This window comes from Elaeis guineensis, chromosome 5, assembly GCF_000442705.2.
Source record: "Elaeis guineensis isolate ETL-2024a chromosome 5, EG11, whole genome shotgun sequence".
Classification (NCBI taxonomy): Eukaryota; Viridiplantae; Streptophyta; class Magnoliopsida; order Arecales; family Arecaceae; genus Elaeis; species Elaeis guineensis.
Window position 1 is genome coordinate 116,695,050 of NC_025997.2, and position 72,089 is coordinate 116,767,138.

The 72,089-nt window shown below is 41.3% G+C and overlaps 2 protein-coding genes across 3 annotated transcripts; both read right to left on the reverse strand.

The window, feature by feature from the left end:
- Positions 1–5,925: 5,925 nt before the first annotated feature.
- On the reverse strand, positions 5,926–19,837 carry LOC105033351 (uncharacterized). 2 transcript variants are annotated; one of them, XM_010908111.4, is made up of 6 exons: positions 19,332–19,837; positions 14,840–14,912; positions 14,340–14,433; positions 7,215–7,328; positions 7,053–7,104; positions 5,926–6,772 (listed from the first exon to the last, which is right to left on the reverse strand). In XM_010908111.4, the coding sequence occupies exons 1-6, from the start codon at positions 19,362–19,364 to the stop codon at positions 6,281–6,283; spliced, it is 858 nt and encodes a 285-aa protein (XP_010906413.1). In that variant the 5' UTR covers positions 19,365–19,837; the 3' UTR covers positions 5,926–6,280. The 2 variants fall into 2 exon arrangements, with proteins under 2 accessions (XP_010906413.1, XP_010906412.1); XM_010908110.4 differs by having other exon boundaries at positions 5,926–6,775; positions 19,332–19,836.
- A 4,423-nt stretch (positions 19,838–24,260) lies between these two features.
- On the reverse strand, positions 24,261–48,712 carry LOC105033349 (p-coumarate 3-hydroxylase). Its single transcript, XM_073258289.1, has 4 exons — positions 48,498–48,712; positions 32,511–32,685; positions 31,071–31,817; positions 24,261–24,358 (listed from the first exon to the last, which is right to left on the reverse strand). Exons 1-3 carry the CDS (start codon positions 48,509–48,511, stop codon positions 31,176–31,178), a joined length of 831 nt encoding a protein of 276 aa, XP_073114390.1. The 5' UTR covers positions 48,512–48,712; the 3' UTR covers positions 24,261–24,358; positions 31,071–31,175.
- Between the last annotated feature and the right edge of the window lie 23,377 nt (positions 48,713–72,089).

Below are 72,089 nucleotides of genomic sequence, written 5' to 3' on the forward strand. Positions count from 1 at the left end.
AGTGATCCTCTCTTGCAACCAGAGAATATTATCGATGTAGGGAGGGTTGACCAGGAACTGCAGGTAATTGTGTTGATGTCAATGAAAGGCGATGGAGATCAAGGGTTTGATGATAATGGAAATGGGGGTTCGACTCTAGTGACCCATTCAAGGTTGGGACCCTGGATAGTTTTCTTGAAGCTCTGGTAGTCATGGACGATACGGATGGAGATGAAGGGTAGAAAGATGATTGAGTTGAACCCAGACTCATCTAGATCGAACTTGTCCTCCTCACAGTCAAGTTCACCACTACCCCACTCGAGTTTCCTTGGATTGCCCTTGGACTCGAATGAATAGCAAAAGCCCAGCAAATTTGCCCACTATTGATCCTTGGATAAGCGACTGGGATCAACCAAGCTGAGAAGTGTTGGATCGGGCGAGTTGGGCCTAGGGACTAGATTAGGCTTCAAAGCTCTACTGGACTTGGGCTTTAGCGGCAATGGTGTGGAGCTGGGACAGGAGGACAGCCCAAGCCCATGTGATGCGGTGATGGTTCCAAATCTGAAGAGGGCCTGGAGCCCAACCGCACTGTCCCACTTAGATAGATTAGGCTCAAAGCCTAATGAGGGTATAGTGGGCAAGCCATCTATGTCAGTCCTTGGCCCGACAACGACTTAGCTTCCCCTGGACTGATGAGCCACAGCCCCGATCATTTTAGTGGGGCTCATTCTATCAGGAAAGAGATAGAGATGTCTCGAGAGGCTCCAATTGGATTGTGGAACCTAGAGGAGATTGCCCACACAGGGGCGACAATTAATGACAAGCCCCAGCTACTAGAGTTGGGGGCCAGAGAACCTCGAGCGACAGAGTGTGGGGGGCCTGTGTCAGTCACGACTAGCTTGCTCGTGTCAGGATCTCAAGAGCTCTCCAATGGGAAGGAGGGAGATAGCTTGAGGCTAGAGGGCATCCACCGAAGTTCAAGGCTTGGTGGCCGGCTGGAGTTGGATGTTGAGACGGAGCTTGATGAATGGAGGGCTAATCCGGATCGGATGGAGATAAAGGGTGAGGTTGTTGGGTCAGGATCTACGGGAGAAGAGGACCATGAGGCAGTTCTCAGGCGATTGAGGGGAGCCTTAGAAGTTGTGGGGGGATAATCATAGGCTAAGGTGGTTGAGGATAGGGATGGTCTGGGAGAGGGGGCCCAAAAGACAATCCCTCAATGGAGTTAGTTTTGTAATGAAAATTATGTTGTGATGTTTGAGGAGCTCTCAAGCCCTCCTTCCATTCTACTTTTAGAAGACTAATGTAATTGCATTGCTTGGATTTGTGTATGTTGGTGGAGACCAAACTATCGGAGAGGAGTCTCACTCATGCTTGGTGCCAATTCCCTCCATCTAAGTCTCGGGGTTTGGCCGGGGGTATCATTGTGGTGTGGAGGGTTAGTGTAGCCATTATGGATGTATTTCATAGATATACCTAGCAAGCAATCATTATAATTTCTAAATTAAATGGACTTACTTGGCTCTTATCGGATGTGTATACTAGTACCAACTACAGAAAGTGGAGAGTACTGTAGGATGAGATCTCTAACTTGATTGAGTAGGGAGTCTCTTCTTTGGTCATTGGTGATTTCAATTATTTGATGACCCCTAAGAGAAGAGAGGAGGGAGGGGCTTTATTGGTGCAGTGGAGATCAGAGAGTTCTAGAAATTCATCCAGGCAAATGGGTTGGTGGACTTTAGTTTTATGGGACCCAGGTTCACTTGGTGCAACAATCGTCAAGATGAAGTTAGGGTCTAGGAGAGGATTGATAGAGCTTTTGTGATGGCTAGTTGGATCCAGCATCATTCTAGCTATCAGGTGTGACACTTGCTATAGATTGCATTGGACCACTGTCCAATCTTAATCATGATCGATGCGATGTTCTCTTATCAAAGTTCAGAACATCAGATTCTTCTATCAAGCTATAGTTATTAGGAGACACAGGAACCATATTTGTTTGGTGAGAGATGACAATGGTCAGTGCGTAGACATGGAGGACGGGGTCAGACAGGAGGTCATAATTAGCTTCTTCAAGTCGAGATGGACAATGAGCCTGGGGGAGGACGATTACTTTGTATCCCCACCTCTTAGGAGCCGAGTCATGAAGTAGGAGAACAATGATCTGACTAGGGTGGTAGCAGTTGAGGAGATTCAGAGGGTGTTGTGGTCATTGGTAGAGGACAAGGCTACAGATCTCGATGGCTTTTCTCTTCTTTTTCTTTAGGAGGTACTAGATCATCGTCTAGCACGAGATCGTATAGATGGTGCGGGATTTTTTCAGTATAGAGAGGATGCCTAAGGAGTGGTAGAGGACTTTTATTGTTCTACTGCTGAAGAGACAAGATGCATCGAAGTCAATTTATTATAGATTGATCAGCTTGTGCACAACTTTGCATAAAGCTTATGCCAAGCTCATAATAGGTAGGATGAAGTCGATTCTACCTCATCTCATTAGTTTGAAGTAGAGAGTATTCATTAGAGGCCGAAGAATCACTAATAATATCCTCATCTCTCAAGAGTTCATTTGTGATCTTCAATGTGCATCAGCCCATCGTAGCCTCATGGCAATAAAGCTTAATATAGAGCAACCTTACGACCACATGAGCTGAAAGTTTTTGGAATAATCCCTATAGTGTTTTCGATTTCACGATCGATGGATCACCTGGATCATGTCCTGTGTCAGGGGACCCACCTTCACCATCTTAGTCAATGGAACTCCTTCAAACTTCTTTCGATTTTCTATTGGACTTTGCCAAAGTTACCCCCTATCTCCCTACCTCTTTATTATTTATGCTGATATCCTCTCTTATGCGGCACAGGTGGTAGTCTAGGGGCCAGACTAGATATCGCATTCACTATTGGTAGATAATTGTCATCTGTTGGGTCGAGCCTCGGTCTGGGATGCTGTGGCCTTTAGATGGATTCTAGAGTACTATCTGGCTTTAGGACAGAGGGTGAATCTTCTCAAGTTGGCCATCTATTTCAACCCTAAGAGGAAGATCCACTTGAGGCATGCGATCAAGGAGTGGCTGGGCATCGCTAAGTAGAGTGGAGTTTGACATTACCTGGGGTTCCCTATTATGGGTCAGAGATTGAGAAGAGTAGAGTGCTCAGGAGTGTAGGGGGTGATCCATGAGCGTATTGAGAGTTGGTAGGCCAGAGCTCTCTCATGATGGGTAGGGTGACACTTGTGAGGTTTATTCTCAGTGCTATATCCATTTACCTGCTTTCTCATATGATCTTGCTGAAGTTCTGCTTGACGAGGCTTGAGCAGCTGCTCAGGAGCTTTTTATGGGGGTCTTATCAGGGGAGGCAAAGGCATGCATCTGGTTGGATGGGAGGTGCTCTGCCAATCACTTAGAGATGGTGAGTTGGATATTTAGTCCTTGGTGATTAGGCATGAGGCACTAATTACGAGACATGCTGTCAGATTCCTTCTTTACTTGGATAGCCTTTAGAGTAGTGTGATGAGGGCCAAATAAGGTCGGTGGGGCCTTGACACTGACATTTGGGCAGATCCGAGGAGCTGATTCATTTGGCAGGAGATTTGTGCTTACACTTTGGAGGTGCGTACTTGTACCAGGTGGTTAGTGGGAGATGGATAGTTGCAGACTTCCTCCATGACTCTTGGCTATCTAACACCCTCCTGAGTTAATGGCCAACCTTTGTGAGTGCTAAGATAGGAGAGTCTGAAGATCTGTGATTTGTTGTGCCCTAATGGCACCGGCTAGAGTATTGCGACAGTGGCTAGGGTCTTTAGCATCCAGCTGGTCGAGCGGATGCTCTCCTTGGCCACACCGATCCATGATGGCCAGGATGTGAGAGAGTGGGGGTCCTCATGTAGCTTGAGGGTCTAGCTGGAGATCTCTATGATAAGTACAAGAGAAAGCTAGCAAGACGTCTGGATGGTGCTTGGATCTGTAGGATTGGGGTGCACTCGAGCATCAGTCTATTTCTATGAAAATTAGGGGTCACCTTCCTATTAGGTATGTGTTCAACGATAGAGGACTAGGCCTTCTGTCCAATTGTCCAACGTACAATGCAGAGTTCGAGATGGTGAAGGATGCCTTGTTGTGTTCGAGAGCCTTGCAATTCTAGCATCTGGTAGGCTACCCTGTGTGGACATCCTAAGTAAAGGCCCCAGTACAGATGTTTTTGAGTGTGGTTCGATGGAGCACCAGTTCGAAGGCCTTCAAGGCATGGAGTATTCGTGCTATCTACATTGCCTAGCATATTTGGATGTCCAGGAATTCCCTCATCTTTGAGTCGAGGAAATGCTATGTGAGCTTTGCTGTGGAGAGGGCTCTTATATAGGTAACTGAGATTGTTCGTATGTTATTATTTCATTTGATCTTTGAGACCTTAGATATGTAGGACCCCCCCCGCCCACCCGCTCTTGCAATGACCTATCGGGTCTTCATCAGTTGGGAGCCCCCACCCCCAAGCTATCTTAAGGTCAATTTTGACGGTAGTGTTATTGGCAGTAGATGTGGTGCAGATTTTGTTATTTATGTGCTAGACTCAAGGTTAGTGGCCATTAGCAAGAGCCATATATTTGAGACCATAGTAATTGGGACAGAGTTGCAAACATCTTGGATAAGATTGCATGTGCAAGATTAGCTCTGGGAGCTGATCATCTCATCATTGAGGACGATTCTACTATACTAGTGGCATGGATTCAGGGGCATGAGAGGAGGAATGCCGCAAATCCACTTTTTTGGAATATTTCTAGATTACTGGGAGGCCATGGCTTTGATCATCAACCACGTCTATCGAGAGACGAACAGTACCATGGATTAGGTTGCCTCCTGCATAGCAGAGCATTTTGAAGAGGTTTCTTGATCTCAAGATGGATCGATACCTAAGCCTCTTCGTGATTTGTAGTTTTTCGATCTTTTTGGTTGTGTTCACATAAAACTTGTTTGAATCCTCATTTTCTATCAAAAAAAAAAAAGAAGACACACACACATATATATTTATATATATATGTATATGTATGTATGTATGTATATATATATATATATCTATGTATGTATAGATGTATGTATATACATATATATAGCATACATATATGTATATACATATATATATAGCATACATATATGTATATACATATATATAGCATACATATAAGTATATACATATATATAGCATATATATATATGTATACTAGATATATGTATAATATACATATATCTAGTGTGTGTGTGTGTCTATATATGTGTATGTATGTATATATATATGATTTTCTATTTTCTGATAAACATACAAATACCGTTTTCTCAGGTTAACTTATGTCGCTAGTTTCAGATCCACTGGCCTTGTTTTCTCTCTACCAGCCATTGCCGACTTACCATTTGTATGGATTAATTGATTCTTCAAGCTAGGATGGTGATTCATCATGCCACTGCCATCTAGCTATATGAAAATCTCTGACATACCAAGGTGGTTCACTCTGATGGCTGTTCAATTCGTTGCTTGGCCTCATGATGGCCGTTATGAAGTACATTACTTGCCCTGCTATCCAGGAACAATTACCAGTGGAGTGCGTAAAGCTGCTTCATTTCTTTTTGGGTTCCCAATTTTCATTAAAACTAAAGGACTCGTTTGGACAAGTAGAGCGCATGAATATACTCCATGTTGACAGTTTAAGGGTTTTGTAGTCCCTCGATGATTACCAATGAAGGCCTCGGGAGTCCGATTTACATATGGGAATCTAAATTATACCTTCTCAAGAGCTGTTTTACATCGCTGGGCTGGGGCAGTGGTACCGTGAAGTCGACCCTTTGCATACATTGGATATTCCCACACACACCTCCACGAATAACAACAATAATAATAAATAAAAAGTTCATCAGACAATAAAAGCAAAACGAGCCAACTGCAACCCAGTTACACCTTCAACAATCAAGATTAGGTGACCCAACCTAAATTAATTCAGCTAAAACTGAATCTACCATATTTAATAGCTGCCTCTGTTCACATCGATAAGATTTCTGCAGCACCTGAATCAAGCATGTGGATCGGAACATCCAAGTAAAATGAATGGTTCCTGTGATAAATGTTAGTTACTAAAATATTCCAACACACTTTCTAACATTTCCACCCCTAAGTGTGCTTGCAGTTTATACATCACCCGTTCCATTCCCCAAGCTCTCAAGGAGTTCCAATTGTCTCAAGAGGGAGGACAGCCGCCATCATCTATGTTAGAGTCAGATCTACCTGTCAATTTGTTTGGAAGATTAGATCTATATGCTGATCAACTTTCTTCATTATCATAATCCTCTTCCTCTTCATCTAATCTTCGGTTTGATAATGCAAACTGAATGGGATCAATAGCCATTTTATCCATATCAGCAAGCGACCAGCCTGGGCATTCCTCATGCTTCATTTCATGATCTGTCTCAAAGGATGTTGCTGTGGCTGTGGCAGTAGCCGAGGCTGTGGCTGTAGATGTGTCTCCATTCTCATCCAAATCCAAATTCAAGTCAAAGTTCCGGACAGCGGCACCTGTATTACTATTGCTAACTGTGGTTTCCTTTGATTCTCTTGCACTTAAGCTGTCATCCATTATTTCAGATTTCATATGAGGTGGTCTGTCACTGTGTTGAGGAGAGGTGCCAGGGTCATCTTCATATTTATCATAATGAGCACCATCCCTATCGACACCATGAACACCTCGGGCACCACGTCCCCTCCCACGTCCCCGCCCCCATCCTCTGCCACCGCTGCTGTGGCCTGCTGCCTCATGCTGCTGTGAAAAGGCTTTAACTAGATGAGATACTACTTTATAAGAAATGAGAGGCAGACGAGATCAGTGTGCAGGATGAGTATGCAAATGACGTTTGCTAATGGTAATGATGGTTCTTTAAGCATATTATGATGTTGCAAAGTCAAAGCACTAAGCCATAGGAAAATCTTGAACAAAATTGACAACTAAAATGTGGAAGATACATGAGAAGTGTAGATACTTATTGTAAAACTGCGGAAGTAGAGTGCTTATTCAACATTATAGAAGAAGGGAGTCTTACAGCTTTCCGCTTCAAATCTTCTTCACTATCATTGTCATCTTCTGCAGCTTTCCTGGATGAAAGTGCGGTATATAGTTGCTTATCAATATGATAGTAATAATACAATATTATATTTGTTCAAATGCAACTAATATTTAATATTATTAAATTAACACTACGAACCTTCTCTTGGCAGATCTGTCATCACCACCAGGATCAGAACTACCCATGTCTGGAACTTTGCTCACTATATCCTTCAGGAAGTCAAACACATTAAAACTGTGTACGCACTGCTTCCTGAAACAAGTAAATAAAGTGTATATGAGATTTAAGACTCAAAAGCATTCAATGCAAAAAAAGAGCTATCCAGGGCATGGTATGACCAATATGTTATCAAGTAGAAAAAACTTCAGGAAGTCAAACACATTAAAACTGTGTACGCACTGCTTCCTAAAACAAGTAAATAATGTGTATATGAGATTTAAGACTCCAAAGCATTCAATGCAAAAAGAGAGCTTATCAAGTAGAAAAGTTCTTGTAATCAAACTACAAAAAGTAAATGACTACAAATTATTTTCTTACAATCTTATATACACACGCGCATGCGCACACCCACACCCACACCCACGCACACGCAGATATACATACTGTAGGAGACCTATTATCATAGATTCCTAGTGAGTTCCATGTAGCTGAAGTGATCGGACATGACAGAGTTTTCTTTGTTAACATATATAAATCCAACCTAATATCAAGCTTTTACCCATGAACTTTTTGTTGGTTCATAGCCCATTCACCAGAAGCCAATGTTAGTTTAAGCTTAAGTTAGTTCACTAACTTGAGTACCCAGAAGCTGAAGTGTCATTGACATCAATGCCTAGTGTTAGTTTACGCAAGCATTCAAATGAAACCTGATACAGAAATGTGACCTCCAGAGAATTAGCCAACATTGCCTGCTATTAGGATAATAGGACGGTACGACTGAGAAACTAATGAGTTAAAGTTCCAACTGAATGCCCCATTGCTTTTTCCTAATCAAATTAGGAATCTGGATTAGCTTGCTTACCTTACAAGGCTCGAATATTTAGTAACTTCAAAGTGCCAGAGTCCCAAATGGAGGCACCACTGTCTTTTCCTAAGTTAGGTACTTGGATTAGCTTGCTTACCTAACAAGGCTAGAATTTTAGTAACTTCCAAATGTATACCTTCATAGCACACCATAGCTCAGGGCCAACAAAGTGCATAGATAAAGCAAACGTATTTTGGGATCAAGGATGGCCTTACCAACCCAAACTGCCCAGTTCAGGGTGAATGACCTGATCTGGCATGATTTTGGGTCGGTAAGGCAATTCAGGTCAGTAGGAGACCCAAATCAGGCAGAGCCATCAGGCTCCGCTCAGTTTGAGATGGTTCGAACCCCTTACCACCCCAAGAATAGAGGGAAGAGACAAAGTTCGAGCTCCTCACTGCCATAATAATAGAGGGAAGACTGAGATGGCCTTCTCCTCCCTTATTTTCACTCTTTTAAGGCGTGTTTGGTTGGAGAAATGAAGATCTAGAATGAAAATTGAAATGGGTGACTCCCATTCCAGCCATTTGATTGGAAAGAGTCCCATTCCGATTCTGATTCCGAAGTGGAATGGGAATGACCTAATCCCTCTCCAATCCAATCCGGACTCTCTCCGTTGGATTGAGATATCATTCCGGTGCTCCATCACACCGTTAACCTCGGGGGAGACATGCTCATGGGTGCCGACGAAGGAGCAAGACCGGCAGCGACCAACTCAATGATGGACCGTGGTGGGCATGCGTCCAGCCAAGCCACCACCTCTTCCACCGATACGGATCTCCGGCAACTCCCTTGCTCCCACCTCTACCACTCTGACTGCATCGTCCCCTGGCTCTCCCTCAACTCTTGCCCCATTCGCCGCTTTCGCCTCCCCTCCGTCGACTCTGCCGCTGCTACTGCTGCGGCGGACCATGCCGGCCTTGCATGTCCATCAGGTTTGGGAGCTTCTTTGATGATGACGATGCAGATGATGGCGGAGGGGTCTTGGCCATCCAGACCGTGCTCCACCGCATCAGGAGACACCACCTGCTGGTGCTAGCACCATCGTCGGTGTCCACGGTGGTGGAGGTGTCCCCCACACAGATGGCACAGGCCGAGACGGGGTCGTCTGGGCCTGCCACCAATGGGGAGACAGTGACATCGGAGTGGCCGGTGGAAGGGGGAGGAGCGCCGGCGGGTGGAAGAGTGGATGATGCCGGTGGCTGTCATTTGCTGGATTGGGGGCACACAAGCTGTTTGACAATATGCTTCTTAAGGGTTGCTCCCTTAAGAAGCATATTGTAATGTAGCTGCATTGCTCCAGACATGATTCTTTTTATGCAGGTTATAAGGGCATTTCTTCTTTATATAAGTGCTCAGCTTGGTTTGTTGATACTGAAGGCAACATATCTAATTAATGGTTAAGATATCATAGTGCACAGCTTATCCATTTCTCTTGTTGAAATTTTTGGTTTTAATTAACTTTATGGTGTAGTTGGTTATGGTGATATCCAGATGAACCTATGTAGTATTACTCCCAAATGATTGTGTTAACTCTTCTATTGATGGTTTGATTTTCTTGTCTTTATTTTGTACAGTCCAATGCTTTTTCATTGAGCCTCTTTCAATCAGTCATGTTTAAGTGATCATTTTGTTTTTTGATATGTACATCATGTATCTAGATGCTGTGTTAAGTTTTGTTTCCTTTATTTCTGTGAACAGGTTTTGTCAATGAGGGCTGTTGCCTATGTCTCATCATGGTGTAATCAGCTAATTATAGATTGTTCCCTTGATTCTGCATTTACTTTCCTGTGGGATTTCTCTTAGGAAGTTATTAAGTCTCCTACTTATGATTGCGATTCCTACCTTCAAATGAACCAAGCAACAATAATGGGAATCATCCATTTCAATTTCGATCCCAGTCATGAACCAAACGCTTCAAAGGATTAGGCCATTCCGATTCCGATTCCCATCCATTCCGATTCCAATTCCGATCGTGAACGAAACACCCGCTAAGTGGTTTTTGAGTGGAAACTTCAGGGAAGAGAGATTTTTTGCTGATTTTGTTCCCAAATCAAACAAAATCAGTATAATCCCCTCCCTTACCTTCATTCTTAAATAGGCCAAAAATCGGTAAATCATGCTGAAATTTGGAATAACCCTTATAAAGTTCTACATTAATTTGAATTAAGATTAATATTTTAGGTAGTTTGTAACTTAGAGTGCATATATAGGACATGATCTCTAATTCTGACATTAAACCCGGTACAAAATTATACTAGACATAGGACCTAATAATAAGGAAATATGATAGAATTATTCAATTACAAAACTAAAGAAACCTCGCTAAAATTTGATACTATCTCCAATAAAAATTTTATAGGAAAACCCAGTGAAAATATTTGATATTTGTTTGTCAAAGCCGCTATCTGTGAATTCGCTTGTTGATTAGACCAATACCTCTCTAGTAGATACTGCTTGTAAATTGGGCAACAACAATCAAAGAGAGATAGAGAGAGGAGCAACCATAAGTCTAAGAGAGAGACAATAACTAGACCTTTAGATGTCATGTCAATACATCTATATCTATATCTATAGACATATATAGAGGGATTATGTAGCCTATGTAAATATATGAAATGACGCAAAAGCAATGGAGTTAAAAGTGAGGGTGGATGACAAATCGAAAGCAAAAGTTCAACAAGAAGGCAATGATTGAATGAAAGATGTAGATGATGAAAACTAGGACATGATATGCATCTGCATACTGAGTTACAAATCTTTGTTTATTACCTGAAACAAATTTTGTGGCTTGCCTGAATGTTTTTGTTTACCATGAAGAGACAATCAATTATCAGTGTAATCTATGATGTGCACTTAATTACATGCACTTGATTGCATGTGCTTGATTACAGTATATTACTAATAGAAGAGGCATTTCAGCTTCATAACCAGGCTTCAACTTAAATCCACACAACTTGTTTTGGAGTCACATGCAATAAAACGAGACTCTAAAGTGATAATGTTCATTCTGATATCTTAAGTAGATCAAGCATAGAATTCGAATGTCTAACTGAAGCACAAACAAATGCTGACAAGCATATATACTAGGTTCTTTTTTCCTCCATGCTTCTTTCCAAATTTAAACCTTCCTCCTAAATGTCTGCAACTCATAACCTTTGCACTTAGTCTTCACATTAGCAAATCAGTGGACGAGTATGGTAATCTTTTAAGCAATCATCCATATTGTGGCCATTGCCCCAAGTCCCTACAAACCTCCAAGCAATCCCCCAGTAAACTTTTAATCTTTATTAACCACCCAACAAATTTATCTCTCGCCTCCACTCCAACCCTACCTTTCCTCCAGTAACCACCCAAAAGACTCCCCTTTCCTTTTGCCTCTCCCTATTGATTGTTTGCATCCTTGATTCTTTTAGAGGGAGCCTATTACAAATTTACAACTGTAGCTTCTATTGCATTATCTCTTAAACTAGTACTCATATTCCAGACTTCCAACTTTCCTATCCCATGTTTTAGTGCCATCACAAAACTCCAAACAATCTCCAGACCTTACATATCTTATAACCACTCGCTACCAGTAAGTGAAAGATTAGGTATTTTCTAGCAAAAATTACAAGATGATCTAGCGTAGGCACAAGAAGTCCTAGATGCAAACTAATATGTAGAAGATTCCCAATACTCTTGATTGAAGATACCTATTATCTATAAAAATTAAAATTCCATTTAATAGCAACTTATTAAAAATCATAATCTTCCAATGATCAGATGCTGTTCCTCCCCTCTTTTCAAAGAAAATTAAACAAGCATCCATTATTGGCAATCTTGAAAGTAATACAATGCTTCCGCTTTATATAGTATCCACAAAGAAATTATGCATTATAATACTAACATGGCTGAAGCCCCATGAAGATGCAATTCTAAATCTGATGATCTGTCTTCCAGAAAGTAACCTGCATGTTTAAGGAGATATGATTGATCTATTTGAATAGTTAACCTTCCTATTAACTCAATGTGACTCCAAATAGCATGACTAGACAGGGACAGATCTATAAATCAAAAATCAATGAATTGAATATTGTTATTAACCAAAAAAGAGAACGATTGGAGTCATCACAATGTCCGAACATCAAGGCATTCACAGGCCAAGCTTGGACAAAGTAATGGTAGCTCATGCTCAGCACAGATCTGGACACCAACGTCGAAGACCGTAAAAATTATAAATACAGGGCCCAAGCACAGTCTAGCTTGATAGGGAGCTGAAGCTAGAGCAGCACTCAACTTTAGGGCATACATCAAGCTCATTTTATCATGCAGTAAATATCTAATAGAACATAATGATTTTAAGGGCATTGCGGGCATCTTGTTTATATATGCATATTAATTAGTTCATATCTGGGCATGAAGCATGATACAAATCATTAACAGAAAAATTACCAATAAATATCAGATATTACAAAACAAATAATGAGTATATCATGAAGCATGCACTGAGGGGCATCCTTGTTTCTGATGGACTGCACATATAAGGAGGAGGAGAAGAAGATGATGAAAAAAAAAAAGAAGATAAAGGGGGAGGAGGAAGTGTACAAAAGAAAAACGGGATGGAGACCTACAACTGAATGGCCTCTGCACAAACAGGTGTATATCAATGGCTGGATGTCAATCTAGACGCCCACATCTTCTAGGATTTGCTAAGCGTGTCTTAGTATGTGCCTGTGCTTCAGAAAAGGTCATGCACCTTTAGCACCTTTCTAGTGCCCAATATAGAGGCCTTGTCCCATAATAAGCAAGGTGCTAGGGGTGGGCCTGCCCTGCGCCTTGGGCATAGGTGTGCCTATAAAAACACTGGAACCAGCCACTCATCTAATAAACAGGTTGCACTTCCCAGCCTAGGGGCAGCCAACAAGCAACCATATGTAGCTCATGCTGGGATTAGAGTGCCTTTCTAGATCACCGAGTTAGATCCAGTAAAACCTCTACCTAGAAGGTCCTGTCACTAAGAAAACTAGAAGACCTAGCTGCTCATAACAACATAGGAAATGTGGAATGCATATCAGCAGAATGGAAGAAACCTACCATATATTTGAAGCTAAAAAACAAAGGACAAAGCATGGTGGAATGGCAATCTAGTGCATAACAAAGAGGCAACAACTGGAAAAGAACCAGTCTTAAGGGAATGAAGTACGAACTGAGAGAACATGTCACAGAGAGAAGTGTTGGGGTGGGGGGGGGGGGGAGAGAAGCAAGTAGCTAAAATTATTTATTAAAAAAAAAAAATCACAAAGCACAAATTAGCAATGGGGAGGGGGTGTTTGTGATTAATACTAAATTGGAAACTCAAGATGAAGAATCAATACCAAGACAACAGGCCACAAGGCCTCAACTTGCATGGTGTGACAATCTAACACATAGTGGATAGCAATACATCCCAAATATGGCTAGTGTAAGTGTTGCATCTTATTATCAGGATCCCACTTCTCACAATTAGAAACAAACTTTAAATATTCACCAATTATATCCAGGATAGTTCCCACATACATCTATGGATGAGGAAAAGGGGTTATTTTTACCTTAATTGATGGATGTAATGGATGCTTAGTTTCAAAATTTGTATTACTGACCTCCAGTAGAATATGGACTATGTTATCATGATAGCCCCTACTGTTTTGTGCATTGTCTCTTAGACATTTGTAAAAGAAATATCTAATTGTTCAAGAACACCAACTGCATTGTATCCTTTTTTTTCAAGATTTATCAGGCCAGTGTATCCAGATCCAATATCCTAGTCCTGCTTCACATATAACACCTCATGTAACACATGGGACTCAAGGGTGTTCATGTAAAAAACAACCATATGGGTCCATAAAATAAAATGCATTGTTCAAAAAAGTATTGTTCTCATATTCTACTACATTGTCAAGCAAATTAAATATAATGAATTATACCATTCCATCTTTTTTAAGAAAAAAACAAAAAATAGCATAAACTTAATCTAACTTATATTATTTGACATTGTTTTAAACCTTTTTTACCTTTTAAATCTTTATCGATTTTTTGATTCATAGATAAAAATAATTATGCACATTTGTAACGTCTCACAGATATGTAATGCCAAATTCAACGAAATTCCACAACCTACACTTAGTACCATGGTTACAAAATACATAAACCATGCATACGAAAGACCACAAAGATTCTAAAGAGTTCATAATTAACTAAACAAATTAAATGTCACTTACAAATGCAAAGCACTCATTGTCTTCATTCCTCTTTGAAGAGTTATGCCATATGTTCTGTCACAGAGATCTTGTAGAAACAATTCCAATGCTTTAGCTGCAAAATTATTATTCATGAGAAGTGAATCAAAACACATCTAAATAGGTAAGCTTAGAACAAACATATCATACAAAGAGGTAACCTCAAAACAAATATAAATATGGATGGATAGATGGATAGACACTTGCATGTCTATTTGCATGGCTATGGACATGTCTGCAATAATTTCTATCCATCTATACTGTACATGGATGTTTGTGCATAGTGTATACATTTGCAAAATTAATACCTCTAAATGCTATTATTCAAATGTTCATCTCGGCATATGCAAAAAAATAGCAATAATATTCATGAAACTTCTAAAGGCAAAAACTTACAACTAGAAAAATTGGTTAAGTAATGAAAAGTAAGCTGACATTCCGTAATCTTTAATTATGGCAGTCAAATGATGAGAAGAACTCACATACTAAAACAGGTACTGCCAATGCAATCTTCCCAACATCTTCATCTGCTTGCATAATCTTTTTTATTCGAGACTACCAAGAAATACACTATGTCAGACCACATGGCTCATTATGTATTGATCAATGTGAAAAAAAAAAGGCATCATAAAATGTGCGGTGAAACTTTTAAAAAAAATGTGTTGCAGCTAAAAACCCATCAAGAACATTAAAGTGTTAATTAACAGCCTTTATAAAGGACAAGAACCTAATTTGCACCTCATAAACTGACCATAAGGCTGTCATTGGATTCACTGGTAAATCAGCTCATACTGTCATATGCTAATAATACCAAGATGCTCTATTATAATCAGCATCAGTGATTTATCAGTAACTGTGTGCAGTGAACAAGGATATAAACTGGCCGCATGAATGCTTCTATCATAACTTACGTTAAGAAAGGTGTATCTTAATCTACATGCTCATGTAATATGTGTTGAGGCCTAATCATAGCCATTAAGCTACAACCCAACTGTTCGAGGTCAGCCTTATGACTCCACATTGACCAATGATCATATCCATATTAACCAAGCCCTTCCCCTCATTTTCATAATCATTCAACAAAAATTAGAGAACATCTTCATAGTAGAATCTCCTCGAATCTTCACTGGGACTAACTTCAAAAACAAAGCTCACATGAAAATTGGGCTTTAAGTGGCAGATTGACTTAAAATTTCCTTTCTGAGGTTAATAACCAATCCAGCTTGTTTTGGGACAGAAACAATATGAGTCATCAAGGGTTTGGTTAAGTTGTTCAGGCTGGAATGGTGAAGCATAATTCTTCACCAGCTAATTGGTCTAAAACTAACATTAAAGATTCCTTCTTTCTTTTTCATTAGAAGACATTCAAAAGGTGCATGAACAGAGAGATGATGCCATATTAGAAATAATTAGAGGTAGATGGCTTAGGTGGAGAATTTGTTGGGAAATGTGTCCTAAAGCCAATCGTGTGACGATTATGCTAATTATAAATGTATATGAATTAATAAATAATAAAAATTATTTGACATTTTTCATCACAAGGTTACATCTTCTAACGAACTCCTATGTTGTCATGAAGTCCTTAGAACTACTTTGATCGATAAAGAAAGATTTATCGCGTAGTCCTTAAACTGGTTCGCGATCAAATGATACACTATTATTAGGACGATAGCGATATCAAGTGTAGGTCATTGTGTGCCATATGCGTTGGTTGTCCTCGTAACCAAATGATATGGAAATACTGGTATGGCATGCAGATGAGATGTAGGAGTACATCGTCACTGAACGTGACCAATTGCGGAGCACTCTGCTGTCAAGGATAGCTCGCGAAGCATATGGATATAAGTGTCCCTCCGACCTGAGATCACCACGGTGACTTGCAAGCAACTCACTGTACTTTGGTACCGGACTAACTGAGTTTTTAATTCAGTGATGGAAGATTTCTAAATATAGTTAAGTACTTGCCAAATTGGTGCGTGAGTCAAGATGAGATTGACCCCGCCGAATTAGTAAGAGATATGCATCAGTGTATTTCAATTTAGCAAAATCTGGATCCGGATAATCCATGTTATAGATTTGAAAAAAATTGAAATACAATGTGGATGACTTATCTAGGATTGACAGTTAAATCCTAGATCGTCCTCGAGCATTAAGATCAAAAGGATGAATTATACGGTAACCATACGCCAATAGGTTCTTGAATGTTGCTTCGCCTTCATTCGATCTATCCGGACGTCAGGTCACCATTGCTAAATGGTTACATCGATTGATTCAGGTAGATGATCCTGTGCTACCGACTTAAATTCGAACCTATAGGGTCACACTCAAAAAAATTTCTGACTGATCATGTGGCTGATCAACGATTGAGAATCATTTAAGGGCTTAATCATCAATTCAATTGATGGTTAACCTTATGCAAATGTTGCAATAAATTAATTCATCAAATGTTAGTAAATTAATGGAGGATTAATTAGCAATTAAATTGCTGATTAGCTCAATTTGATTGAGCAAAAAAGATTAAATAAAATCTAATTGAATTAGATTCAATTAGGTTTGACCCAATTAGATTATCAGATGACCTAATCGCTAAGAGAGAATTGTCTCTGATTTGATCAGGACTTTGGTTCAGTCAATTCTTAATTTGATTAGGATTTGATTAAAAATTTATGAACCTAATTGGATTGGTTTCATATATTTTATTTGGGCCAAACTAGATGTGATTTGGTTTGGATTCAAATAAAAAAATTAAGAGTCCTTATTAGAATAGGACTCTTCTCCCTGCGCCAATCCAGATTGCACGCCATATATGTCCACACACAATTATTTTGTGTGAGATTTTTTCACACCAAAGAGTCATTTCCTTATCTATCTCACACCCAAATCTAATTTGGTTTTGATAAAAGGAAGGTTCTGAAATTAGATTTCAAAATATTCCTTATCAGGAGAATCTGTTCTCATCCAGATCAACCTCTCCACGCCAATAAATTTCTTTCTTCTTATATGTGCGACATTTTGAGAAGATTTTTCATGGAAGATCAGTTGGAGAATTAATTTATCGTGAAAAAATATGGGAAGGGGCGTCCCATATTTTTTTGACATATTTTGGGATGTGGAATTGTGAAGAGAGGCAGAATCCTGTAAGAGTCCAAGATCATTAGGACTCTTCACCCCACCTCCTTACACGCCAATAAAAGGGGCTTTTATGATTTCTTTTGTGTGTGTAAGATACCAGAAGAGAGCTCTTCACGTGGTAGAAGTTTGGGCATGATTCATGATGTGAAAAACAGAGAGGAGGGTCTTCTCTCTTGAGGTGTGCGCAAAAACTTGAATTTCAAATTTTTGATTCTAAGGGTTTAGGAGGAGGAAATAAATTAGAAAAAAATTATTTTCTTTTTCATCTTTCTTCCACCTCTTCATCTCCTCCAGAAGTCCATCTTCAACCTCTAGAAAGGTTTCAGAGATTCGAAGAAAAGATCCAGATCAGTCAAGAAGAAGGTCTTCGCATGAACTAGCACTCCTGAGAAGACCGATCAGATCAGGACTTCGAGTGAATTTTCCGTAGGTCGGACGCATGTGCAGCTGCGAGCAACCAGCAAGGATCCTTTCAACCATGTCTCTCAACAGCGAAGATCATTGACCCACATTTAGATATGGAATTTTGAACTCAGATTAGAAGTAGATGTGATCTACTGCTCATATGCATGCATGCTGATTTTATCTTCAGTATTTTTCAGATTTTATATGCAACATAACATATCATAAATCCTACAGTAGATTGATTTGATGATTAGATCATATGCATATTAGATTAATTTGATTAATCTGATTGTCTTCCGTTGTAATTTTTTTGAAAAAATTTTGAAATACGTGCGTGAAATCGTTTACGCATCCCAACAGAATTTTCAAAGCATTCTTGTGCAGTTGATTCTTGTACGCTTTAATTGCTTATCTCCCTCTACTATTCTTCTTTTATATTCTTCTTTTGCCATCTCTAAAGCAGTGAATTTACATCATTGGTACTAGTGTTTAGCACGTTCAATGCAAGTGAAAGGAAGCGCTGCCAGCTTCTCAGTCAGAAGGCTTCAGAGTCCAGGTACACGTGTTGAACATGAAGACTTTGACATTATCTATATAGAAGATAAAGTTGTAATAACAAATTCAAAAAGCCTCAAGGTTTTATATAAAACGGTGTAGAGAAACGATCAAAAAGCTTAGGCAAAGTAAGAAGCATAACAAGAAAGATATTCTCATGGAGTCGTGCTTGATTTATATACTTGTGGCTATGGTTCCACTACTGGATCATGTACTTATCCTGTATTGTCATAATCCCAAAGTTTAATCATTTAACTCAATAAGTTATACCCCCTTCGCTTAATCTTTCAACCCAAAGAAGTTTTTTTTAAGCTAGTAATTTAAAGGTGCCTCTCCCTCCAAGTATCTAAACTGTCATGGTTAACTCCTTTTGTTCCACCATCCAAATGTCTCACTTGTTCGTTGCTGCCAGCAACTTGACATCGGTATAAAAAATCAAAACCCACCAAAAACAGGGCATCTTAAGCAAGCTTCTTTATAGCAATAATAGAAAAAGTCAAACCACAACTTGAGAAGCCGCACGTCAAAGAAATTTAGCACTGGAAGTGCATTGCCTACTTTCCTCAAATCTTGCAGACTTTTTTAAAACGATCAAACCCCCAAATACAGATTCTAGTACCCTGAGGCAAGCATAGAACAAACATAAAAATTGCCGATAACTAAATCATCAAGAACGGTCGCCTGGGACGACCTAGGTTCAAAAACATGACCTTGAACTCCCTTTTCTCCACAATAACCAAGGCAAGAAGTCATCCCTAATCCCCTCCTCAAAAACCACGAGCCCAAACAAGGCACTAACCAGATAGCACAACCTCATAAAAAGCCCTAAATCGCAATATCCGATACTAAAATCAACCAAAAGGAGAAGCATCCAGAACTCACCGCGGGAAAACGTGTGTCGAGCTTCTTTCTCATGGTTCCAAATCACGGCCAAAAATGAACCAAGGTTCCTCCTTGAATCCTCCAAAAGCGCACTGTGAATAAAATTTGGGAGCAGAGGCAATGATACCAAGAAAAAGAAGCAAACTTCTGGAATCTTTCGAGGGTTTTCTCCTCCACGGCAGAGGGGAGAAAGAAGAAATTTTGGAAAGAGCGGAGGGGGACTGTTGCTGCGAATCCGCTTTGTGTTTGATAAAAAGAAAGAGAGAAAAAGACAGAGTTCTTGGGGTTTGGCTTCTTCGCTTTCTCGGTTGCTCGGTCGGCCAATGACGTCGCCTCAAACCGCTGGCGTCGGGCGAAGCGCGGAGAGAAAGAGCCCGTACCCATTTGTTTCCAGAACTTGCCATTCCATGTATTTACGTACGGTTTCGAGCGTAAGACTCGCAAAGAGAAATTCTCTGTGCACCGCGGGCGGTGCACAACGCGCGCGCACCGCCCGTGGTGACTGACGCATGCATGAAATTGAAATATGATGTACGAATATATATATTTTTTTAATTTCTATATATGAGTCAATGACCGCAGATGATGTATACGGTTCTGCACGATATGAAAAAAAAAATTTTCAACTTGCTAATAAGTCTTATCAGCTTCGTAGATTGGATCAAAATGTTCCTTGCTAGGGCTGAAACTGTGTCGGATCATAATCCTACTCAAGTCTGAATGTCTGATCCTTTTTTTTTTGAATTTTGGGTTGAGTTTAAATCCAAATACTTTGAACAATTCAAATCCAAGTACAACTCGAGCCTGACACGAACTTTATTGGGCCCTGAAAGAGATCTCTTCGTCCCGACTAAGAAAATTCAAGCCAAATAGGAGGAGATTGCCATGGACCCATCTAGAGAAATTTTTTGTGGACCGCGAGCGGTGCAGAACACGCACATCGTTCATGATGATTGATGCACGTGCAGAATTGAAGCACAGTATGTAAAATTTTTTTTTTTTCGATCCTACACATGAATCAATCATCGTAGATGATGCACGTGGTTCTGCACCACTCGCGAAGTACAAAAAAATTTCACCTAATGACTATGGCGCCTTGCTCTCCTATTTGGGCTCAGCAGGCTTCTCTCACAACCCTAGTGGGAATTCCACCAAGAATTTCGTTGTGTCAAGGGAGAATGATGCAGTGTGGTAAGTTAATGAGACAAACGGGCCAATCCACAGTCAATTCAATTCAATTCATAGGTGATGGCATCACTTTCGGTCTTGTGCTTGGACCAGGGCCGGGTCAGGCAAAATCTTTTATCTCAGCACGGCAGAAAGAAAATGGGCTTTATATCTAACCGGATATTATTCGGGCCTAACCTGTAGTCTGATCAGAAGTCGGTCCAGTCCCATGGACCTGGCCTGAGCCCATTTAGAGCCCTAGTTCCTATCTAACTCGCGTTGGGTCTGGGCTTGGATCATTCATAAATAAATCATGTTGTCCAGGCAAACCCATGTTGAACTGATGGACCATCTAATCCTAAGGTTTCAATAAAACATATTCCTTTAGTCATCACTGGATATTCAGCATTATAATGTAAATAATGATTTATTACCTATCCAAATTTGTTAGGACCAAGGTTTGAATGACACCATTATCATATATGTAGCAAGCTAACCAAGAGGGTATTATTTGGTTTCTTTGGGTATTGAATATCTCTTCAACGCATAATCTATATGGGATAAAATATATCAGTAGGACTTTCACATACTTCTCTCATTTAGGCTCTAGTATCCTTGTCAGTATAAAGATCAAAATTTAATCAAATCCAATTACAAATATTGCAATCACATGATCATTCCAAAAAAATCTATGTTGAAGTGTCCTCTAATTCACATTAGCCATGGATCAAATTTGCTCTGATAATATTTGTAATGATATGTCACCTCACTCAAAAAAACTAAGTTAAAAATATTATTTAAATTTTTTAGTACTATATAAGTATCCAATATCTTTTCAATGCATGATTAATGTTGGATCAAACACACGTCTGCACAGATCCTCATCGGCATGTTTAGACCTAATTTGATTGTGTGTTGGAGATATCTTGATACTTAAGGCCAAGATATATAACATCACTAAAATCCAAGCCTGTTCAACACCCTTCTAATTCTCATCCTTCTCACAGCCCATCTATCATTGCTTCTGTCTTTTGCCAACATCATAAGCCAATATTTCACATGGTGAGGGATCAAAATACCCCTGATAACCATGTTTTTGAACTGTCAAATTCTTATCCAGTAGCACATGCCCTTGATATTCTTTAGTAATTAAACTTGCATCCTTTTGGATAACTAATTGAACAAAGATCATCATATTACGAACTGTTTGAAAATTCCACCTAAAAGAAAACATGTATTTTATAGCCGGTATAACAAATACAAGATCAAAAACCAACTCGATGACTATAACAAGAAGCCTCCAGGGCTAGTATATTTTATTGATTCAGAAGGAGTTTTGTGGTACAAAAATGTTGATATACGAATAATTCATAGTCCAATCCCCAATCTGAACTCCTATATAACCTCAGATTAAATGTGTTCCTTATAGTGAAATGGAACATCAAAAGCAAGAGAAGTAGACTGTACATTACAAGAATCCTCCAGCTAGCTAGGAATCATTGCTCAAGTATTAGTAAATTATAAATTCGTGATTAGTTTCTCAAATTCTTCTCTAGCTCTCATCTTTCTGTGGACTCTAATGCCATGTTTAAACAAAGGGTGATCAAGAACGAGGTCTTTCCTTCATGCTTCTTGGGATAGGTAATTGGGACTAAGATTTCTTGTTTTTGTTTGGCCAGTGTGAGTTACCATAGCATCTCCGAGATTCCTGGAATCAAGTAATAAACCCATCAAAGCACAAGAAAACGACAAGACACCAACGGGGCAGAGATAAATGTCCCCTGTTGTCTTTCTCCTAGGCTTGGCTTTGCTTTGCCTAAAAGTTTCCATGCCCGTAGATCATCTCAGATGTTGCATAATTGAAGGATTGAATTACACAGTAACTTACCACTAAAAAATATTTTTGGTATTTCTATCAAATTTCATATCTTCTGAGTAGTCATGACATATTGCTAGACATCAATTTTGACTTATGGACTAGCTAGAATTAAAAAATTTAATTCAATAATTAATTCGAAAGAATTTTGATTAATTGGTATATTTGGACTCATCTAATCTAATCGGATTAGTTAGTTCATGAGCCCAAATCCACTACTGGCTAGATATGGAATCCAATGAGTCACACACTTTGAGATTTAATCATAGTTTAATCTAATTGGATTTATTGTAAATCCTATGGATTTAATTAACTTGCTAGCACATGAACTAACTCAAATTTCTAATCAGATTTAGTCCAAAGTTGTTTGAGTTAACCTTAACCCTGATGCCTAGATCTAATTAGATTAGGTTCAAATTTTGGTTTCCTAGATAAGCTAACCTCTCACATGGAAGAGTTCCTTGTGAACCAAACTCCTCCATGCCATTTTCACCATGCCAAAGAAAGCCAAAGCCCCTTATTTAATAGCGTCGGGACTTGGCACAATCAAAGCGTAAGCTGACATAAATAGATCGAAATATCATGGAACGTCTTAATTACTTTGATCAAATTATTAGGGAAATATGTCCCCTGAAATCGACCCGATTTATTTGTAGCCTAGCCATTTCCAACGTCTTCATTTGGTTGTTGAGATGCTTTTATATGAGGTGTACACAAACCAAAACGGATGCTTGGTGATGTTCAAACAATTTTTCACAAGAAAAGGGAATGCTTAATTAACCACAGCGCATAGTTTATTCAAATGCCCTTGATGAAGTCCTGTGTCACTGTATGCATATAATATGCCCTTGATTTACGTGAAGAAGGAAATGTTGGAAAATTTCCTATAAAAGTATTGTTAGAATAGGTGTTTGGGCATCCTCTTATTCGATTCATCTCTCCACATGACCCATCTATTCATCAAGAGTTATCTCCCTTGGAATTACCATCACATCGGGGAATCTAAAATTAATCTTTACTCATATTCATCCTTGTCATCTCAGCAAGGGTAGCCAGAATTGATTTATGATCAAGAATTTTTGGAAAACAAATGGCTGCATGCAGTTCCATTCATGTCATTAATGAGACAGCCAGAAGGACATGTAACAAATAACAAAACAGAGGTTTCTTCCGGTCGGCTTATTAATAACATGTAACTCAAAATTTTGCTATTTTTATCCTACATTAGATACTTAACTACATATAAATCTACTTAAATATTAAATCTTATCTTAGATACCAGAAACGTTTGGTTGTTCAAAAACTTTCAACATTAATCAATGTTTCACTACTCAGATGCTGAGGAGGTTTTTCAACGGACACTAAGACTAACAAATTACTTTACTAAACCTTTAACATCAAAGTTTTCTTATAACATTTTGAGGGAAAGCTTTAATCAATGAAGGTTCGATATGCAAGGGATGAAAATTGAAAAGGGAAGCAACAAATTGAAAAGGGATGAAAATTGTCCAAAGAAGGCATCATCAGTTTAAACTAGAATGAAGTCTTCCGATATTAGAAGCTTAACAGCGCATGCCAGGATTCCTAAAATGGAAGGATTCTTGCAGAATAATATGAAATAGCTTGTGACTCTATCAAGTTCAAGCTTAAGCACGAAACCTCGAACAAGCAGCTTGGTAAACTAGACTATAACATTATTTACCAGATTAGCCAAAAGAAGCCACCACTTTAGTATGCAAATGATAAAATGTAGATTTCAAAACCTGAACCATGTTGACATAATTAATAAAGTCGAGCAAAATCTGTCAAAAACTAACATGAGCATGTTGCAAACCAGATCATTGCAATGAGTGATACAATGCTACTTCAAGAGTTGGTTACCAGAGTTGCTGAAACCACTTTATCTTTAGTTGGAATTCCACTTCCACTTCAGGCCCAGAAAATCTACTGCTTGATAGATATCTGCTCGGATCTAAAACACTACCTGTCACGCCCCGAACCCAACACCCGGGTCGGATACGTGATGGCCGCACACTCCTTAGAGCAAGCCCTAAAGAATATGCAAGGCCAATTAAATCATTACAATCTTATCAACCATAATATTTAATTTCAACAATAATTCATAAAATTTTGTATAATTACAATTAACATTCCTTCAATCCTCTGATCAAGTATCAACGGTACTCTATCTATGCATCCGCTCACTCACAAATCCATACCATAGCCAACCATGGACATCTTGTAACTCTGAGAAGAAAAGAAAGATAAAGGGGTGTGAGCTTTACAGCCCAGTAAGAATTCCCATATCACACTGATATAGTAATATAGTCTGAAAATAAGGATAAGCAATAAAATATAAAATCTCATGTTCAATGTCCAGAATAATGCAAACATTCATAAATTTTCTGTCTTATCAAAATAGATGCATCATCATATGTTAACAGGTAAAACACTTTTGTTCAACAATTATTTCATGTCTTATCTTTCATTTCTTCTTTCATAATCACATGATTTTTAACAGTTTCCTTCTGGCTCTGGACTATCCAAGTCTATACCTCAGTAATCATCCGGATCGAATCCATTTTAAAAGTCTTTCAAGACTGTCCCAGGATGAGCTCCTGGCCGGCTGTCCCACGTACGAAAGCCCGTGAGAGGCTGTCCCAGGCATAAGCTCCTGGCGGGCTGTCCCAGGCATGAGCTCCTGGCCGGCTGATCCACCTGTAAGCCAGTGGGGGCTGTCCCAGGCATAAGCTCCTGGCGGGCTGTCCCAGGCATAAGCTCCTGGCCGGCTGTTCCACATGACAAGGCTAGTCCATACCATATATCTCTTTCTTTTCATTTAATCATTGTGTTGTATTCATCAATCAATTCTGTCTTGCATTATGATCAATTCAGATATGTCATATCCATATAATCATGCCATCAATCTCTGATACATATATATTGACATAACATACTCATGCTCAAAATCAAATAACAGTATCTCAGGTATAATAAATTCATCGATCTCAAATCCGACGATGCAAAACCAATGATGCAAAACCAACAGTAAAATAGCATATATATAATAGTGATCATGTACAGGGATTCTTACCTTTACCGGTGACTGATCCAAACACAGAAATCAATGTTCTTCTTTGATTTATGAATTTCTCTAACAAAATATTCCACTCGATATCATTTGCAGACAATCATCTCTTCATAACCCTGATCAATATAAAAATCACATATATGGAGAAAATTACCGATAATTGATCCTAATACACAAATCTAGGATCTCTCTTAGGATTAACCAAAATTAGGACTTGTCTATGTATCTGGATCCTCCATTGATCCATAAGACTTCTAGAGAGAGAAAATCCATGAAGAGAGAGAAAATTCTAGAGAGAGAAAGTAGAGAGAGAAAGTGGAGAGAGAAACCTTCGTATCCTTCTGATGAGGCACTCATGATCGAGATCATCAGAGGTCCTATCAGGGTGACTCAATATGAATCAAGTGTTACAATTTTGAATAGAATCGGACTGGGATCAGATCTACCGCACGAATTTCGGAGCAATCTCAAATCATCTTATTTTCATCTTCAAGTTTATTCTAGGGTTCATGATGCAATCAGAGAGGAAGAAAAGATCCTAGAGAGACAAAATCCGTAAAGAGAGAAAAAAGTCTAGAGAGAGAAAATGTAGAGAGAGAAGGTAGAGAAAAGAGAGAGAAAGAAGAGAGAAAGGAGAGAGAGGAAAATTCTCTCCTTCTTCTTCTTTTTTATTTTATTTTATTGTATTTTTATTTTTATTTTTCTCTTTCTCTTTTTTTTTCTTTTTCTTTTTCCTTTTTCTTTTCTTTTTCTTTTTCCTTTTTCTTTTCTTTTTCTTTTCTTCTTTTCTTCCCACGGGTTCCGTTGGGCCAAAACAGGGGAGGAAAGAGAGGGTGGCTCGGGCTCCGACGACTTGGCCGGAGATCCGGCAACGACGGCCGAGCATGCAAGCTGGCCGGCGGCAGGGTCACCCTCCTTGTTGCCGGTGGCAGAGAAGGAAGAAAATCATAAAAACAGGGTATCCCTGTTTGAGCCCGAACCGGAAGCCCGAACCGGCACCTCGCCGGCTTCCAAAAACATCGGTGACCAGAGAATAACAAGGAGAAGAGGAAATACCTTGTTCCGGCGGCCAAAACAGCTCCGACGACCTCTTTTCTTCCGATCAACCACCACGGAAATCTCTGAGAAAAATCCCTCAAATCCCTTGATTTACTTCGAAATTTTTGTTGTAAATTCCTAAAGGAAGGTTGGAGGATCTTATAGTGGAGGTTTCCTACCCTAGCCGGACTCTTTGAGTCCGATTTTGCCGGAAATCGTGAAGGAAGAAGACTCCGGCTAGGAGTCTTCCTCCTTCTCTGTTCTGTTTTTTTTTTTTTTTTTTGTGTTGTTGGGCCATCTGGGCTACAGGCCCAAGTAAACGGGTTGCTACAATCTCCCCCCCTTAAAAAAATTTCGTCCTCAAAATTAGATTATGTCGTTTGAGATATCTATTTCAAAGTATACATTCTTCATGTCATTCTCAAGCTTACGATAATATCATATATATTATTTATTTCTCATGATCTTGTTATAACAAAATTATTTAAAATTTCAAACTCATCCCTTCTTATTGATTTCTCAACTTTTTGAAGAACTGTAACATTTTAAACTTGTATTAATATACCACCGTTATTTGTCTAATACATTTCACTCAAAATTCATAATTATCTCATACTACCCCTGATAAATAAAGATCAAACATCGAGCACTCTTTACCATCATCGATTTCTTTCTTCACTTGATTTTCCAATAAATTTTATATATAGACTCTCATCTTAAGAAAAATCTCAATCTTCTATATCAGTTCGAGTAACAATATTAGATTTTAAAAAAAAAAAATATGAGATCTATGTCAGGACATTCTAAGTTTGAACTAATATCAGAACTATCAAGCTGTTAATAAACTTGAGATATCTAAAATTTCTTGACATTATCTACAATGAAACAACCTACTAACAAAAATTATCCGACTATGATCAGATTAAAATTATTCTTTATTAACAACTAATGTATTTCATAATATCTTCAGAATCAAAGAATTAATATTTCTAATCAATTTAACCCACCATGCTTTTGCTGCGCACTTTGATCTTAATTTATCAATTTATATAATTATATCAAAGATAAAAATATCCTTATATGTTAGATCAATCCAGAATAGATCCAACCTTCAAATTTTAGATAAAACTTAGGGCAAAATTTTAAGTTTCTTCATCTTTACTACCTTCGGGTATAGCATATAAAAATTAAAACTTGATCCACTTTCTATGTTTGAAATCATTGCATAAGTTTCATCACTCTTCAAGAATCCAACATATCTAGAATTAATTGGAGTTAACTTTAGATTTATCTTACAATCATATAAGTTTTATATTCCAAAATCATCTAGTATACTTAACATAACTTATCAATACCTCCCACTTCAATCCAAGGTCAACTCTTTTCATACTTAGGTCAACCTTACTAATTGAAATCTAAGATATAACTCGTCAATTCTATTATAGATCTCATATACCACTTATACATAAATTTTATCTTAATATCTATTGATTTGAAATCTAAATATTGAATCTTCTCTTTTATATCTATCATGTTCCTCATGATCATGACCTAAGTTCAGATATCACTAGAATTATAATTCTGAATAATTATAACCTTAAACTCAAATACCGCTTAAATCATATTTTCTAGTGATCATAACCTAAACTCTAATATCATTCTATCATACCTTTAATGATCCAAATCTTAAACTCTGATATTATCAATCATACTCTAGTGATTATAACCCCAAAGTTTTGATATCATTTATATGACAATCCCTAGTGACCTTAAACTTGGGTTCTAGTACTGTTCTGTCATATCCTAATCACTTGTATCATTGTCTCCAAATGAACGTAACCTAAGCTCTAAGCTCAGATGCCACTCTGTCACATCCTACTGATCTTACATAAAGTTTTAATATCTCTTCATAATCTCTAGTGATCTTAAACCTAAGCTTTGATATTATTCTATCACATCCAAATCATTTATATTGTAATCTCCAATGATCATAATTTAAGCTCTGATATCACTCTATAATATTCTAATCACTTATATCATAATCCCTAATGATCATAACCTATGCTCTGATACCATTCTGTCACGCCCCGAACCCAACACCCGGGTCGGATACGTGATGGCCGCACACTCCTTAGAGCAAGCCCTAAAGAATATGCAAGGCCAATTAAATCATTACAATCTTATCAACCATAATATTTAATTTCAACAATAATTCATAAAATTTTGTATAATTACAATTAACATTCCTTCAATCCTCTGATCAAGTATCAACGGTACTCTATCTATGCATCCGCTCACTCACAAATCCATACCATAGCCAACCATGGACATCTTGTAACTCTGAGAAGAAAAGAAAGATAAAGGGGTGTGAGCTTTACAGCCCAGTAAGAATTCCCATATCACACTGATATAGTAATATAGTCTGAAAATAAGGATAAGCAATAAAATATAAAATCTCATGTTCAATGTCCAGAATAATGCAAACATTCATAAATTTTCTGTCTTATCAAAATAGATGCATCATCATATGTTAACAGGTAAAACACTTTTGTTCAACAATTATTTCATGTCTTATCTTTCATTTCTTCTTTCATAATCACATGATTTTTAACAGTTTCCTTCTGGCTCTGGACTATCCAAGTCTATACCTCAGTAATCATCCGGATCGAATCCATTTTAAAAGTCTTTCAAGACTGTCCCAGGATGAGCTCCTGGCCGGCTGTCCCACGTACGAAAGCCCGTGAGAGGCTGTCCCAGGCATAAGCTCCTGGCGGGCTGTCCCAGGCATGAGCTCCTGGCCGGCTGATCCACCTGTAAGCCAGTGGGGGCTGTCCCAGGCATAAGCTCCTGGCGGGCTGTCCCAGGCATAAGCTCCTGGCCGGCTGTTCCACATGACAAGGCTAGTCCATACCATATATCTCTTTCTTTTCATTTAATCATTGTGTTGTATTCATCAATCAATTCTGTCTTGCATTATGATCAATTCAGATATGTCATATCCATATAATCATGCCATCAATCTCTGATACATATATATTGACATAACATACTCATGCTCAAAATCAAATAACAGTATCTCAGGTATAATAAATTCATCGATCTCAAATCCGACGATGCAAAACCAATGATGCAAAACCAACAGTAAAATAGCATATATATAATAGTGATCATGTACAGGGATTCTTACCTTTACCGGTGACTGATCCAAACACAGAAATCAATGTTCTTCTTTGATTTATGAATTTCTCTAACAAAATATTCCACTCGATATCATTTGCAGACAATCATCTCTTCATAACCCTGATCAATATAAAAATCACATATATGGAGAAAATTACCGATAATTGATCCTAATACACAAATCTAGGATCTCTCTTAGGATTAACCAAAATTAGGACTTGTCTATGTATCTGGATCCTCCATTGATCCATAAGACTTCTAGAGAGAGAAAATCCATGAAGAGAGAGAAAATTCTAGAGAGAGAAAGTAGAGAGAGAAAGTGGAGAGAGAAACCTTCGTATCCTTCTGATGAGGCACTCATGATCGAGATCATCAGAGGTCCTATCAGGGTGACTCAATATGAATCAAGTGTTACAATTTTGAATAGAATCGGACTGGGATCAGATCTACCGCACGAATTTCGGAGCAATCTCAAATCATCTTATTTTCATCTTCAAGTTTATTCTAGGGTTCATGATGCAATCAGAGAGGAAGAAAAGATCCTAGAGAGACAAAATCCGTAAAGAGAGAAAAAAGTCTAGAGAGAGAATCTAGAGAGAGAAAATGTAGAGAGAGAAGGTAGAGAAAAGAGAGAGAAAGAAGAGAGAAAGGAGAGAGAGAAAAATTCTCTCCTTCTTCTTCTTTTTTATTTTATTTTATTTTATTTTTATTTTTATTTTTCTCTTTCTCTTTTTTTTCTTTTTCTTTTTCCTTTTTCTTTTCTTTTTCTTTTTCCTTTTTCTTTTCTTTTTCTTTTCTTCTTTTCTTCCCACGGGTTCCGTTGGGCCAAAACAGGGGAGGAAAGAGAGGGTGGCTCGGGCTCCGACGACTTGGCCGGAGATCCGGCAACGACAGCCGAGCATGCAAGCTGGCCGGCGGCAGGGTCACCCTCCTTGTTGTCGGTGGCAGAGAAGGAAGAAAATCATAAAAACAGGGTATCCCTGTTTGAGCCCGAACCGGAAGCCCGAACCGGCACCTCGCCGGCTTCCAAAAACACCGGTGACCAGAGAATAACAAGGAGAAGAGGAAATACCTTGTTCCGGCGGCCAAAACAGCTCCGACGACCTCTTTTCTTCCGATCAACCACCACGAAAATCTCTGAGAAAAATCCCTCAAATCCCTTGATTTACTTCGAAATTTTTGTTGTAAATTCCTAAAGGAAGGTTGGAGGATCTTATAGTGGAGGTTTCCTACCCTAGCCGGACTCTTTGAGTCCGATTTTGCCGGAAATCATGAAGGAAGAAGACTCCGGCTAGGAGTCTTCCTCCTTCTCTGTTCTGTTTTTTTTTTTTTTTGTGTTGTTGGGCTATCTGGGCTACAGGCCCAAGTAAACGGGTTGCTACACTACCAACTTAGCAAAACATCATGGTAAAATGCCATACATGCTTCCATCAAAAAAAAAAAAAAATTGCCATACATGCATCAAGTTGGTAAGAAAAAAGTTGGTGCACAGTTACATGTCAACAGGGACATGCTTGTACAACTGGGATGGCAGCCTCGGTGTGGCAATGGCCTGCAATGGAGTATGCATGAAGGTGACCATCCCGGGGTTCTCCGACATGTCGACATCCTCTGGCTTGACACCCTCAGGCAGTGTCCACTTGAAGTGGTGCAAGAGGTGCCCCAGCATTGAAGCAACCAAGTTAATGCCTAGCTGAGCCCCTGGGCATACCCGCCGGCCAGCACCAAATGGTAGCACTCTGAAGTCACTACCCTTAATGTCGATATTTTCCTCAGCAAATCGCTCTGGCCGGTATTCCATGGGATCTTTCCATATCTGTGGATCACGAGCAATGGCCCAAACATTGACATGCACGTTCGATCCCTTGGGGATATCATACCCACCAATCTTGACATTGGCAGTGGCCTTGTGGGGGAGCATGAGAGGGGTTGGGGGGTGTAGCCGGAGGGATTCCTTCACCACGCATTGCAGGTAGGGGAGGTTTGCGAAGTCGGCTTCAGTGATGATGCGTTCACCGATGACACGGTCCATTTCCTCCTGAACTTTCCCTTGCACTCTTGGGTTCCTAACTAGCTCAGCCATGGCCCATTCTGTAGTTATGACAGTTGTGTCCATTCCAGCAGTAATCATATCCTGCGCACGAGAGGATCCAAGATGTTAGACACTAAAGAATCAAAATCTTCTATTTGTAAACTCAAAATAAGGATCAGCACTGAGACAGGATTGAGCAGAAGTTTACGATTGACAATGAAGATGACATCAACCTTCATTTGTAAACTTCAATTAGACCGTTAACATGTTTGCTCAAACATTTTCAACCAGAATTATTCCAGGCCCTGATTGTTAGGGGCTGTTTTTAAATAGGATTTTGATCATTCAGTCTGCAATATAATCTAGCTTAGATTATATTTCGGACGGAGAGCCTTGGAGTTAGGTTGAGGTGGAATCCTACAATAGAGGGTGAAGCAAATGAGCTACAACATGCTGAAACTTTAAATTTAAACAGAAGTGTGACTGATCCAACGGCTAACTCAGCCTGTATTACATCACTAAAACCACTGAGAGCAACAAATTCAGAGGAATCCATGTCTCATCCATTTAAATGAGAAATGGGATTATGGATGGCTAAATGGCTAGTTGCTTTCACTCATTCTAGACGTCAAGGTGATACAAACTTGGGTCCTTTGTATCCTTCCAAATAGGGAATAAACAACCTATAAGCCTCATACTAATTACCGCAAAAAAAAAAAAAAAATAAAATAAAATAAAGGGATTAAAAGGTGAAGAGAAAAATGAACACAAATAGACCAGGAGAGATTATCATACCCAAAGTAGTCCAATAATGGTGTCTTCACTAAGGTCATATTGATCCTTCAAGGTGAGGAGAGCATCGACAAAGTGTTGCTTTGCACCACTTTTTTTGCGTGCTTTTGTGTGTTCTTCCATGATGATTTTTGTAAGTCGATCCCTTCGAGCATTGTGCTTGGAGTAATCAATATTGCTAATAAGGCATACAAGACAGCAATCAATATTGCTAATAATCCAGTACAGCATGTCGGACGAAGCACATCGAGATCGATCGACATTTTATCAAGGAAAAGCTTGATGCCAGAATCATTTGTATGCCTTATGTGCGATCTGCTAGTCAACTAGCAGACATTTTGATCAAAGGTCTTAGTGTGCCTTCTTTTTCATTTATTCGTGACAAGATGGGTCTTTATGATATCTATAACCCATCTTGAGGGGGAGTGTTGAAATGAGCTGTAAATCCCTCTGATTAGGAATGCAATCATTTAATTAGAGGAAAATATGTTTGTATAATTCCTAAATTGAATCCCTCTGATTAGGAATGCAATCGTCTAATTAGAGAAAAATATATTTGTATAATTCCTAAATTGAATCCCTCTGATTAAGAATGCAATCGTCTAATTAGAGGGAAATATATTTGTATAATTCCTAAATTGAGCCCATGAAAATTAATAAAAAGGGCCCGTTTGGTCCTAGAGAAGTATCCCTTCTTCCTCTGAAATCTTCGTCTTCACCCTCTTTTCTATTCTTCTTCTGTTTATACTTCTGTTTGTCAACAAAATACATTGGGGCTATAGGATCTTAGCAGCACTGTCCATCTGCCAGCGGAAAACCAATTGCCATCACACTATCTTGCAGCCTAAATCGATCTCAAGGAGAAGATCATTATACAATCTCTCTCCAGCCTTCATGACAAAAGATTTCAATCATACATAATGAATACCAATAGTGCGAAATAATTTATGATCTCCATTAGCTTATATGCTTTTTGACAGTCCACAAGCTCACGTATTTCCTAACCATCAATAACATGTTCACTGAGAAACAATCTTATAATGCCAATTAACTTCTGTATCTGCGTGCATGCATGTGTGTGCATGCACCACATGCATCTATGTGTGTGAGTTTATTCTGAACATTTGCTTTTTAAAAGTATCAACAGCAGAATTTTTCTTCATTCAGTTTATTTCCTTTTTTTGAGAATCTCTTTCGTCTATTATAAATGGGAATAAATGTTTTGCTATCTCTCTCTTCCTGCCTTTCATTTGCCATACTTGGTTTGCATCCTTGAAACATTGCAAGGTAGTCTCTCTGCTAACACAATTAGTATAATTAAATATGATGAATGCCTACCAGAAAGATAAAAAACTAGGCACAGACTATGCTTGATGGTACAAGCTGATCAGGGGCTTATGGGGAATGAGCTGCCCTCTCTTTTAAAAAAAACAAGTCAGATGAGGTGCTGAATCTATATGCAGATTTTCTGAAACAATAGTAGATGTATTTTGGAGGATTTTTTTTGAGTGCATGATTTAATAATCTTCGCACATCCTCTCACTAGTATTTGCTCAGTGAATCACCAGCTTAGTTTTTTTTTGTCCTTAACATTTAAGCCACCAACAATTGCATTTGACCCACAATTGGTTCTAATGGACATCCAACATGGTAAAAAATATCTTGTATACAATAAGCACTCAAAACTCTAATCAAGAGACCTGCAAACCACCATTCCTCTCACTTCCACCAAAATCATAAGTTGCAAGAGATTTCATCTCGAGTCCTCTATTCAGTCTCTCCTAACATATTCTATCCTCCCCTTCAATTTCTCCACTCAATTGCATCACCATTTGAGATTTGCAACTCCGTTGAACCTACTATTGGACACTTCCCAAGCTCTTTTTTGGTAAGAAAAAGAAAGGGTGACCTGCTTGCATTATAGGTACCTGGACTCGACTTAGGGACGGCAACAAAATCCAAACCCACGGATATCCGACCTGACTCGATCCGATTGGGTCGGGTAGTCAATGCGTTGACTGGGTTTGGGCCGGATTTGGGTAAAACCTGAATGCTTAATTTTGGGTTTGGGCTAGGACTGGTTAGTTATGCACCCGATCCGAATCCGATCCGAACTATTTTAGTATTTTAATATATATATATATATATATTATAGTAAATATATTTTATCAATTATGACCTATTACTTACGAAATCTTTATTTATTTATAAACAATATTCTAGCCAAATAAAGACTAAAAAATATTCATGCAATCACAAGATACACTAACATGATTACCATTTTCGGTGTATTTGAAATTTAAACTTGAATTTCAAACATCGACTAGTGATAGCAAGTTTAATTCATGCAATCATTAGATATGCCAACATGATTACTATATCCGCTGTAATTTAATTTGAATTTGAATTTTAAATTTTGTAATTTGAATTTCTCCCTTTCTCCTTTTCTCTTCTTCCCTTCTTCCCTTCAGATGTATTGGAACTAAGTGTTATTGCTGAATGTCTTGATCTGTTAAAGTTGTATTACGTTTGAATTGTATTTAAATTGAATGTGGAACTAAGTGTTATTGAATTAAGTATTGTTAAATTTTATTTGCTTAAGGCAATTTGCATTTTATTTTGATTGAAAATGAAACTAAGTGTTATTGAATTTTATTTGTTTAAGACAGGTATGATTTGTGGAATGGTAGAATGGCTTTAAAGTTAATAGAAATGAAAAAAGATGCTCAATGTGTCTCAATTAGATTCGGGCCGAGTAAACCCAAATCATTCGATACCCGACTGAGACGGGTTTGAACAAAAAAAATCCAATCTCGATAGTGTTTGGGCTGGATTTGGGTAGATTATTGAATATTTGAATTTGAGTTTGGGTAGTTAGAAATCCATCCCGAATCCGGCCCGATGCCATCCCTAACTCAACCAAACTCAAATACTTGGATGGACCATCCAAGACTCAAACCAAAATCTTGAATTGCCAAGAAGAAAGGTGTGGCTAATGGGGTAACAACAATTCATATATGGCGTGTCTCTTATAGCCTATATCAAGATTTATCGTACTAGTTGGTATCATATGGTACTCAGCGTACCATACCATACTGTATCAATATTGAATCTATATACAGTCTCGTATCGTACAAGTACCAAACTGATATGCAATCTTAAATTGTATCGGTTCCTAACTGGTATACAGTCTCATACCATACAGACACTCAGTATACTTCGCCGTCTCATACCATACCGAATACAAACATTGTAATAGAATGATATTGGTATGGGGTCCAGTACTAAGATGGTGAACCTTGGCCTACATTATCATTCTCTTTTTTTTCTTGCCAGCCATCTCTCTCTCTCTCTCTCTCACACCGACCTGACTCCCATGGCTCTACTCATGGTAACCAATTGATTCACTAAATGATGCTAAAGGTCAAAGAAGCAAACCACTTCCCACTCAACAATCCACACCCCAACCATCAAACCCATGAAACTAAGCAGCAGCACAGACACGAGCTCAAAAAATAAGAAAACATAGACTCAACTTAGTGGAAAGAATTTTGACAATCTTATAAATCAATAGTACCTAGAGGGCATTGTTGGGATATACCGACCGACCCTACTGTCGACTCACCAGCGCCGACCCGTCCTCTACATCGACTCTACTACGGGGCCCGACCGACTTCGCCTGACCGACGGTGGGCAACACTGACAGTGACTACCGATCGTGCCCGACCGGAGTGGATCGGCCTAATGGGCCAACATCGCCTCTGATCACCTGAGAGCCGATCTCCCGTGATCGACTTCCTATCGGGTGGGACACCGCCGACTAACCATCGGTTTGGATACCCGACGTCCCACCTCTACAGGTCCTTCTAGACGTCGGATGAGTGGCATGGGCTGCAATTCTATCAAGCAAACGCCGTACGAATGCCAGGAGGCATTCCCCTGCCAGGAAACCTGGGACGCTGTCCTGCCAAGGACGCAAATTAATTTCTAGGATCTGTCAACTCGTCAACGACGTGACAACCTCTGACGATTTGACAACTCTCCAGTTGTCTATATCACCAACGGCGAGGCCATACCACCTCCCACTATAAATCGGGAAAGACAACAGTGCTAAAGAGGTCCCTTCAAAAACTCTCAAGCTCCCCCTCCCTCTCTCTCTCTCTCGTTGAGCTCCTTGTTTCCTTTTTCTGTTGCCTAGTCTCCTCTCTGACTTGACCGTCGGAGGGTCCCTACCGGAGATCAGGCGCTCGTTCCTGACGACCAAGCGACGAGGGGATTGGCCGCAACAGATTGGCGTGCCAGGAAGGGGTAACCACCGTAAACACACGATCAACAGCATCAGGGATTATAGCTCCCATGGAACTCGAGATGACAAAGATAAGAACTCAGCGATCGAGGGTCACTGGGTCGGCGAGGCGCTCTTCCCGCCAGGAAGAGGCCTCTCCTCCACCCTCTATGGCGGAACCCAGCTCTCCGCATCCCGCAGTGACCATGGAGGCACAGATTGCGGCAATCATGCGGCAGATGACCGTGCTGACAGACGCGGTCAAAAGTCTTCAACAGCAACCAGTTCGGCAGCCGTCTTCACCGGCCGAGCAACCGACGGCACGCCCGATGCCCTCCAGGAGCAGCCGCCGACGTCCGCACCGATCTCCGTCGCCCCCTCCGGAGCATCTATCTCAGCGCTCCCACCGAGAGGAGGAGGGGCACCCACGGCGTGACACCCGTCGGTCTCAACGGCCATCTCCTTCCCAGCTGGAGCGAGCGAGGAAGGAGAAGCGGCCGCGAACACCGTCTGCTTCCCTCTCGGATTCATCGGGAGACTCCACCCCCGGGGTCTCTCAGCACCGACGGATCGACGACTACGAACGTAGGTTCAAGAAAATCGATCGTCGGCTTGCCCAGTTGCAGGTGGACGGGCAGAAGTCCTCGAACGATGTTGACTTCCAGACCGTCCAACCTCTCTCCCGACTCATCCTCGACGAATCGATCCCCAATCGGTTCAAAATACCGCACGTGGAGCCTTACGACGGCTCCACTGACCCAATCGACCACCTGGAGAGCTACAAAGCTCTCGTGACGATCCAAGGGGCAACCGACGCTCTCCTTTGCATCGGCTTCCCCGCCACGCTCCGCAAAGCTGTCAGGGCCTGGTACTCCGATCTTCGATCAGAAAGTGTCCACTCCTTCAGGCAGCTCGAGCACTCCTTCGTGGCCCACTTCAGCACCAGTCGAAAGCCGCCACGAACATCGGACAGCCTTTTCTCCCTCAAATAAGGAGAAAACAAGATGCTCCGACACTTCGTGGCGCGATTCAACGCGGCCACACTTGAGGTTCGGGACCTCAATGAAGACATGGCCATTTCGGCCATGAAGCGCAGGTTGAGGGCATCCCGATTCACCAACTCTCTGGACAAAACCCTCCCCCGAACTTATGCTGAATTGCTGGAGCGCACATACAAGTACATGCGCGCGGATGAAGGAGCTTCCGACCGACGTCTGGCCGAGCCTAAGGGCCCGAAGGAGAAGCGGAGGAAGGGTCGGGACCCTGCTGTGCCTAGCAGGCCCCCGATCGACAGTCGGGTCTCACCCCCACGACGGAACCAAAGGTTGCCCCGACGGCGGAGCCCAAGGCCGACACGTCCCAGGTACGACTCCTACACTCCTCTCTCCGCTCCTCGTGCGTAGATTTTGATGAAGATCGAGGGCGAAGAATACCTGCGATGGCCTCCGCCTCTGAAGGCAAAGGGCCTCGACCGACGGAAGTACTGTCGATTCCACAGGGGCCACGGCCACAATACCGAGCAATGCATCCAGCTTAAGGATGAAATTGAGGCCCTCATACGCCAGGGATACCTCGGCAAGTTTCGGAGGAATCCGTCGAACCGGCCCGTCGTCGATCAACGACCCCAGCCGACTGAAGAAGTGACGAATAACCGACCTACGGTCGGGGTCATCAATATGATTTCCAAACGACTGGGCCCGAGGACGTCTGCTGGAGGGGAGCCGACGAAGAAGCCACGCCCGGACGATGTAATTACGTTTACAGAAGAGGATGTTCGGGGCATCCAAACTCCCAATGATGACGCTGTTGTTGTCTCGGCAACAATAGCAAATTATGATGTAAAAAAAATCTTTGTAGATAATAGAAGTTCAACAAACGTTCTGTTTTACTCGACCTTCTCCCAGATGCGACTGTCAACCGACCGACTCAAAAGAGTCTCTACGCCCCTAATAGGCTTTGCTGGAGATGCTGTCGCGGTGGAAGAAGAAGTCACTCTGCCCGTGATGGTTGGCACCGAACCACGACAAAGCACAGTCCATTTGACTTTTGCAGTCGTCCACGTGTCTTCAGCTTACAACGCCATACTTGGAAGATCCGGACTAAACGCCCTCAGGGCGATAGTTTCGACGTATCACCTCCTGGTTCGGTTCCCGACCAAAAACGGAGTCGGAAAAATGCGCGGAGACCAACAGCTCGCTCGCCGATGCTTTCAGATCTCCGCTCAAAGCGAGGAGTCGAAGGGCTCCCTGACGATCGACAAGCTAGACCAACGGGAGGAGGAAGAACGAGGAAAACTGGCCGAACGGCTCTTCCCCGTCTCAATAGCAGAGAATCCCGACCGAACGGTATGGGTCGGGTCTCAACTACCCGACCCAGAACGACGACGGTTGGCGGAGCTGCTGAAGGCCAACGCCGACATATTCGCTTGCTCGGCAGCAGATATGTCGGGCATTCCCCCAGAGACGATGACACACCGACTCAACATCGATCCAGCAATGAGGCCGGTAAGGCAGAAGAAAAGGTCTTTTGCTCCAAAAAGATAGAAGGCCATTGACGAGGAGGTAGACAAGCTACTCGAGGCAGGCTTCATCAGAGAAACTACATATCTCGATTGGCTTGCCAATGTTGTCATGGTGAAGAAAGCCAACGGAAAGTGGAGGATTTGCATCGACTACACCGACTTGAATCGGACCTGTCCGAAGGACAGCTTTCCACTTCCGAAGGTCGACCAGTTGGTGGATGCGATCTCCAGATTTCAACTGCTCAGCTTCATGGACGCCTTCATCGGGTATAACCAGATCCGGATGGCGCCCGAAGACGAGAAGCGCACTGCCTTCGTGACCCCCAAGGGCCTCTACTGTTACAGAGTAATGCCTTTCGGACTGAAGAACGCTGGCGCCACCTACCAACGACTTGTCAACAAGGTCTTTAAAGACCAGATCGGGCGCAACATGGAAGTATATGTCGACGACATGCTGGTGAAGAGTGCGCAAATTTCGGATCATATCCGGGATCTCGAAGAAACCTTCCGCACTCTACGACGATACCGGATGAAGTTGAACCCGACTAAGTGCACCTTCGGAGTGACCTCAGAGAAGTTCCTCGGATTCCTCGTCTCGCAACGGGGAATCGAGGCCAACCCTGAGAAGATCAAGGCCATCGTCGATATGCGACATCCAGACACCAAGAAGGAGGTGCAGCAACTCAACGGAAGGATTATCGCGCTCAGCCATTCATTTCTCGGTCGGCTGAGAGATGCCTCCCGTTCTTCAAAACCCTGCGACAAGCCAAGCATTTCTCTTGGCCGGACGAGTGCCGATAGGCCTTCGAGGAACTGAAGAAATATCTGGCTTCTTCGCCACTCCTTGTAAGATCGAAGGTCGGGGACATCCTGTACCTTTACCTGGCTACCTCCCCGGAGGCAGTTAGCTCGGTGCTCGTCCGAGAAAACGAGAACCGAGTTCACCAACCGATATATTATGTCAGCAAAGTGCTTCACGAAGTCGAGACTCGGTACTTGAAGGCAGAGAAAATGATTTTTGCTCTGGTTATTTCGTCACAGCGGCTCCGTCCGTACTTCCAGGCACATGCTATCGTGGTCCTCACTGACCAACCCCTGAGAGCAATCCTGCACCGTCCTGACACATCGGGATGGCTGGCGAAATGGGCTGTGAGACTGAGCGAATTTGACATCCAATACTGACCGCGGCCTGCTCTCAAAGCTCAGGTTCTGGCCGACTTTGTCGTCGAATGCCCGACGACCGACCGACCGTCGGAAAAAGGGGGCCCCGAGGAGGTCGGGACCTCCGAATGTGACCCCGATTCAACCTGGGTGTTGCACATCGATGGAGCCTCCAACGCTCGAGGGAGCGGGGCTGGTTTTCTGCTCACCAATTCGGAAGGAGTGGTTACCGAGCACGCCCTCCGATTCGACTTCAAGGCCTCCAACAATCAGGCCGAATATGAGGCGCTCGTCGCGGGCTTGAGATTGGCACTGGAGCTCGGGGTCGACCGACTCAAAGTCCTCTCTGACTCTCAACTGATCGTTGGGCAAATCAAAGGCGAGTTCGAAATGCGGGATCCAACCATGGCCAAATACCACCAAAAAGTAAAAAATCTCGTGGCACCCTTCAAGTACTTCGAGATCTCCCACATCCCCAGGGTGGAAAATGCTCGAGCTGATGCGCTCTCTAGGCTCGCGACATCCGACTATGGCACCTTAGGCCGGACGTTCGTGGAAAGTCTTGAGCGACCGAGCGTCGACAAGGTCGAAGAGGTGCTGCAATTGGCGGCAGAGCCGAGCTGGATAGACTCGATCGCTCAGTACCTGACCGACCGATCTACCCCCGAAGACCCCGCGGAAGCCAAACGACTCCGGTGGGTGGCTTCCCAATATGTGATGATCGACGATCGATTGTATAAAAGGTCATTCTCCCTTCTCTTGCTGATGTGCCTGGGGCCGATCGACGCAGACTACGCTCTCAGAGAAGTACATGAAGGAATCTGCGGCGATCACTTGGGGGGCAAGTCCTTGGCTTACAAAGTCCTGCGACAGGGCTACTACTGGCCCACTATGAAGAAGGATGCAGCTGAGTTGGTTCGGAGGTGCGAACCGTGCCAAAAGTATGCCAACATACAGCACCAACCCGCCGGCCAGCTTGCTCCGGTCGTCGCCCCGTGGCCCTTCGCCCAGTGGAGAATCGACATACTCGGACCCTTTCCTCCGACATCCGGACAACGGAAGTTCATTGTCGTCGCGATCGACTACTTCACTAAGTGGGTGGAAGCCGAATCCTTAGCGCAAATCACTGAGTGGAAAATGGAGGACTTCGTGCAGAAGTCCATCATTTTCAGGTTCGGACTGCCAAACACCATCATTACCGACAACAGACGACAGTTCGACAACCAGAACTTCCGAGACTTCTGTACAAAGTTTCAAATCATGCACTGACTAACCTCGGTCGGACATCCACAGTCCAACGGTGAGGTCGAGGTGACCAACCGAACCATACTGCATGGGTTCAAAACCCGACTAAATGAAGCCAAGGGCCTTTGGGTCGAGGAGGTGAACTCCGTCCTGTGGGCATACCGGACAACACCCCGGATCCCGACCGGAGAATCACCTTTCAGCTTGGCCTATGGAACGGAAGCCATGATCCCGCTGGAGATCGGGCTGTCATCAACTAGGGTTGAGCAGTATCGTGAGCCGGACAACTCCGAGTGTCGAAAAGCCGACTTGGACCTCTTACCTGAGCTCCGATGCGAGGCACAACTTCGTATGGCTTCCTACCGACAAAAGGTGGCCCGATATTACAACGCCAGGGTGAAGCCGAAGCTCTTCCGACCTGGAGATCTGGTCTTGAGAAAGGTGGAGGTCTCGAAACCCCTGGACCGGAGAAAGTTGTCCCCGAACTGGGAGGGACCCTACAAGGTAGCCGACACCTACGGACCGAGAGCTTACCGGCTGGAGACCCTAGAAGGGACGGCCATCCCACGGACTTGGAACGTCGACAATCTGAGGTTGTACTATCAGTGAACTCTGTATCTCTCCATTTGGAATACGAACTCAGTTTTAAACTTCAGAGTCTGGAATTTTGACTCTTCGACTGTTGTTCGGTGCCCGCCAAGGGATGCGAGTCCCCGACATCCCAACTCAGACTTGACGATCCACTACGAACCGACGGAGCGACCGCCAATGATGCATTGGACGCTTAAAGGACCGACGCATCTGCGACGATGGGAGTTACACTCCTACATCTAAAAATCTCGGCCGAAACGATCGAACAGAACGATCGGCCAACTTGCCGACCCAGCTCCGACCGGGAAAGGCAAAGCGCCAACGCAACCGATGTCGCATTTGCGACTTACCGACCAGGTCGCGATCGGTCGAAGGGTATTCGGCTTACCACCGTTTATCACACGGCACGACGTAAGCACCCGACCTAAGTCTGGGTAGTGGGAACTCGACTTACCATCGCTTTTCTGACCAAACACGTCGACGTCGTACGATGATGTACCAGACGCGATCCGGCTGATCGCATCGGACGACATTTGGGTCACCAGAGTGTGCCCGAAGGTCGGTCGACCTTCGTCCCTGCGAACGACCTTCGACTCCGCTGGCACAACCGACTCAACAGGCTCGTGCCTGAAAGTCGGTCGACCCCCGACTCATGCCAGGATGACGTACATTCGACTCTGGCATCCGGTTTATGACCTAATGATGGATGTTCGGTTCAGGACTTAGGATGGGCGGTTAATGGTCGGAGTTCGTTTTGTCTACCCTATGGCGTGCTACCGACTATCTCGACTAACAACTTGGGATGTCGTTGAGTGTCCCGACATGGTATGTCAGGACTGCGACTCTCCGATCCTATGACCCCACGACTACAAGTACGTTCTGACAGGCAAGAAAAAGAAGTCGAAAAGGAAATCAAAAATTCCTTAAGTTCATTCAGGTCTACAAAATCGGGCCGAATTCCGATTACAAGTGCGCAAAGAAAAAACAAAAGAAGATAAGGCCGCGATCATCCTTCGGAGTCAATCTCTTCGACCGAGGAAAGCTCGGGGATGACCGGTGTATCCACCATGATCGGCGCTGGGTCGACGGTCGGCGCTGGGTCGACGGTCGACGCTGGATCGGAGGACGGTGCTGGGTCGGGGATCGGAGCCGGGTCAGAAGTCAGGACCGTCTCTCCTTCGGCAATCTGCTCTGGGACGGTCTCTTCCACCGCAGCGGCATCTCCCGACGATGGGTTGGCCACCTCTTCTGTAGCTTGGTCCTCGGCTCCTGGTGGAATGACACCGCTGAGGTCCAGCTCCGGGTACAAGGCCTGAACCGCATCCCGACCATCTTCGTACCCCACCCGGTACGACGCAAAGCCGGTCTCCAGCAGTTCCTCCCGATACCTGTCCGAGCCACGGAAGTCGTCCACCACCCGACTCAGTGACTCCTTCGCCGACCTCGCCTCCGCTTCCACCCGATCGAAGGAGTCTTTCGCCGACTCCGCCTCTGCCTTCGCTATGTCGGCATCGGCTTGGGCGATCGACAAGTCCTCCTCGACCTTGGCGAGATTCTCCAGGCTGACCCGGAGCTGCTCGCGTTCGGCCTCGAGCTCGGCGGCGATGCCATCCCGCTCGCACCGCAGTCGGTGCGCGGTCCGACCCTTGCGCTTGGCTTCCTTTCGGGCCGACTTAAGTTCGGACCCGAGATGAGAAATCTCTTCTTCCAGCCTCGCCTCCCGGTCGGTTGACTGTTTCAGATGTTCGACTAGCACCGCCTTGTCAGCTTCGACGGTCGTCGCCCTGTCCTTCCAGGCCGCCCGGATGTCCCTGAACCTCCGGTACCCGGCCTCCAGTTTGGACATAGTATAAATTAGCTGCAAGCGTGGGCTAACCGTTAGGAAGGCGAAATAATGAAGACAGTAAGAAGGAAAGGGACGGAGCGGAACTTACCCCGACCATGGTCGGATAAAACGAAGACAACATCTCGGTCACCTGCCAAGCCTTCAGAACCTCCACGTTGGCTGGGAGGAGGATCCCCTGACATAGCCTCCTGGCCAAGTTGTGGTCGGCCAGGGCTGATGCTCCTTCGGGGGCCCGAGCGCCAGGTGACGCGGCACGGCTTTCCGACCTTGGGTCGTCAGCGGGGGCCATCGGGGCTTTCCCCCGATCGGCCGTCCAGGCCCGTAGATCGGGTAAGGAGGGGATGCTCGAGCTTGACTGAGCACCCCCCATCGCAGTAGCAGGCGCCGACGGATGACGTTCGGGTTCCCGAACGGCGTCCGATGCCTCTTCAATCGATGAAATCACCGATGTTCCTTCGGCCGCTTCCTCCGCTGGCCGCTCCTCCGGTTGCACTGTCGGAGCCGAAAGTGCAATCACCGGCTCCGACTGATCGGCCGCCGACGCGACAACGGTCGGCGCTGCTGTTGAGGGTTTCTTCTACGGCCGTGAGAGTTCGGCCCCGGACGCCGGCCTCTTCCTCGCCGCATACTGTTTGATTTCGGCATCGATCGGCCTCATCCTCGGCGGCGTCCCTACGATTTCGATAAGAGAATCAGTGTATGCTCGGGGACGAATGTGAAATGAAAAAACAACCGATGGATCGGACAGTACCTAGACGGGGGACCAGGCTCAGGCCAGCATCATAGAGGGCTTGTTCGGTAACAAGCTCCCTCTGCTTCGGGACCGACATGTCCTTGAGTCGGTGGAAGTCCTCCCGGTCGTCCGCCTCCACTCGGCTGTTCTCATTTGCCTCGGTTCGAGGCATGCCCCAATGAGAAGGGAAGCCCTAGGGAGAAGAAGAGGAAACAAAGAAAAATTGATTCTTCCACCCATGAATGGACGATGGAAGGCCAGTAATGAAGGAAAGACCCTTCCGGGGGTTGAAGAGCCACCACCCTCGGGCCTTAGGATGGGGTCGGAGGACAAAAAATGCTTGGAAAAGAGAGATCCGAGGGTTGGTCGGCAGGAGCTGACACAACAGGGCAAAGCTGATTATTAGCCAAACTGAGTTCGACGCCAGTTGTGCCGGACAAAGTCCATAATAATCTAGCAGATTCCGAACGAACTTCGGAATCGGAAGCCGAAGACCAGCCCAGAGGTCCTCGACGTACAAAGCCACCTGGCCTGCGGGCGGGTTGTTAACCCGACCCCCGGCCCCGGGGGCGAAAAGTCGGAACTACTCCGAGATGCGATACTGATCCCGAAGCCGATCGACATTCGGCCCCGAAAGCGAGAAAACCTCAACTTTCGGAGTCGATCGAAGGTCATCAGTCGGGTTTTCCAATCGAGCCTCCTGAGGAGAGGTTCTGGCCATGACACCGGAACCAAAAAGAAGGAAAGACCAGAGAAGAAGAAGGAGAAGGAAAAGGAAAGGTTTCAAAGAAAGCAAGAGCAAAGCAGAAGGGGGCACGAACCCCGGATGAACCTTTGCGAAAATGGGGTGGGGGCAGCTGCCGGCGACGACGGAGAGACCGTTTGGGCAGAGTCTCCGCAGCAAGACCGTCAGAAATGAAGCTTTGAGTACAAGTGGCCCCATATATATAGGGTCGACCGACGGCCGGGATGTGGCCGCGCCGACCAAGACCTCTCGGATGGTCGACATGTGGCGGCATCCGGGCCCTCTTCTGGCCCGGCGGTTCGGCGCACCCCTCCCAGATCGGGCCACGTCGCCGTCATTAATGTGAAGGACGCCGGCCCAACGACCTCCTGACGCGTGGCAGCAGGGCCGCGCCCCAGAATTAAATTGCCTACGACGATTCGCGTCCCCAATGGGACGCCTGACGGCAGCCCGCGCTCCCAAAACCGGCGTCGGATGGCGGTTTGCGTTCCCCAGAAAGCACCGGATACCCGATCGTCTAACACTGGATCATCCGACACCCGATCGTTTGACACCGGATCGTCCGACACCCGATCGTCTGACACCTGATCATCTGACACCAGATTGTCTGACGTCAAGTCACCGAACGATGGGACACCTGACATCGATTTGTCCGGATCATCCGCTGGTGAGATCAGCAAATTTAAGGCAGGACGCGATAAAGAATCCACTCCTTTCGCCCAACGCCCCACCCGCGTGGAGACGCGAGCCAATGTGACATCAGGCTTAGGAGTGGGGGGGGCAACTGTTGGGATATACCGACCGACTCTACTGCCGACTCACCAGCGCCGACCCGTCCTCTACACCAACTCTACTACAGAGCCGATCCCCCGTGACCGACTTCCCATCGGGTGGGACACCGCCGACTAACCATCAGTTTGGATACCCGACGTCCCACCTCTACAGGTCCTTCTAGACGCCGGATGAGCGGCATGGGCTGCAGTCCTATCAAGCAAATGTCGTACGAACGTCAGGAGGCATTCCCCTGCCAGAAAACCTGGGATGTTGTCCTGCCAAAGACGCAAATTAATTCCTAGGACCTGTCAACTCGTCAACGACGTGACAACTTCCGGCGATTTGACAATTCTCCAGTTGTCTACATCACCAACGGCGAGGCCATACCACCTCCCACTATAAATCGGAAAAGGCAACAGTGCTAAAGAGGTCCCTTCAAAAACTCTCAAGCTCTCCCTCCCTCTCTCTCTCTCGTTGAGCTCCTTGTTTTCTTTTCCTGTTGCCTAGTCTCCTCTCTGACTTGACCGTCGGAGGATCTCCGTCGGAGCCGTCTCCGGTCAGTGTGGATTTTCTTTTGCAGGTGCTTGTTCCCGGCGACCAGGCGACGAGGGGATTGACCGCAACAGGTATAAATACGAATGCAAGTTTAAAATCAATAAGGCATGTTTATCAAATTTTGTAAAAGAATCAAACTTTTCCCTCTCATATTCATCTTCAGCATTCACACTACAACTACCAAAAATAAACAGATATTTATCAATGTAAGCATTTCTTAATTTTTTGTAAAAAAAAAAAAAAGAATACTACCTTTTTGGCCAATTCGTATTGAAATGCCTTTGAATCAGCAGATAAATTTAGAAGAATCAGCAGAAGGGAACGTAAAGAGAAAAGGATTGGCTCACAACTTGTCGACCATCCTCACCGGTGCCTCCGTGAGGACCTCCATGGGATCTCAGGGCAAGCGGGAGAGACGGATTCCCACCGTCCGGCAAAATAATCTCCACAAATTAAACCGTCAAAACTTTTGATTTTGGGTGGTCATTAAATGCTTCTAAGTTCTAAATTATTAGAGGCGGGTCCTGCTGTGCCGCTTGGGAAAACATCAGCATGTCGGTGAAATTACTCAAAGAATCTGCTTGAATCCTACACTACTTAAGTTCCCGAGAACATGCTGGAGCAACAATTAATTATTTATAGGTACTCAAAGTAAACCTTGCAAAAGTCGGCAAATCAGATACCGACTTCACTTTGTAGGTTCATACCATACCCAATCTTTAATTACTTTCAGGTTCTTATATTATCAGCTTCAAACAAAATTTGCAGAGCAGCCTATTTATGTGGAAACTATGTTGAGTGAAAATTATTCAGGTTACTTTTTCCATCTTAAAGAACCTGTCAGTCCATATATTGCAAGCCAAGTCAGCAGGAAAGCTGCCGACTTCAACTCGCATATATTCTAGAGAACATCTTAGAAAAAGTTGTTTATAGATTCCTGATGGAGTCTTCACTTATTTATTCTCTGACTTATAGTTTGTTCTCTTCATCAGAAAATTATTTTGTTGTATTGCTTACACAATTAATATAAACATGATAATTGTTGTTAAGCATTGACCCATTTGAGGTTCGCATGCATGTCAGACTAGGAAACCAACTTGGATCAATATGAGTTTTTGAAAAAATATTCGTAATAAATTTGGATCACATACGGATGATGATATATTTCACTACAAATTCGACCGGAGCTAATTTTTTTATCTATCTAATCAGATTAATATCTCAATCTGATTTAATTTAAGATGGATGGGAAATAGGTATGATTGTGAACTTTTTAATTGTAGGTTAGAGACAGATATCGGCAGATCCGAATATATGGATCCGTTACCATCCTATCCACCCAGCTGTTCTCAGATTTCCGTCCACGTTCTTGGCTTCCACCTGGCCTTTTCACCCTCCGGACACCACACGTCCAAACAAAGTAGGACCCAATCACCCACCAAAATAGTGGGACCCGTTCTTACAAACCCTCCAAATATACGGTGTTTTTGTCAAAAAGAAGATAATGTTAATATGTGATGCTTAATAATTTTACCTGGCTGGGTGCATTCCCGGAAGATGGACTCGACCATGGCCGTGACCTCCTCCTCCCGGATCGGCCGGAGAGCCTCGAGCCGGCGGGGGGAGAAGAGCTCGAGGTTGCACATCTTACGGACCTTCACGTAGTGGGGGCCGTAATCGGCCCAGATGAGGTCCTTCCCGTCCCGGCTGAACCGGGCCGTGGACCGGTTCCTCGGCCGGTCCGCCAGCTGCTGGTCGTTCTCCTTGAGCACCTCCCGTGCCAGCTCCGAGCTCGACACCACCACGTTGAGGGTCGTGCCGAACCAGACCGACATGATCGGTCCGTAGGTCTGGGCCCACTCGGCGAAGCACCTGAACCGGACCGGCTTGATGTCGTACAGGTTGCCGACCACCGGCAAGGCCCTTGGACCGGGTGGGAGCCGGAATCCGAACCGCTTGTAGATGAGGAAGGAGATAAGGATGGCCAGGGCGGCCAAGGCTATGGAGAGAAGACTTGGATCCATTTTAGAGAGAGAGAGAGAATGAGAGAAACACTCTAAATTACTTGAAGTAGAGGAATGAAATGGATGGATATATATATATATAAGAGAGTGATGGAGGGAGCGGTGGTAGGTGCGAGAGCGAGATATTTTTATTTTAATAAGTCCATTAGAGGATTGCTATTATTTTGGTTTGTTTAAAGGTGAAAATAACGGCGCTGTTGGGAGGCAAACACAAACTAGGTTAGGGTCTAATAGAAGGTTAGCATGGTTTTACATTATTGCATGTTTGAGTTTGGATTCTCTCTAGTTGATCACCTTACAATTTACATCTAGTTGTTGGTTATATTCAACAATCATCATGCATGGTTGTATGAGACTGGACATATGGTGGGATCTATTTTAGTACTTGAACCATCTTTCTCAATGATTAATAATAAAAATGGGTGATTTAAATGGACAGAGCCACACGCTGCACTATCATATGTTTTTCTCTCTCTCTCTCTCTCTCTCTCTCTGTTGAATATTCTTACACTCATTTTTTATCCTTCACACGACAAATGTGTGGTGGGCAAATTCGGATGGTATCTTTCCATACAAAAAGGAAGCGAAGGAAGAAAAGATGTGTGGTGTGTGATGTGGTGTGGTAGGTAGAGCTAGGAATAGTGACTGGAGACAGCGCATTCAGCCACGTGTTGAAAAAAAATTATTTTTTTAAAAAAGGGACAAAAATTATTGTTTATTTGGCATTAAAGGGTCGTGCAAGTATACTAATTATTATGCTTCATATTTTCCACGCTGTACAATATCCAACAGAAATAATGAATTATAGGTTTTATTTTCTCAAAAAATAGATAGTAGGCATCATTATTGCATGTGCTATCCATGTTCTGGCCCCAAAGAAAAAATTGAGCTGCGTGAGCTTTGAACCATCCAATAAAGCATCGCGGCATCAATCATTAAAATTTAAAAAATTTAATTAAAATTGGATTGAAATGGCTAATAATATTTGATCGTATCTTTTTATTTTTATTTATATTTTTAATAAAATAAAAAATTTTAAAATTTTAAATTATCAATTAATATGATAAGATTTTATTGGATGGCCAAAAATCGATACGGTAGAATAGTTCTAGCATTAATTTGTCTCAAAAAAAGAGCACTACATGGGCATTTGTGAAAACATCCTAAGTTACGTCTAACTTTTTAAGTAGGGATCTATTGAAAAGGAACATGCCACAAAGACTTGATTTTTTTTTTTTTTTTTTTTTTTTGTTGTAAGGAGGGGGTGGGGGGGGGGGGAGGTACGGAGAAGAAATGCAAGATATTTTAATTTAATTGAAACAATCATAATTAATTTGTTCAAACACATCTATAGACCATTGATACAAATATTTTAAAATTAAATAAAAATTATTTTATGAATCATCATAAAATAGAATATTTTATAACAACATGGAGACAATATTTTCTCCAAAAACTATTTGCTGGAATCATAATTTATTGAATAAATCAAAAATTATTTTTAATACTTGAATATTAAAATTGAAATATTTCTTTTATTTATATAGATGCTGTAATGTTCTCTATAATAAAACAATATTCAAATTGTGATTGTTACTTATATTTTTATTTCATATATATATATATATATATATATATATATATATATATATATATATATATTGATGTTAAAAATGGATGAATGATCCTTCAATTTTTTTATCTTTAAATATTGCCTCACTTACTAAAGGTGAAATCATACTCAACATCATGTTGCTCACATGGTGGTGTACCATATCAATTATACATCTGAATTTACATGGATGTACGGTATATAAAATAATTTTTTTTTAAGATTTTATTCATTTTTCTCTGATTTTTTTATTTTTTATATATTACTTTTTGTCAGTAGAGTGGGGCCTGGATCGAGTAGCTGCAAGGGGTCGGTAAGACGCAGGATCCAATGGGTGCAACAATTAACGTAAAACAACTTAATTTGGGCACGCGTCCTCATTTGAAAACGATAGCCGTTTTTTCGCATTTGTGTGGCTTCGAGTAAGAAGGGAAATGTTAAATGTGTGGATTCCAACATACATCTTCATGAATGGCAGCTGATGTTACAAAACTGGCTACCTGATTATCTTCTCTGAAAGTGTGGTTGCTTTGAAAACTCATGATGGCCTGCTCCATCTGCGTATCTTTAAGATAGTGGCGTTCTTCCCTTATGATCAATGAGATGAGCGTTTGAGAATCTCTTTTTTAAGCTAAATTTGTGTAGATTTATCTCTTTGATTTGATCACCCTATATCCATCTCTCTTCAAAGATTGCCTTCGGAGTGATCATCTGGAATTTAGGAAAGTTTAATGGTGTTAGGTCATTAATATTTGCTCATAACTACGAATGGCAGTTGGATTGGAGCAAATCAGACACGGATTAGATCAATGCAGATTGAGTCAGAAATCTGTTAATCTAAATCTGATCTATTTATTAAATAGATCAAAAATTTAGAACGAATCTGATCTATTTATTAAATAGATAATTCGATTCGATCGTCTAATTTGATTATTAAACAGATCAAATTAGATCAAATAGGTTAAACGGATTAGGCAGATCGAGTTAAATGGATCAAAAATAGATTAAGCAGTTTTTAAACAGATTAAACATATCTTCAATGGGTTAAATATATAAAATAGGTTAAACAAGTTATCTAATTCAATTCGATCTAAATATTAAATAGATTAAACAAATCAGATATCTGAAATTCAAATTCGACTCAAATATTAAATAGATGAAACGGATCGATTTGTTCATGATCCAAACTCGTTTAGTTTAAAACCCAAACCTATTATGGTGGGTTAAATACGGATAAGATTGATAGGTCATATCATATTTTGCCGGTCCTATCCATAATCTATCATTTTATTATGAGAAAAAAAAGGGATAGAAAGTATCAACTACCCTATAGCAATTCTTGAAGCCTGGACTTTTGGGTAGACTGAGGCAAAGTTTGCATAACCAGGACTGTAGCGATGGAGAATTGAAGTGAATAAACTAGTTTGTAGGGGGAAAAAATGTAATTTGTGACCAAAGTCCTTGGTCATATCAATTGCTTGTACTCCGCCATGTTGCTTAATAAGTAAACTATGCCACCAAATCTAGAGCCTGACCCAATAATATTGATCCCTAGCAAGTTTAATAACTATTATAATGGTTTCAAAGGCCTAACCATAGCATTGAATGTATAGGTAATAAGAAAATAGGTACTGACTATTACTTCAATGTTTACAGCTCTATCAACGGACAAGCTATTCATCAACAGCTTAGGCTCAGCCAACAGCAAGCTTAATTAAGTTTGATAGACAAGAAAATATGAGACAAGACCTAATATTGTTTAAAGCTCACCACCTGACCAGAGCGAGCCTGATGAAATAAGAGCTTAAGTTGAATTAATACTGGGGATGTATTGGCAAAAGAAGGATGGAACTCTTTTTTCTTTTTTTTTTTTTTTGGTTCTTTATGTGGTGCCAGTCCTCAAACCATTTCTCATCTATTAGTTAAATACCCATATGCCAGGAGTATTTAGTTTTCTTAGGAGTTGTATCTCAACGTCAGCGGGTGGCTGAAAGATATCAAAGATATGTGGATGGCATGGAGATCAAGAAAACTTAAAAGGGATATGAGATTGGGATGGGATCAATTGGTTATGTCGGTGCGTTGGCATATTTGGTTGGAGCGCAACTCTTGGATTTTTTTTTTTTTTTTGGCGAAAGAAAGCTTCTATTAATTTCACTTTGCACAAAGCAGTTTACTCATATTATCAATGGGAGGTCATTTGCCATGACAAGATAAAAAGGAGCCACAAGTCTAAGTATTTTGTTGCTTTGAAGTTTCTGTTTCATCTTCTCAAAATGCTTTTTTCTACATTGCTTAACTCTTGTAACTTTCATTTAATCAAAGAAGTTGGTTTGCAACAGGCTTATTCATGGTTATTCAATTAATAAATGAAAAAAGCCGGAACATCTATTATTATCCCTGGCTTGAGCTAAAATATTTATTTCATGTAATGAGTCAAGTGTGAGCAACTTAATAATTGCCATGCTTTGGTTCATTTGCATTTTTACCTCGGGTCATCGTTCTCTATTTAATAAGCTAGGAGTGGTTATCCCTACGGCGCTGCTCACTTCCCTTCTTTTGAAGGGAATGTTAACTTTGTTCTTTCCTTGGGTAGCCATGGTCAAAGAGTCAAAAAGACTTCATCCATGGAGGCAATGAAAGTTATGCACCACCGTTATCCACCTAAAACATGGAAAAAATTGACTTTTTTTTAGGGAGTAAAAACAAGGACCAGAGAGATAGCAATTGCAAATTATGATTAGCTTCAAATTTTTGAAGTTTGATGAGATCGAAGCCACAAGTTCATTGCAACAATATGCACTATGATCATCATGTAGAGATCTCACAACACAAAGTTACATTATACTGTTTTATTGCATGTGGTCTGAAAAATATTATTACTTTAATCAATATAGATGAGTCAATTCTGATTATCATTTCATGAATTAAAAAAAATTTGGCAGCAATTTGAATCCAGCAAAATGATGAGTGGCTTTGTTGTTACTTCTAAAAGGACTTAGAGTATATTTGGTTAGGAGAAATTGGACTCTAAAATAAAAATAAGAAAGAGAAACTTCCATTTCAATCATTTGGTTGGGACAAGTCTCATTTCCATTCTATTTCTAGAAAAAAATAGAAAATGTCACAATTCTCCAAAATTCAATCTATATTCTTTTCTAGTATTCAAATTTTAGTATAATTTCAATTTTAATCTCCATCACAAAACAAACATATTGGAGAATATAGCCATTCCAATTCTAATTTTCATTTTGATTTTGGTCATGAACTAAACATGCTATTAGATGCATTGTGGTCTCTAGTACCATGTCTCGTTCAGGATCCGAAACCACTCACGGTCATCAAAGGATAGTTAGCTTCCCAATCCAATAAGGAGTGAGTTGGTGTCATGTCCCAAGATCAACGCCTCAAAGATCATGCAATGCCTAAGATGAATAGAAATACCAAATATTTTTATAATTTTTAAAAATAAGTAAATAATCAACATGTCAACTAAAGATATTCATCATGAATAGATAATCAACTTGTTCAATTATAATTATTTAATATTCATCAGTATTAAAATTGTACTAGTTAATAAATTAATAACTCTAGAATTCGAACCTCTCGTCCAATCCCTAAACTAAATATCTTATATCTCTAAAAAAAATGTAACATAGGGCTATGAGCTATTCAACATAGTAAGAATTCCCACAATCATATTAATATGAATATGAAAACATCTTTCAATAAATATATATAGCTAATAACAAATATGAAAATATCAATAATTTGATAATTGAACAATAATACTACGGTTGTATGAAACATGTAGCATATCACCAATCAATAATTCTATTCCATAGTAATTCTATGAAATTATTTGTTATTAACTGATTAACACGGCTCCAATCTTAATAATATTATTATTTTGGCATTAGATTAGATCTATTCATACGCCAATCTGTAGCAAGCCAAACAAACAGCATGTTTTTACCCATAGCTGACAATTGCATTTCAACCAATAGCTGAGATCACATATACCATGTTTCACATATGCTGGCTAGTCTAGATGTCCTTTAATTAAATATAATTCAGTATCTTGATTTGATTTTAGCACAAGACTAGTTCAATCATATTCCAGTCTGTGACAAGTGAAACACATACCAAGCTTCCATCTATGATCACTAACCACAATATCATATCTCAGCTCATGACTAATATGCTATGTTCACATATGGCTGACTAGTTCATATGCTTCTTTTTTTTCACTCTTATAATATGAAAAATTATATTTGTCTTTTGGATATTGGATTAATCACAATCATACTCCATGCATCATAGGCCAAATATAATGTTGTACCCCCACCTAAGGCTGACCCACCTACATTATGTTCTTGTATGGCAGTCCAAATACCATCTATGCCCCATCAATTATATTAAAGCTATGATATGATTTTCAATATTTGAATAGTCATAATCATGCTCCAGCCCATAGGAAGTCAAATACAATGCCACTTTCCAACTTGAGGTTGAGTCAGCATACATACCATATTTCTTACATGACTGACCAATCTAGATGCCACCTACCCCGTATTAATTATATTAAATCATAATTTTTTTTACTCAACATGATATAATTAAGTACTAATTAATCACAAACCATTGCAAAATATACATGCTAGCATATATAAAATATATATCAATATATTTTATAAATATATTTATATATATAATTTTCATAATCATATAGATGATTATATTAAAAAATTCTTATTTTTACTATTGACTGACTCAAGCATAGTGAACACTGACCTGCTTCTCTATTTATGAACTCGAGAGCAAAGTGTTCAACTCAACATTATCTTGCCTAGGTGATTGCTTATCTACAGAGTCAAGCCTCTTCATCAAAAAAATCATAAATATCCAAAATTCAAATAGGGTAGATAGTTGCACAACTTTATCCTAGACCTCTAACCACACAATGCTAAGGTGGTACCCTTCCTAGGGTCAGCCCAAACTACAAAACATCTATGGACCTACTACTATCCACTAAACATGCAGAGATAGAATAGATGAGGGAGAAAGAGAGAGAGAAAAAAAAAAGAGTCAAGAATATTCATTTTTTCTCTCTCATTTTTTTTTCTTCTTCATAGACAAATAAGAGAAGAGGGAAGGTTCTAGGGCTGATGACACCCCCGATGGCGACCCACGATGGTAGTAGATCCCGTGTCTTTAGCTCTTGACAATCTGAGCATGACGAAAAAAGTGAAAAAGAAAGTAACAGGAGAAGCCCTATTTTATTATAAATGCGGCAATTTGCCGGCCTTAATTAGATCAAAGAAAAGCATCATGAGACTGAATAGAAGATGAATGAGAAAAATTTAGCCCTTATCTCAATTGTGGCAAGATCCTATGGCTGGATCAATAGAAAATTTTCAAGAAACCTTTTATGGAAGCACTTGAATCACAACTTCAGTTGAGATATTTTCAAAGGTGGATGCGAAAGGAGGGTGAAGATTGATTTTTATAGCCAAAATCTGGGCTTAATTGAGTGAAAAATGAAATCTTAATTCCCCAAGTCCATCAGAATTGGAGAAAAATTCGAACCCCTTTCAGAAGTCCAATTCTTCTCGTCTCTATTTGTTTCTCTTCCATACTTTGAGATCCGTGTAAAAAATATTGAGCTTGTGGAGTCTTTTGGGTTGGTCAATAGACCGGGCCCTTACACTTGGTGCAGTGAAGTGACTGTAAGCAGAATTGCCGACTGTTTAACCAAGGATTGAGAAAAGAAAGAGGTCAAGAGGTGAAAAGAGGGAAGGAAAGAAAAGATACTAAAAGAAATGAAAAGAAGATAAAAGAAAATTCTTTTTTATATTTACTGTTTGGATACAAATTTTGATAATCTCTTATGTGTTTTTTTTTTTTTTGACATAATTATTCTATTGTGTCAAACTTTTTCATGAGCTTTGTGAATTATTCTCTCTTTAATTCTAAGGATCGGTCTGCCATTTAGTACCATGGAATAATTCGGGAGAAGGAGAAGGATTGGTGTGGATGATTGTTCCTAAAACTTAACAGCTCAAGCTTTTAGATTAAGTTGGCTATAATTAAGTTCACTATGGTATGTACCAAGTCGAGGACCAAACGAAAAGAAAGGTTATATATATATATATATATATATTTGTGTGGGTGTGTATATGTATGTGTATATGTATGAATGTATGTATGTATGTATGTATAAATAATATGTGTGTGTGTGTGTGATGTTCTCTTCTGTAAATGCTATATTTTTGTATGGAAGAAAGTGCACCTACAATGTCAAGCCATACATTCAATTAATTTGAAGTTTGCCATGACATTTTTAGATACATTAGATTCCAAGCGCCATGCCCCAATTATATTCATACAAGCTATCTGATTAGAAGTCTTATCCTTCTATTTCCATGGCTTTTCAACAATGTATATGTATTTTTGCAGGATTACTAAGATGAAAGGATTCTTGCAGTACATTATGAATAGTTTGTGACCATCCATTCTCAATGTTAAAGCTTAGGCTAGCGAAGAAACTTAAACAAGAAGCTAGATAGCTATCTAGGCCCATAGAACTAAAACTAGGTCCCAATACTTTGGTTAAACAAATTAACAAAAGGAAACTACATCATTTACTATGTCAATCCAGAATGAAACATATAAAGCATAGGCTTCAAAACCTAAGCTAGTATGAGTTTATTACAGAATCATTTCAATGAGTAATATTATGCTATCTTAGAATTTTTCTTTTAGCAAAACATTGGAAGAGACCATCACACATTTCATTAGAGATGAAATAGGTACATAGAAAAGCAGGAAAAATGAGAATAAAAAAAGATAAAAGAGGGGGAAAAGGAAAAAGAATAGGAAAGTCCATAATCCAATAAGTCCAAGCAGCATCAATGTCCAAACTCTATTAGCAACAGCCTTGAATACGGAGAGGCCCAACTAACCCATAAATTTTAACTTTAGAATGCTAGATCTCTACTTGCTGCAAAAACTGCATCAAACAACTAGCTCTTTGCCATAGAAACTGTGTTGGGAGCATACACTCTTGTAAATTAATGGGAGTCCGCATCCTTTCCATCGAGTGGTGCATCCTTGCCTCCTTCATCGATTCACTGCTTCATGCTCACCTCCATGGTTGCATGGTCGGCAGTGCTTGCCTCCATGCCGTAAATAAACCAGCATCCTCCAACCATTCCACTTTTATAGCTACTTACTGGTCTCTTCTCCATAACCACCTTCTCATTAACCTCTTCATACTGTTGTCATCAATTTTCATGTTGAGTAAGATAAGCTTGTTGAGGATCACCACCAACTAGAGTTGATTATGGGTTGGGGCTTTAGCTTAAACTATATCCATTTTTAGTTGGGCTTCAGGATAGGTCTATTTGAAATTTGATAATTTTGTGCCCAAGCTTTGCTCATGATTAGCTCTACCATGAACAAGAACTAATAATAGCATAGAAAAGGATTGCAAGAACAATAAAATTGAGAAGGATAAGTTTGGAGAGAATATTTTTTTCGGTCAACCGTAGAATCTTACAGTTCTTGTATGATTGGCTATATAAGAAACCCTCCAATTTGCAATACTACTAGCCTTTTTCTAGATACGAGATGCTTCAAAAGAAAGTAATGTGCATATCATCCACCAGCATGCTTATACAGAGGATAAGAGTGGGCCTAAGTAGAAGGTAAATCTAACAACCATTTGATAATTGTCATAGTGTTTCGTTCTAAATAAATGTCTGTCAATATTTATGTGGCATATGTCAGTCTCTTTCAAGTTGCACACCATTCCACTATTGGAACTATCTTATTAAAAGTTCTGACTCCATCTACAGCTAATAGAATACCACTAGGACTTCTAATTACAAAACCTACTCCATCAATATTAAGCACCTCTCTCATGTACATTACCATCAAAGTACCTACTCCACCAAGAAAAATAAATTACCTGAGAAGATGTACATGCAAAGAAATTTTTGAAACTGCTTTTTAGCCATCTCAGATGAACCATCTCTAAAGCTATACTTTTCTTGTAGTACGTAGAACATGCAAAAAAAGAGCCATAGGTCACCTCTACTATCAATGGATCCCCTATAGTCACATGGATGAATTCTTGAGCATGAGTGGACACTCTAAGAAAGGATCGTTCTAGCACTCTGTCTTGTGCTTTAGAAAATATGTTCATTCTTAGCCAACCAAATATAATAAGTGATATAGCACATCAAAATAGCTCTATTTTTTTTTTTGTTATTATTGAAAGATCTCTCAATAATAACCTTAAAAAAATCATCAAAAAATAATATAGAAATGATATCTAAATCCTGAAAAGGGGCTAGCCTCCATCCACAAAACTCCATTCTACATTGGAGTAACACATGAATAATAGTCTCTTCAATATCTTGGCATAAATCATGATGTATAGGAATATGAAGTCCATGATGATGTAAAAATTTTTGGCATGGAAGCCGATGTCAAACAACTTTCTATATAAATAAAGGAATTTTGGAATGAACATCTAGCCTCCACACCCAGTCCATGCCTCAGTTACATTGACTATTGAGTAAAAATAGTTTATACAATTTTGATACCTTAATCATCAGTTCTGGAGATGGGCCACATCCCAACATATCCATACAGTTGCTGCCTGGAATTAGAAAGGAAAGAACTCTATCAGCTAGCACTTTTCCAAAGACTTGTGAAACTAATGGTTGATTCCATTTCTATCACTGATAAATAATAAATCTTTAACCATAACACCTTATAATGAATTAGAATCAATTGGAACATGCCACCATGCTAGAGGAATTTATGATAATCATGGATCATGAAGCACATCATTGGAGACACCATTACCAATATACCATCTAATGTTAAAATAAATAATACGTATGGGGGCATATTTCATCCATACTAGGAGCCACTTGGAGGACAAACGAGAAAAGACATAGGGGAACCAAGAACCATGGTTAGCTTTCATAAACAAACTTTAGAATCACCATGAAGTAATAGAAATTTTGCGGCATGTTTGGCTATCAAAGATTCACTCCTAGCAACCAAAGAAGGAATACTGAACTGCCATCATGGATAGGTTGGCACACACGATCCCAAGATATTAAACATACTCTCCTTATATTCTCAGATGATCTCCATAGAAAATTTTCTATAATGCTTTCCAATTTCAGAAGCACAACCTTGGGGATAATGGTGTTAGACATCAAATAAATAGGAAGGTTGAAGAACTGATTTAATTAGCGCAACTCTACCCATCATAGGTAAGGCCTAATCTATCCAAGAATTGCTGTTTTTTTTCCAAACCACTGGAATCCACTGAAGATGGTTTCTTGCCGGATAGAAACACCAAGGTATTGTCATGTGCCATCAGCTTCCTTCGTATCTAGATAATTCTTGATACGTTACCTGGTTAAAGTATTAACTTTCAGGCTAAATTTAGAGAAAATAATTTTTAATAAAAGATCTCATAATAATAGTAAAGAGCCGAATACCATACTTGCTCTCTGCAAGATTTCAACAACACTACTATCTCAGCCTCTTGAGAGTAAAACACCGAAAGGAGGCTCTAGTGAAAACAAGTGGTAAGAGGTGGTAGTATCCGAATTAAAATTCGAATGTGATGTCTGCTTATTTCAAAGACATGTATTGAAATTCACTATCATTTTTGCATAAAAAATGTTAAGATTTGATGCCTCAAGATTCAGCCCACATTGAGCCCACAGCGAGGTTCGCGGCGAAAAACGGAGTTCAACGAGACCAAGATCGCCCCAAACGGAGCTCGGATGGAGGAGATACGAGCTTTTGAAGTCGGCACGAGATCCGAAGTGACGGAGGACCGCCGGCGGCCGGTGGCGGGCCGGCGGAGCGGCGGCGGCGCAGCCCCAGGCGGCGGCGCGCAGCCCAGGTGGGGCCAACGCGCGGGCCGGCGGGCCGACGGAGCGACGCGGCCCAGGTGGGTGGGTGGCCCAGTCGGGCATGCGGCCCAAGCGGGCGCGCGACCCAGCCCGTGTGCGGGCCCGCACGCGGGTGTGACCCAGGCCCACGCGCGCGGGCCGGCCAAGGCCCAGGCGCCTTGCCTAGGCCCTACACCCCGATCCACCGTGGATCGGGCAGTCTACGGCTGGGCCTGTGGACCGCGTGGGCATTTCCCACACATTTTTCACGGTCCACGATACTATTCCATAGACCGGAGTGTGATCGGAAGGCCCAGGGACGTCTCGATCTAGATCCGACGGTCTGGGGCCTTGATCTGGGTTATTTTAGCTGTGTTTGGGTTCGATTAGGATTGAGAATCCTAATCTAATACAAGTTTTAGCCTTTAAAAAAGCCTGTGAGGCACAGGGAGAAAGGGTGGTGATTCGGTTTTTGCTGAGGACGCCGTGCGGAACTCGAGAAGAGAAAGAGAGAGGCGTGAGGCCGCTGAGAGAGAAGGAGCAGGGCTCCTGGACAGCGAACGCCATGCACTTCAGGGGTTCAGGGGGTCTTCTAAGAGAGAGAGAGCTTTTGAGAGGAGAACTTTTAATGAGAGAGAATTGGGTGTACAAGGGTTGAGGGTGAGGTCTCCTCTTGTAAAATTTCTTTTTCATAATGAAGTTTGCATGTCTCGTAGAGGTGAGCCCTTTTGTGGCTGATCCACGTATTTTGATTGTTTTGTTTTCTTTTCTTTTTTCTTCCTGCTGCGTCGCGTGGTACTGAAAAGGTCTTGGGAGGTGGTGTCCTGGCCAGACATCCACCTAACAAGTGATATCAGAGTAAGATGGTACAAGGACGCAGATTGCTGCGGTGGTGAGCAAGACTGAAGATAGAAAAGACAAGAACAATCAAGATGGAGATCAACAAGTTCGATGGTAAGAGCAATTTCTCCTTGTGGCAGACAAGGGTGAAGGACATGCTCATCCAACAGGGATTGATCGATGCTCTCTTGTGCGATGAGAAGCCGACCACCATGGAGATGTGAGATTGAAAACGGCTACAAATGCAGACGGTGAGCACTATCCGCATGTACCTGACGGATGAGGTGGTGATCCATGTGCTGAGCGAGACTTCCCCGACGGTGCTGTAGTCGAAGCTCGAGGAGTTGTACATGGCAAAGTCTATCACCAACACTCTTTTCCTTTAGAGGCAGTTTTACCAACTGCGGATGACTGAGGGACAGAGCATGCAGGAGCATCTAAGCCACTTCCAAAAGATCCTCACCGACCTCCTTAGCATTGACGAGAATGTTGAGGAGAAGACCAGGGCACTGGTTTTACTGGCGTTGCTTCCCCCTTCGTACGAGTCTTTGGTGACTGCTCTTCTAGTGAGGAAGAGCACTATCAAGATGGACGAGGTCACCTCAGCGATACTCTAGAACGAGGTTCTCAGGAGGGAGAACCTGGCTTTGAGCTCAAGTGACGGTAGCTCAGCTTTGGTAGCTTCTGGAGGAGCAGGAGGCGGTAGACGAAGTAACAGGAGATCGCAATGAGGGCGGTCCAAGTCCAGGAGGGACTTGAGTAAAACCAAGTGTTACCGGTATGAGGAGTTGGGGCATCTAGCCAGAGATTGCCCTCAACTCAAAAATCGGACGGTGGCTGCTGTAGCGATGGCCAGCAGCGATTCAAATGGAGATGTCCTGAAGATATCTGACGAGGTATCTACTTCTTCCCAACAGTGGATATTATATTCTGCATGCTCCTATCATGTATGTTGCAGAAAGGAGCAGTTTGACTCCCTGGAGAATAGTGAGGGCACTGTATATCTGCCGGATGGATCAAGCTGTGCGATCAGAGGCATTGGGACGGTCAGCTGGAGGACACATGACGGTGCAGTGAGGAGATTGGGGGAGGTCCGATACATACTCAATTTCAGGTGGAATCTTATCTCACTTAGCAGACTGGATTCGAGAGGCTACAGGACTGTAGCTGGTGAAGGAATCCTGAGGGTGCTACGCGGCGATAGGATTGTGCTGGAGGGGAAGAAGTGGAGCAGAGGACATTATTACTTGGTAGGAAGTCCAGTGCGAGGTGGAGCTTCGGGAGCCAGGCAAAGCCCAGAGTGAGGTGGAGCTCTAGAAGGTGGATCGGGCATGAGATAGGAGACTTGGGAGGACGAGAGGTGACGTCGCAAGGTGAGATTCCTATTGCCGCATGATGATGTTCCGAGCAGGTCTCAGGTCAGGAGGAGCACAGCATACGACGGAGATGGGATCAAGTAGCCTGGCTCGACTCCCATGTTTGTCCATCCATGATCAGCAGACGATTGCCTCAGGGCATGAGAGCGAGGAGATCCAGAAGCTCTCGAAGTTTGGAGGAGGTCGAATATCCAGTCGAGGTGGAGATTGTTAGGATTTAATGCCTCGAGATTCAGTCCACAGTGAGGTTTGCGATGAAAAATGGAGTCCAACGAGATCAAGATCGCCCCAAACGGAGCTCTGATGGAGGAGATATGAGCTTTTGAAGTTGGCACAAGATCCGAGGCGGTGGAGGACAGCCGACGGCATGCGGCCCAGGTGGGACCAACGCACGAGACGCGCGGCCCAGGCGGGCGCACGCGGGCTGGCCCTGGCCCTGGCGCCTTGCCTGGGCCCTGCACCCCGGTCCACGGTTGGGCCTGTGGATCGCGTGGGTATTTCCCACGCGTTTCTCGCGGTCCACGACACTATTTCATAGATCGGAGTGCGATCGGAGGGCCCAGGGACATCCCGGTCTTGATCCGACGGTCTGGGGCCTTGATCTGGGTTATTTTAACTGTGTTTGGGTTCAATTAGGATTGAGAATCCTAATCTAATATAAGTTTTAGCCTTTAAAAAGGCCTGTGAGGCACAGAGGGAAAAGGTGGTGATTCGGTTTTTGCTGAGGACGCCGTGCGGAACCCGAGAAGAGAAAGAGAGGTGTGAGGCTCCTGAGAGAGAAAGAGCAGGGCTCCTGGACAGCGGATACCAGGCATTTCAGGGGTTCAGAGGGTCTTCCAAGAGAGAGAGAGCGCTTTTGAGAGGGAAACTTTTAGTGAGAGAGAATTGGATGTACAAGGGTTGAGGATGAAGTCTCCTCTTGTAAAATTTCTTTTTCATAGTGAAGTTTGCATATTCCATGGAGGCGAGCCCTTTTGTGGCTGATCCACGTATTTTGATTGTTTTATTTTGTTTCTTCTTTCTTCCTGCTGCATCGCGTGGTACTGAAAAGATCTTGGGAGGTGGTGTCCTGGCCAGACATCCATTAAAAAAAAAAAAAAATCACTATCATTTTGTAGGTGAGCAGGTGATGCAATGTGATCTATGTGTTTGATACATAGGTAAGGAAAAATCAGTTAGCTGACTTATTTACCAAAGTTCTTCTCTCGTCTCTGTTTATCTTGCTGCAATCCAAACCGCTTGGCAATGCTCTGGAGCCGATCAGCTTGCCGGTGGATGATAAGATTAATTTCGAGTCCCAAACAAGTCAACTGATCCCAACAGGCAACCAAGCTAGTAAACTGATTTTTGTTGGCTAAGAGAGAAGAGGTCAATCTCTCGTTGCCTGTTATCTTTATGTAACTAAGCTCTAATAAAGTTAGATTTATATCCAATTGGTGCTGCATCCATTTAATATCCCCACTCTTCTCGTTTTGTTTCTTTCTTGACTTTTTATTTTGGATAGCTTCAAATCTACAGTTCTCGTAATTCTTTGTTATACGCTATTCAGTGCGCCACTGCTTATGAAGGCATGAATTCAAGGTTCCATGAGCATAGTACATTGGTGGCGAATATGAGGCTGAGAGAGAGAGAGAGAGAGAGAGAGAGATCTCCCGGATTGGAGGTCACACATGGTGTCAGTGTGCCTTTTCTTTCAGGTTTTTGGTTGGCTTGAAGTAGCTATCAGGTCCACAGTGGAGGAGACGATGGATCTTGACTCGCATTTGAAGAATAGTATTTAATGTTGGCAGCCACTAGTGATGGGACAATAATAGCGTTCCAAGCGTCATCACATTGAAAAAGAGACCTTGCAAGCTCATGAATATGCGGTGGACGTGTGCGATAGAACTTCACAAACTTAGCACAGTGCTCCAACTTCGTTTGTTTTCGGTGATGGTGAAAGGCACCAAACTCACCGTGCTTTGCTTTGCTTGTTTGCCATTCGGCCCACTCATATCTAGGATCGTTCATAATTCATTCGATTTCAGACTGAAAATTAATCTGGATCGAACTAAAAAATCAGACTAAAATTGAATCGAATATAGTTCGATTTGATTTTTAATTTTTATTTTTTAAAAATTTCAATTTTCGATCTGATTCGATTAAAAATTGAAAAATCCAAAAATCAAGTCGAAATTGAAGTCTAGTCAACTTTATGAAACGGTGTCGTTTATACTTCTCCCTTCTATCGATTCAATTTCTTTCAATTGGTATCAACTAAAAATGGTAAAACAGTCAAACAGAACACCCTTGCTCAATTGCTCTGCTTCTCCGCTTTCTCTGACCTCTGCTCTGCTCCTGCTAGCTAGTGAACAGAGAATAAGAGAAACTTGTATCACAGAGCCGTGACGGTCCTGTAGCCATCCATCTCCGCCACCACACCACGTCCACCCATGAGAAAATGAACGACGCCCTGGACGGACAGAGATGAAAGGTCGGCCACTTGCAGTCGCATGAGTTTGCTGTCTTTTTTTTTTCTTCCTAGTTGAAATTGAAAGTGGTGGTCGATGCACGAGTTTGCGGGGGTCAAGCGGCGGAGCCACGAAGGGTGCTGGGGGTGCTCGTGCAGGGTGGGGGAGGCACTCGAAGTTGGGGTGAGGAGGCGAGGGGGGTTGGTGGCATTGGAGTCAGAGGAGGGGAGGGGAGGGGGGTTCGTGGCGCCAAAGCCAGAGGAGGGGAGGGAGGAGAGTTTGGTGGTCGCACGGAGCTGGATGCGGCACGGACGCTGCGACTTGGGCCTCACGCGGTGAGGGCAGGCCGGTGAGAGGTGGGGGGAAGGTGGCGGGACTCAAGAGGAAGGGAAGGAAAGGACTTCATATAATTATTCTTTTTATTTAATTGTTCTTGTCTACTTTTTACACATAGTGGCTTGATATAATTATTTAACTTTTTTTTGTCATTGGTGTAGACAATTGGTTGAAGAGTTGTGGAGTTTAAGTTCTTCAATTAAATTGATCGTAGATAGAAAGAGCTACAACCATGGATATATCAACTGAAAACTCTTACAATGTGAGTATATCAATTCAAAATAATAATTATTTGATTATTTGTGAAGTCAAATACATGACTGCTCATGTGTTATGTTTGCTTAAATTTTTGTTAGATATTCGAGTTTTCAGGTAAATCAATTAAATTTTCCTCTTTTACTGACGTTGATGAGTTGGAGGATGAGTGTCTAGCTGATACACAACCAAGGACTCACTTTGATCCTAGTACACAGACTAGTACTAGTAGTGTTGCTGTGGAAGAAAATAGAAAAACGAAGAGGAAGCTGGCACCAAGGGCAGATCACTAGAATCACTTCAAAAAAATAAGAAATGATAAAGGAGAGATCAGGACGAAGTATAATTACTGTCCAGCAGAGTATGCAGCTAACCAAATTATAAATGGCACAACTAATTTAAAGAGATATATTCCAAAGAATCCTAACAACAAAAAAGACAAGCTCAAAACAGTACAGACAAAATTGAATTTTCAATCTACTAAGAAGGATGGAGAAGGCAGTGTGGGTTACTGGAGGTTTGATCAGGATACAGTTAGACAAGCTGTGTGCAATGATTATTGTAGATGAGCTCCCATTGAGGTTTGTGGAGAAGCTAGGGTTCAAGCAATTCATATCAGTTGAATGTCCTAAATTTCATATTCCTTCAAGAATCACTGTGGCACTGGACTGCTATAATCTTTATGTGGATAAGCAGAAAAGATTGAAGAATTATTTTAGAACCTTTTGTCAGAGAGTTTGTATCACCACTTATACTTGGACCTCCATCCAAAGGATCAATTACATGTGTCTCACAGCTCACTATGTTGATAAGGACTGAAAATTACAAAAGAAAATCTTAAACTTTTATTTATTACTAATGCACTATTACTTACCAACTATTGATTTTTAACGTAAGAAATTACCGATCAACATCATCCAAATTGGAACGAGGATAACATGATTTTTTTTTTTTTGCCCAATAGCAGTTTTTGGGTGTAAAAAATTATTATATTATTTGGATTGTTACATCCTAAAGTATTCATAGAAGTTTGTTTACAATGTTTTTGGGTGTTCAAAGTTACTTCTAAACAAATAAGAATAGGTGAATTTTAACCCAATTGTCATGATTTATCTGTATGCTTGGTAGAAGACTTAATCACGTTGCTTGCTGCTTCCTTCTCCTGCCTCTTAATAGCTCTTGAAAGACTCTGGTCAATGGGGTTCTGATGTCCGGAAGATAGAGAAAGATTGGATTTTTTTTTTGATTTTTTCTTTTTGTCAGGTTCCAGCTGTTTGCGGGATTTGGGACTTGAACTTGCGGTAAAGGTGTGATCTTTCGTTTTCTCTGGGCATTCTTTGGTTTGTTCTGGGCTCTGTTCTGTTGTTTTTCTTTTAATCTTGGAGAGGGAAGCTCTGTTCTTTTATTATTCTTGCTAATTGGGGTTTATTGGGCTTGGGAGTGCTTGAAAGAAGGAAGGTTTTGGATTTTTTTTCTCTGGGCTGAGGCTAGTTTTTTTTTTTTTTTTTTAAATAAAATAAATAAAGTCCAGTATCCGTTGTTCATCGGAGGATTTTCGGAGGTTCACTTGCTGAAGAGAATGTGATTTGTGATTTTTCCTTCTCCTTCTCCCTTGGTTTGGAATTCCGGGTCCTGTATTCAATTGGCTTGTTTGGAGATTGAATTGTTATTCTTTAACTTTCGATCTCCATTGTTTGCAAATTGGTAGTGATTGGTTTTAAGGTGGCTTCATTGCTTGGGATTTGATAAGAAGAGAAGATGGCTGGAGGGAGAACAAGTTTCTCGCTAGTAAATCATACAGCTTTGCATGTGTTAGGCCGAAGTTTGAAGAAGACCACTCTCAGATTGGAGGCCCAGGCTTCAAACCGAATAACTGAACCGAATCAAATCAAAATTTTTGGTTTGGATTCGATTCAGTTTCTCTCTTATTCAGATCGGTTTTTGGTCCTTATTTTTTGATTATTCGATTTTAGGATTGTATCGATTTGAATCGGATCGGATCGATTAAAATCGAATGAACAGTCCTACTCTTACCTGCCTTTAATTGAGTTTTAGGGCTTCAGTCATATGGAAAGAAGAAAGAACCATGAATTTTTAATTCTTCTATTGTTTTCAAAGCAGTCTTGATTGCATTGAAGGCCCACAATTCTGGTTGGAAGCTACCTAAGCACTGTTGGATGCCACTTCTGGAGGGAATCTTCGGCTGGCTGGATTACACTCATCAATGTTGTTCTTTCGGCATTACCAACTTTTATCATGTCAATTTTCAAGCTTCCTAAATGGGTGATAATTAGAATTGAGCAAATGAGCAAGCTTTTTTATGGAAAGGGATAGTGTCAGTGGATTCTATTGTCTTGTTAATTGGGAGGAGGAAAGTGGCCTAGGAATTAAGAACATTGATGAGATTAACAAGTCTTTATTGGCAAAGTGGGTGTGGAAATTACTGAATGAGTCGAATTCAACTTGGTGTAAGCTTATCAATGGCTCCTGCTATTCAAGAAGAAAGTTTGGCATTCGAGTCAGAAGTAGCTTAGCTTCTCTTTCTCCGGTTTGGAAGGGTATTTGCAACAATCTATCGGCTTTTTGGAATTACACTAAATTCAGCCTTGGTAATGGTCATGGTATTAGATTTTAGAAGGATACTTGGTTGGGTGAAGTGCCATTGTGCTTGTTATTTTTGGATCTATCCTTAGTTGCTGCAAATTTTTACTACTACAAAAAGGGACTATGGCAATAGTAATTTTTATTACTACAAAAAGAGGCTATAGCAGCGGTTAGAAACTGCTGCCATAGAACCTATAGTAGCAGTTACGGATAACTACCATCGTAGATCTGATCTACCATAGTGATTATGCATAATCGCCGCCGTAGGTCACCTACAGCTGCAGTTACTGTAAACGCCACCGTAGGTAAAAATTTTGTCATTTCATAACTTTTGATCCAGGGGTCAGATTTTAGTGATTTTTTTTTTTGATTTTATATAATTTTTTGAGATCTACATAACTGTGATGATGATTTTATGAAAAAATATCATTTTACCTCTCAAATTGAAGTTTTAAAGAAATTTAGTCGATACTTATAAATAATTTTTGATGATTACGTGAATATGTAATAGTGAAATTAAATTTCAAGCACATCTTCATTGTTCATGATCTAAATAATTATTATTAGAGTATCCTCACAAAAAATTACCTCGATCTGATAGCCCTAGCTTTGACGATCATTAAGATTTAATTTCGACGGCCACGAATAACCGCATGATGATCTGATAAATAGAGACTACCGATGGATTCAAAAATTTATGACGATGATCTCGATGATATTTGTAGTATAATATCAAAATTTTACTTCAATCGGACATCATTAGTATAATCAATTTAGTATGGGATGATTTTGATCGTTAAATGAAAAATGAGTGATCGCAAAGTCAATCGACATCCGATTGAGATGATTTTTTGGATAAATAATCTTTGTTAGTACTATAATCATTTATATGGTGATAATCATAAAATTCAAACTATGTATATATGTTAGAATTCACTTGGGCGCATCTAACAAAAGTATAAGTATAATTACTTAAAAAATTTAAAAATGAGTAGCAAATAACATGTAGTTTTAGATCGTTCATATGTGTACGGTTTGGATTTTATAATCATTACCATATAAACAATCAAAGTAGTAGAAAAGATTATTTATTTAAAAAATTACCTTATAATCGGATATCGTTTGACTTTTTCATTATTTATTTTTTATTTAACGATCCAAATTATTCTGTGCTAAATTGACCATGATAATGATATCCGATTGAAGTAAAATTTTGATAGTATGCTACAAATATCACTGAGATCATCATTACAAATTTTTGGATCCATCGATAGTCTCTATCTATCAGATCATCATGCGGCTGTTCGTGACTATCGAAATCAAATTTTAATGATTGACATATCTGGGGCTGCCGGATCGAGACGGCCTTTTGTAATGATACTCTAATGATAATTATTAGATAATGAACAGTGAAAATAAACTTTAAATTTTAAAATTATATCATATGCAAAAAAAATAGAAAAAATTTATATGCTGTCTCTATAGCAGCGGTTGCTAATAACCACTGCTATAGGTGTATAGCAGCGGTTTACTAACCGCTGCCATATCTACTTAGGGCAGCGAAATCGCTACAATATCTCTATCTATGATAGCGGTTATCATCAACCACTGCCATAGACTGGACCTATAGCAGCGGTTATTGGTAATCATTACCGTAGGTCAGCCTATGGCAGTGGTTATCGGTAACCGCTACCGTAGGTTCAACCTATGATTGATTATGATAATCCCACATCGGTTGTGGAAGAAATGAATGACCTGCATATAATAACTTAAGGAGTCGATGACCCACCGCCCCTGTCCACCCCTGTCGCCGTCATCCCCGGCCGTCGCTGGCCACCCCCTCCCGCCGACCGGCCACTGTCTGTTATCTGCCGATCTTTTTGACCGATGAAAGGCTATAACAGCGGTTGGACAACCGCCGCCATAACCTCTATGGCAACTGTTGATATAGTAGCAGTTACAAAACCACCATCATACTTTTCTATGGTAGCGGTTGACACAACTGCTACTATATTCTAAAAGATTGCTACTACAGATCTACAGTGACGGATACAGTGGTAGCGATTGTTTAACCGCTGTCGTAGATTATGATAGTAACTTTTTGAATTACGATAATGATTGAAAATCGCTGCTATAATCCTATTTTATAATCGTGAAGGTCGAATGTCTCTGTAACTTTTCAAAAACCACTACTGCAGCCCTATTTTGTAGTCGTAAAAGTCGAATGTCTCTGTAACTTTTTAATGGAGTTGGAGGTCAGCAAGTTGGTCCCCTAAGGTTTGTGGCCCTCTCTCGGTTTTACAATTTTCCCAATTATAGAAATTAATGGAGATTCTTTCTTTAGTGCGGCCTTCTTGGGTTGTTGACACTCTAGTTTGGAAATTGACTCAAAGAGGCAACTTTGCTGTTGCTTAATTTGTTCTACAAGTTTCTCAATGATAGAGGTTTGAAATGTTCCTTCCATAATGTTATTTGGCGATCGACGGTATCTGAAAAGGTCGAAGTCTTTCTTTGGCTTGCCTTGAAATACAGATTACATACAATAGAGTTGTTGAGCAAGAAAAGTTTGTTTGGGTTGCTGTCTTTATAGTGTATTAGGAATGTACATTGCCTATATATCAGGAATATACAGAATATTAAGAATGTACATTGTCTAGAATATTTTTTTACAATGGCATGTTATAGAATATTAGAAATATACATTATCTAGAATATTATCTAGAATATTTTATAATTACTATGGTATATTTTTGAATTAGGAAGATCACGTGATTGATACCGTGATCTCTCCAATTTCCTGTCTGTTTCTCTCTTCTTCATCTCTATATATGGATGTACATATCATAGTAAAATATAAGAGAAAAAGATATCTTCTCCACTTTTTTTTTTATGTTTCTCCTCCTTTTCCTGCATCTCTCAGGCTTTTCTTTAACATGATATCAGAGCAGGGTCGCCATTGATCCAAGTCTTTTCCTCGATTAAGCGCTTACAGCAGGTTGTTGCTGAAGCATCCTCTTGCACGTAGCTGGAGGCAAATAGTTGCTACATCTTATCCTCATCAACATGTCTGATCAAATCGATCAGAGCACTACAATCGAATCTATGGTGGATGGTTCGTCATCGATCTTAAATGCTGCGCATGATCCGGCATCTTCCTATTTCATCTCACCTTCAGAGAATCCTGGGAATGCCTTTGTGACATCTCTACTCAAGGGACCGAACTATCCTGCATGGCGAAGGGCCATTATCACTGCTCTTCGAGTCAAACGAAAAATTCGGTTCGTTGATGGGACACTTGCACGACCTATAGATGGATCGCGGGATCATTTTCTCTGGGATACGTGCAATTCAATGGTGATGTCATGGATCTACAACTCTATTATACCAAAAATCTATGATAGCATCTCTTTTTTTGAAAGTACTCGAGATATTTGGGTCGATCTTGAGGAAAGATACTCTCAATGTAATGCTCCTCGCATTCATGAGTTAAAGACTCAAATCTGAAGTTTCAGGCAAGGCAATGATATGACTATTGCCGCTTATTATGCCCATCTTCGTGACTTGTGGGAGGAACTTACGGCTTATTCCAAGGTGCTGACTTGTTCGTGTGGAGCCACTAGAGAGATCCAAGTTGAGAAAGAAGAAGAGAGACTACATCAGTTTCTTTTTGGTCTCAAGGACTCCTACGACACATTGCGAG

What these genes read in the sequence shown, in the direction of transcription:
- LOC105033351 (XM_010908110.4), bottom strand. Translation starts at nt 19,364, where the DNA reads ATGAGAAAGAAGCTCGACACACGTTTTCCCGCG. An exon ending in GGCAGTACCTGTTTTAGTAT is followed by an intron (nt 14,434 to 14,839) that starts GTGAGTTCTTCT and finishes ATAATTTTGCAG; the next exon opens with CTAAAGCATTGGAATTGTTT. An exon ending in AAGATTTGAAGCGGAAAGCT is followed by an intron (nt 6,776 to 7,052) that starts GTAAGACTCCCT and finishes GCCTTTTCACAG; the next exon opens with CAGCATGAGGCAGCAGGCCA.
- LOC105033349 (XM_073258289.1), bottom strand. An exon ending in CCATTATTGGACTACTTTGG is followed by an intron (nt 31,818 to 32,510) that starts GTATGATAATCT and finishes TCTCGTGCGCAG; the next exon opens with GATATGATTACTGCTGGAAT.